The sequence below is a fragment of the Apodemus sylvaticus genome, chromosome 21 (genome assembly GCF_947179515.1).
Source record: "Apodemus sylvaticus chromosome 21, mApoSyl1.1, whole genome shotgun sequence".
In the NCBI taxonomy this organism is placed as follows: Eukaryota; Metazoa; Chordata; class Mammalia; order Rodentia; family Muridae; genus Apodemus; species Apodemus sylvaticus.
Genome location: NC_067492.1, coordinates 41,711,906 through 41,781,709, shown reverse-complemented (window position 1 = coordinate 41,781,709; position 69,804 = coordinate 41,711,906). Strand labels below are relative to the sequence as shown.

General features: G+C 49.5%; 2 protein-coding genes across 12 annotated transcripts; one reads left to right on the top strand and one right to left on the bottom strand.

Annotated features, from left to right (window-relative positions):
* Positions 1-8,661: 8,661 nt before the first annotated feature.
* Positions 8,662-17,199, bottom strand: Snx20 (sorting nexin 20). 6 transcript variants are annotated; one of them, XR_007974774.1, is made up of 7 exons: positions 17,063-17,199; positions 16,279-16,419; positions 14,656-14,756; positions 13,056-13,189; positions 11,392-11,543; positions 8,890-10,730; positions 8,662-8,741 (listed from the first exon to the last, which is right to left on the bottom strand). XR_007974774.1 is itself a non-coding variant. In XM_052166351.1 (6 exons), exons 2-6 carry the CDS (start codon positions 16,279-16,281, stop codon positions 10,062-10,064), a joined length of 1,059 nt encoding a protein of 352 aa, XP_052022311.1. In that variant the 5' UTR covers positions 16,282-16,419; positions 17,063-17,199; the 3' UTR covers positions 8,662-10,061. The 6 variants fall into 6 exon arrangements, 5 of the variants coding, with proteins under 5 accessions (XP_052022311.1, XP_052022312.1, XP_052022315.1 ...); XM_052166351.1 differs by having other exon boundaries at positions 8,662-10,730; XM_052166352.1 differs by having other exon boundaries at positions 8,662-10,730; positions 16,279-16,388.
* A 12,634-nt stretch (positions 17,200-29,833) lies between these two features.
* On the top strand, positions 29,834-68,602 carry Nod2 (nucleotide binding oligomerization domain containing 2). Of its 6 annotated transcripts, none has more exons than XM_052166655.1 (14): positions 29,848-29,897; positions 30,613-30,697; positions 34,915-35,381; positions 42,013-42,118; positions 45,085-46,900; positions 51,866-51,949; positions 52,112-52,195; positions 53,996-54,079; positions 56,229-56,312; positions 56,769-56,852; positions 62,809-62,892; positions 65,058-65,141; positions 66,891-67,599; positions 67,759-68,602. In XM_052166655.1, the coding sequence occupies exons 3-13, from the start codon at positions 34,923-34,925 to the stop codon at positions 66,961-66,963; spliced, it is 3,042 nt and encodes a 1,013-aa protein (XP_052022615.1). In that variant the 5' UTR covers positions 29,848-29,897; positions 30,613-30,697; positions 34,915-34,922; the 3' UTR covers positions 66,964-67,599; positions 67,759-68,602. The 6 variants fall into 6 exon arrangements, with proteins under 6 accessions (XP_052022618.1, XP_052022614.1, XP_052022615.1 ...); XM_052166653.1 differs by having other exon boundaries at positions 52,109-52,195; XM_052166658.1 differs by lacking the exon at positions 30,613-30,697 and having other exon boundaries at positions 29,834-29,897.
* Positions 68,603-69,804: the final 1,202 nt, after the last annotated feature.

Sequence of the window (69,804 nt, the reverse complement as noted above, 5' to 3'; positions counted from 1 at the left end):
GCTCACTCCAGAAAGACCTGGGCAGGTCTCATCAGCCACGCGTGCACATATCTTTGGAATGGAGATACTTCCCTTGCCTCCTCTGCCTCCTCATGGGCCCAGAGAATATTCCAGAACCATCTTATCCCATCTGTGGCCCCATGCAGCCTCTGTCACTCCACTGGCAGGGACTCAAGAGGTCAAACAAAGCATTCTGAGGGGCCGCTGCTCTGCAAAATCGAGCCGTGCAGAACTGTGCAGAGATATGAAAGCAATAGAGCCAATGATGACTCCAAGGAGAAGGGCACAGGGCCCCAGGGGAGCCGAAGCTAGACATAGTAATGCTGTAAATATGGCCCTGAAATACGATGACTGGTTGATACTGTCCTCATGACAAGCTAGAGACCAGGGGTGCCATTTTGAAGGGGGGAAAAATGAGTGTTTAATACCTCATCTCCACCCCATGCACTTGGAACAGAACAAGTCCAGATTGGGAGGCTAGGATATTAGAGGACTGAGTTCAAGTTCTAGTCATGTCTTCTGTGACCCTGTTGACCTGGAGATTCTTCCCGTTAGCAGAGTTACTAGGCTGGACCACCCTGAGGGCAGGATCCATGGTGGCATGCCTGTCTCAGAATCTCAGCCTTGGCCTCTGAGTTGTACCACATCTCATTTGAAGAGAAGCCTCTGCACCAATGCTGCACTCCCAAGGCTTCTGTTGGAATGACAAATGTTGTCCAGTGCCTTCTGCCTTGCTGGGGAACTTGTTTGAAGCTTCTCCCCTGCAAACGCCTCTTCTTTACCTTCAGACACCACCAAACTCTGGACACCGCGCTAGGAGTCCAGTCCTCATGTAAAGGATCTGGTGTCTCTGCGGAGACGATGTAGCCAGGGGTCATCACCAAGAATGAGAATGGAGGGCACTGGCCACTTCCTGACCTGACAGTTCCTTTGAGGAAGCCCAACAGGTCCCTTACAGCTGTCTATTAGCAATTCTGTTCCAATGATACACATCTGTGGCTTAAACCAACACTTAAGGGTGTGTTTGCACATCACCCATGGCTTGGAGAACTTGGGACAGAAGAGTCAGCATGAATGGTGATTTGAATGAGATGGTATTTGAATGTTTGGGCCACAGTTTCCAAGAAGCTTAGGGCATGTGGCCTTGCAGGAGGAACTGTCACTGGGAGGCGGCTTTGAGGTTTCAATATCCAGCATTTGCTCTCTGCTTTGTGCTCTTGGTTTAGGAGGCCAGCACTCAACCTGCTGCTCCGTTGACATGCCTCCTTGTTGACACATTTCTCCACCATGATGACGGACTCATCCCCGTGAAGCTGCTCACCTGATGTGTTACCCGGGCTGTGGCTTCGTGCTCATTGGATCAGCTCTCTGCCCCATCACCACCTCAGCCCTGAGGCACCTCAGAGAGGGCAGGAGCCTCAGGTTAAAACCTCAGCTCTGATCACCCCTGGTGCCCAGTACATCAGTCAGTAGCTTTCTGCTTCTGTAAGGAATAAATACTTCAGACAAGAGGAAAGGGGTTGGATATGTATCACTTACCTGTAATACATCACTCAGAAGGAAGGGGACCTCCAGCTAGGGGTCAGCCTTAGTGACATAGCAAGGTCATGTTTGAAGGGGGAAAAAAGAGATGGTAACAATAACAATGGCAAAAGAAAAGAAATAATAATAACAAAACAAATACAAACACAATGGAAGCAAAATAATAACAAAAATGAAAAAAAAAATGAACTAATAGGGGCCTAGTGTGATGGCTCAGCAGTCAAAGGCACTGGCTGTTCTTCCAGAGGTCTTGAGCTCAATTCCCAGCAACCACATGGTGGCTCCCAACCATGTATAGGGGGAATCTGATGCCCTCTTCTGGCAGACAGAGGTATACGCAGCAGAGCATATTTATTTATTTATAGTGTTTACTCATACTGTAAATAAATAAAAAATTTAAAAATAAATAATAAAATAACAAATGGGAATATTTATTTTTTTGGCTCACGATTTTGGACGTTTCATTCGATGGCTAATTTCCTCTGGTGATTTGAGCTACATCATGGTAGCAGTAGATGGTGGCAGTAAGTGACAAAACTGTTGGCCTCACAGATGAGATGAGAAAGAACAGGGCTGGAGTGTCTGTATCCCCTTTAAAGGCACAACCGAGTGACATCACTTCCTTTATTTTAAAAAGCTTTATTTTTATTTTATGTGTACGAGTGTTTGCGTGCACAAAAATATGTGCACTGTGTACAGGCCTGGTTGGGGGGGGGGGCCTCAAAGTCCCCAGCACTGGAGCTACAGATGGGTTGTGCGCCATGTCTTGTGGATTCTGGGAACTAAATCCTGGTCCTCTGCAAAACCAGAAAGTGCTCTTAACCACTGAGCCACCTCTCCAGCCCCAGACCCCCACCTCTTAAAAGTTTTACCACCTCCCAATTGCGATGGGGGATGGCAGGGTGCTTGGGAGGTGCTTATGTAGACCAAGTCCTATTTCCTGCATCCATCCATGCACACAGGAAAGTAAGGGCATGGAACAGAAAGGCAAATCCTGGGCCGACTGTCACTACACAACTTCTAAGACGAAGAGCCAGACCCGCCCAACCCTCTGAGACCCCTCAATGGCTCCCTCCAGCAAAAGACTCCTTACTCCCAGGAAGGGAAAAACACGTTGACTTCTATTGTTATCCTCATAATCTCCTCAGAATTCGTGGTGGCTGGCTTTCTATGTCCACTTGCCTGAGTCATGGGATGCCCTGATAACTGACTAATCCGTGTCTTTGAGGGTCATTTCAGAAGCAGCAGCTGAGTTTTGTGGGCCATGTGAGGAAATGGGGTGGCATCATCCAGTCCCTGCTAGAACCCAACAAAGAAAAGTAATGGAGGCTGCACTGGCCTCCCTCTGTCTGAGTACTAAGCGGGACCTCTGTTGCTATTCTAAGCTCCACCCCAATAGCCAGGTGTGCCACGCCCCATAGATCTGGCCCACTATAAAAGGGGCTACTTGCCCCTCCCCCTCTCTCTCTTAGCTCTCTTCCATCCCACTCACCTCTCTGCACCTTGGGCTCTCCCCCTCCCCCCTCTCTCCAAGTGGTCATGGCCGGCCTCCACCTCTCTCTCTCTCTCTCTCTCTCTCTCTGCCTTTCTCTACCACTAACTCCCATCCTCTACCCTGAATAAACTCTATTCTATACCATGCCTCTGTGTGTGTGTGTGGTCCCTCAGGGAGAAAAGGCGCCTGGACAAGGGCCTGCCTGGGCACCCCCTTCCCCCACACCGCCGTGCCACACTCCCTTAACCCCCAGTTCTCTCCTTTTTAAGCCCCTTCAGCCTCCATCTTCCACTGTCTTGAGTGTCCCGTTTTCCAGGCCTCAATTTTGCAAAGGCCGTGGGACTTCTTAACCACCATAGGTTTGTGAGTCAAAACCTTTGAATACCCCCCTGTATAGAACTGTGTTCCTGCACCCCCATTCTTTGACAGTCACCTGCTGTCTCCACTGCCTCTGCACAGCCCTGCCCAACTGGGTCTCACAGAGCAGTTGCTTCTCAAAAATGTTCCGCCAGCCATTTTGGTTTCCTGTCACCTGGAAAGTGACAAAGACTGTGTGTGTCTAGGGATGTGAGACCTGTCCGCTGTATTTCATCGCGGTGTCTGCTTGTGCATTGTGAAATGTCCCATTGACAAGCCGGACGTCCTTTACTTGGCAGTTGGCTGGGAGCGGGCATCTGGGGGCTCTCCAGGTGGGACGAGGTTGAGGACCGTCCAGCTGGGCAGTCCCAGATGGTCTCCAGGGGACAGTCTGTCCCTCCAGCGGGATTTTAGGTCCTTGCCTCATGGTGTAAGTTGGGGGCGGGAGGGGGAGGATAAGTGTATTTCTTAAGAGGCCCAGCAAGTGAGGAAGGGCTCCCCCACACTCCCACCCCTTCCTTTCCATTTCTTAGTAGAGTGAGCCCTGGGAGCACAAATTCTTTCCTTTCCCCAGCACAGTAGGCAGAGACAGAGACCCCAGCGTCCTTGGACTTACTTGGGGGCACCCCAACAAACATAAGGACACTGATGGAGGCAACATAGCAACCCTTTTCTTTCTAGAATTGTCTCTTCTGAAAGTTTTGCCAAGTCCCGGTGCGCCCCGCTCCCCGCACCCCCCCCCCCCCCAAATGCTGCCTTTTCCCTTGGTCTCTTTCAGCACGGAGCACTGGGTTTTGAGCGCCCTCTGCTGGTCGTCTAGTGAACGGCCGGATCAAGCGTGCCAGGAAAGGAACAGACTGAACTTTATGCTGGTTTAGAATTGGCAGTGTTATTTACACGTATGAAATTGTCAGACAACTAGCTTAACGAATATAATACAACAGAGCCATTGCAAGTACATGGGATAGACAGCTCTCACGCTTACCAAGTGGAAGAGTATTGGAGCAGTCTTTCTGAGGAGAAATGCAATGGGATTATTAAAATCATTGAAAGTGTGAATGCTTCATAAACAGGCAGTTTTGGTCAAGATAAAGGTAAAAGTAAAATAAAAGACAATGTTTAAAAGGAGTCTAAAGGAGTGTTTAGAAACTCAGAAATGCCACTGTAAGAGACCAATGGGAGGGTGCACCAGTGAAGAAAAGATGGATCTGGCTTAAACCTGTACCAAAGGCAAGTGCGACACAGTAAGAGGTGGTAAGATGTGGCACATGCATCAGAATACAATGAAGCCATGAAAACCAGATTGTAATGATGTTACACACTATAGAGAAATGCTAGTTATGTTCACCTGTGCTTCACAAAGTGGATCACAAAACCATATACTCAAAAAACTCTTCTGGTTCAAGCCTGCTCAGGTGCCCGTTAGAGGTTGTACACTGTGTGAGAGGTGTCCTCTTTGGGTTTCTTAGGAAGGAACAGATGTGTGTTTTCCACAGATCCTACAAGGTGGAGACCCTCTTTTCTGGAGGGGAGAAAAGACAAATCAGATAGAAGCAGGACAGAGCTGGGCGAACAAACGAGCATGCATGCGTGTGCATGTGTGTGTGTGTGTGTGTGCATGTGTGCATGTGTGCATGTGTGTGTGTGTGCATGTGTGTGTGCATGTGTGTGTGTGCATGTGTGTGTGTGCATGTGTGTGTGCATGTGTGTGTGTGCATGTGTGTGTGTGCATGTGTGTGCATGTGTGTGCGTGTGCAGTGAGAGAGAGAGAGAGAGAGAGAGAGAGAGAGAGAGAGAGAGAGAGAGATCAGATCCAGTTTGACCAGTCCTCTGCTGGGATTGACAGATAGTAGATTCTTCCTGTCAGGTTAACTTGTGGTTTTGCTCCTGTAATTGAAAGAATGGACCCACATGCTCCAAACACGACTCTTCGGTTCATTTACTTTCATGGAGCCAATCACTGGAGATGGCTTCTCTCCAGATGCTTGGTAGGTAGGTTCTGGACTGGACACTGGCCTTCCACTTTCCATCACTCTCCTGGGCTCCATCCTGGCTCCTTTGCACCCTCAGAGACAGGGCCTCCTCTGAGAAGGCTCCTCCAGCCACCTGTCTGAGGCACATCATCCTGTCAGAGTTTCTGCTTGCTCTGTGAGTGGCTGCCTGTCATGGCAGCATTAGGAAAGGCACGGGGCCTGTCCCAGCCACAGCTTCATTCTGCTCTCAGGCTCCAAGACATAAACATGCCTTGGATATTCCTGTTCTGAGAAGACGTGTACACAGGCACCTGGCTAGCAAGTGGGCCTGTGTAGGTCTGATAGAGACTGGTATCTGTGCAGGAGGGAGTTCTTTCCTCCTTTTGTGCAGCATGGCTACCTGGGCCAAGGCCTTTTTCAGAGGACACACTGCAGGGTCACTCAGGCTTTGGTCAGCCCAGACCACTTCTCCCATGATGCTTCACTTCCCACGTGATCACTTCACCCCATGGGTGCTTATATCTGGAATCAGCTTGGAATCAGGCACTACAACTTGAATACCAGCTCCTAACGGGATAGAGAGGGCCAAGGACATACAATCAAAGTCAAAGCAAAAACAAAATCTTGGAGCCAGTATGCACGTCTGTGCTCAGAAATGAACAGCAGGTAACAAATTCTATGTCTTGCTTGGGCCAGACAGATGGCTTAGGATAATGTAGGCCAGACCCAGATGGCTTAGGACAGCACTGGCGGGAAGGACCACATGGTGGACACTCCTAGCCATTGAGCAGTGCTTGCTGGTCCCCAGAGTCTATCATCACAGATGGGGCCTATCCGTGGAGGCCACCCTGCCTCGGGGCAAGGCCTGTTGGGCTTAATGAGGGTGGCAGGTGCCACTGTGTTTATCCTTAGAGTTACCTTCTAATTAGAGCAAGAGATTCTGTTGTTCCACTTGGAGTTAGTTATATAGGAAGTTTCTTTTGCAAGCAAATTTGCATACAGAAGACAGACTGCAAGGAAAACAGCACATAGGCGGTGACAAACCTGAGGGTGACAGTGGGTCAGTGTAGCCCAGCTGTTGTCCAACAGGGACAGGGTCATCAGGGGCAGAGTCACAGGAGCACTGGGGAGCATGGTTGGGGGCCCACCCCCCAATAAAACCTGCAGCCTGGAGCTCGGAAGCCAGGCACCCACCTCAACACAGCGCCTCCCAAGTCCAGCAAGGTTTTCAGCAAGCACATCTTGAATTTGAAAGCAGGATTCTTCCAACTGCCTTGTTTGTTGGAAGATGTCACCATGCTATGGGCATGCACATTCAGACACCATGCAATGTGCGTAAGGAGTGTTTTCCCCATCTGTTTACAGGTGGGGAATGATCTTGAAAAGCCCTTCTGGGTGAGGGATCCAGGGATACTCAACCTCCATCTTCCGAGCATGAGATCCAATGAGGAAGGTAAGGACTCGGGGCCAAACAGCCTAAACTTCACTGGGGGCCAAGGAAATACAATCAAAGTCAGAGCAAAAACAAAATCGTGGAGACAGTAAACAGGGCTGAGACCAGTGCTCAGGAATGAACAGTAGGTTACAAATTCGACAGCTTGCTTGGGCCAGACAGATGGCCCAAGCCGTGACTGAATGGGAGTCATGTGACCCTGGGAAAGTCACCTCAGGGTGTCTGTCCTCAGCTGTAAATGGGATGAGAGTGTGGCCTGGACAGGGTGGGGCTGGCAGGACCAGAAGAGAAGCCTGGCCCACAACATCCAGGGACACAGGGTGCAATGGGGATGCCTGTCTCCATCCAAAGGGGATACCCCAGGCTTCAGGCTAACTATCCAGAGCTAGCTCAGGGGCATAGCTGTGGGCCTCCATGCTGATACTGTGTTTGTCTCACTGATGAACACCTGAGAGAAACAAGGAAGAAAGAGTTGGTTTTGGCTCAGGATTTCAGAGGCCAGAGTTTCTGCATCTCTTTGGGTGAAGTTGGGCATCTCATGGGATCCTGTGATCATGGAGGATGTATGGCCTCTCTCCTGGTACTGCCAGTCTATGGCGTTCTGGCTCCATTTCCGGGCTGTGGTGAGGATACAATGGTGTAGAGTGTGATGGAGTGAAGCTTCTCCTCTCATTTTCTTCTGTGCCCCTCCTTGGGAGTCAGTTTCAGAAAGAAGAGTCCCATTTGCTACCATTCCTAATGTCCTGTAGAACAAGAACTAAGTAAAGCAGGTAAGATGGGGTTCTCTGGAAACCCAGAAGGTGGAATGTTGTGTGAGGTCACAGTGAGGGTAGGCTGCCTCTGTGGTGCCACACTAGGCCTCGAGGAAGCTTCTCGGAGGAGTTACCTAGAAACTCAAGGGTCTCTTCCAGGAATCCACAGAACAAGGCCTTTGACTCCAGCTGCTGGGAAGAGATGCCTGATTGGCAGTTATCACAGGCCAGACCTCTGAGCTACCCCAGAGGCCAAACACAGCACGAGCAGCAGACACTACAATGGCTGTAGCTACTGAAAGACCCGGGCAGGTGCTGTAGAATACAGTCCTCCAAGCATAGTAGGTATTACCATCTTCATCAAAGCAGCTGAAATTAGTAGCCACAGCCCCTCATGATCCACCCCAAGTACCTTTCCTCATAGAAGTGGGTAGGAAGGGTGGTTAGACCCTCACTGGAGTTCCAGACCCTCTTCCCTTATGCCTCCTTCCCAGATGTACGTGCTTCTGCCCAGGGCTGCAGATGGCCGTGTGGTCTCAGAAGGTACCAGGGCATAGACAGACACATGTGGTATGTCTGAATTAAGTGGAGGACTCCGTCTAGGCTGGGGCAAGGCTTTTTCAGTGGTGTCACTGTTTTGGGGGGTCACACACCCTGTAAGTAACCTCTCAGTTGGCTAAGTAAGCTTAATAAATCCATGGGCTCATCAAACTGAACTGTGGTGGGATCAAACTTTGGTCTCCTGGTGGAGCGCTACGTACTGTGATAGATGTTTGTTCGAATTTCTCTGAAGAGTGCACACTGCAGGGGGGCACCATTAGGAAGAGGTGAGTTGGGTCCCAAAACTGAACTGTCATCAGTCCCTTTTCCGGTAAGCAGGACTCATCCTTTCCTACACACTAGGTGGGACTGGACCTTCCTTCTTCCAGGGTTCCTAGGGGAACTCCACTCTCCCCACCTGAGACACTGTAGCTCTTCCCAGTGTGCACACTGAATATCCCCCGCACTGTCACATCTGCTCATTCACATACATTTATTCACATTCCCCGCACAGGAGCCCATGCATCGTTTTGAGACACCAAGCACTCCTTTTGGATGAGGTTCTTGTTTATTTGCTTTACAAGGATACTTCCATCACAGAGCACTTGAGCCCAGCCTCTTCACTTGACCTAGTTTATTCACATTCCCCCCCCCCTGCACACGAGCCCATGCATCGTTTTGAGACACCAAGCACTCCTTTTGCATGAGGTCCTTGTTTATTTGCTTTACAAGGACACTTCCATCACAGAGCACTTGAGCCCAGTCTCTTCACTTGACCTAGTTTGGACCAAACTACACATCCTCAGGCCTCGGGTGTGGGTGAGCGCCACTCTGCAGTCCAAATGCTCAGAGATTTCCAACCTCACTCCTGTTTGGAATTGTCCTTGGCTGCAGGGCATGGTGTGTCTGCACCTTGGCCCATTTTCTGTTCAATAGCTGGATACCATGAACCACACCATTCATAAAGAAGAGGGCCTTATTCAGTGCTTGCTTCTGGAAGTCCAAAGTCAAGGGGCTGTGTCTTACAAGGGCCTTCTAAATGGTGGGACTTCCGAAGAGTCCCAAGGCTGGGCAGGGAAATCACAAGGCAAGACAGAAAGGGTAGGCTCCTCTGAAGAGGTCATCAGTGCACTTATATGGTGTCCCCATGCTCTAGTGTATAAGTATCTCCCAAAGGGGCCACCTGCAGACACTGTGTTGGATGTAGTAAGTTTCTAGCCTCGCCTCCTCCTCCTTGTCTACCACACCTGACTTCCCAGCATCCTCGAAACTTCAAAGAATCATATGATCTCCATCCTGAAGGCTCCCGGCCCTCCCCCCCCCCCCTCAAGAGCTTGTTTTACTGAGAGAGTAGCACCAAAAGGAGGAGGTAGGCCTTTGGGCTAATAGATGGAAATACTTGCAATGGATGGGGGTGGGAAGGTCAGAGGAGTGAAGGGAGGATCTTGGGTAACCACGCGGGCAGTCTTTGGGGAAGTGCGTTGCATGTTTATGCAGGATGACCCTGCAAGTTTCTCCCCTGGCTGCCTACAAAAAAGAGGTGCTTCTTCTTTTCCTTTTTTGGTACTACTGGAGATTGAAGCAAAGGAGTCTCACATGCTAGGCAAGCACTGTGTCATTAAGTCATATCCTCAGACCTCTTTATTTGGAGCCATGCTCAGCAAGCTGTCTGGGCTGGCCTTGAACTCATTCTGTGCGGTAGGCAAGCCCTCCCCATCCTGAGAAGCTAAGTTAGGTCCATATACTTGCAACATTTTGACAGCTGAGCTTGAAGGTTTAGGGTGTAGAGAATCTGGCACTCAAGGGTCACAAGATGGCTTTTTCAGGGGTCCCAGGAGCCCCTCTGCTCAGAAGACATCAAAGTAAAGATGGGCTTGTCCAAAGCAAAAAGCCCACCAGCGATGACGACCCGCGGCTCTGTCCGCGCAGCCTGGATGCGGGATCAGACATCAGGACAGATACTCTCGCACGGTGAGCTCCTTCAGGGTGGCGCCCCTGTGCGTGGGCCTCCGGAGCTGGTCCTCGTCCAGGCGGCCCTGCAGCGACGCCAAGTCCTTGCCCAGTGCGTAGGCCAGGCGCACCATGGCGTCCAGCAGCGGCGCGTAGTAGCGGTGGCTCTCGCGCGCCCGCAGGCGTCGCAGCGCGCGCTCGCCGAGCGCGAAAGCCTCGGCCGGCCGCTCCAGGTCGCGCAGGCACACGAGCATGGCGCAGAGCGCGGGCACGGCGGCGCTCGGGCAGTGCGCCGTCAGCTTCTCGTGCAGCGGCACCACGCGGCCCAGCAGGTCGAGCGCGCGCGCGTACTGACCGGCGCGCAGGCAGCCGAAGGCCTCGCGCAGCTCGGGCCGCGTGAGGAAGTCGATGAAGTCGCGCGAGCGGCGCACGGCGCGCACGGCCGACAGCAGCCGCAGGTACTCGCGCAGCTCCCGGCGCCGCTCGCAGATGGTCTCGGCAGACAGGTTGCCGGTCAGGCGCTTCCGCGGCAACGCCACGTCCTCCAGCTCCGGCCCGAAGCGCTTCAGGAGGGCCTTGTGCAGCCGCTCGAAGTCCGAGTAGCGCCGTTCCACCACGGCCTTGTCGCTGTCGAAGCTCCCGGTCTGGATGACCACGACCTGGTACATCTGCAGGCAGGGCGGAGAGGCTAGCCTCAGGACGCCAGGAGGGCACGCCGCGCACGCGCGCACGCGCCTGTGTGCACGCGCACGCGCCATCTGGGGCTGGAACCCAGGGACCTTGCACAAGTCTGGCAAATGGTCTGCCACTAACTATACAGACTCCTCCCAGGTCATTATTATTATTATTATTATATTTATTATTACATCTAATTTAATTTTTTACTTATTTACTTTACATCCCATTCACTGCCCTCTCCTGGCCACCCCCTCCCACAATTCTTTCCCCTCCCCTGTCCCAGGATGTGTGCTTTTTGAAATATGAACTAGCTGTGTAATTTACAGATGAATCCTAATATCCCCACCTTAGCCATCCCTGAAATGTAGTATTTTAAAAGCAAGTCAAAGAAAAACCAAGAACATATTAATGATTGGAGACTATTTCAGAATCAGCAGCGGAGGAGTGCTGCCTGACACCTGGCATCATGGGACCAGGAACACGACTCACTAGTCTCTAGTCTTCATGTGGTACCATGAGACCTCTGTTTCTCTGGAAGACTGTGAGTTGGTGTGTCATATCGTAAGTGGGAAGCTGTGATCTCCGAAGGCCTGTCGCCGACCATGCAGGAGGTGACTGACAGGAGCCCCATCGTTTCTAAGCTCTGCTTACCACAAACTTGGAGACTCTCCTCTCCTCAATGCGGGCCGAGGCGATCTCGAAGAGCAGCCTGACATGTTTCCAGCGGCTCTTCTCCTTCTGCCAGTGCTCCTGTAGCTCCCTTGTGGTCATGCTGGAGTTGGAGCTGGGGCCATCTTGGACTTCTGGAAAGACATTGCCTTTGAGGAATCTGCATTAGGCAGTGCCCTGTAGGCCAGGGCTGGATGCATGGGATGGGATGGATATCAGAGCTCCGGAAGAGCACACTAATCCCTTCCTGCTACCCTCACTGTGGGGGGCATCAGCTAGAGCCCTGTGACTCTACCTAGGTATGAATCTCAGCCCAACACCCTGACTGCTCCTTGTTATTCTGAAGTGCTCTGTGGAGATGGTGCATCACCCACTTCTGGCCTACTGATGGACCATTTTGTAACCACGTGCTCCTGGCAAGCGGGGCCCCATGTCCATGTACTCCGTACAGCCGGGACTCAGGGCCACGGAGCCCCTCAGAGCACATCAGTGTGCTCAGGGGAAGCCTGAGGAAGTCGGATTTCAGCCTGAGCCTGGGCGGCCCTGACTGTACAAAGGCTTTTATCTCAGGGTGCAGCTGCCTTTCTCTGCGTTGAATTCGGCCTTCCTGTTTCCTTGCCTGAAAGCTGTTCGTTTTGTCTTGTTTTGTCTTGTCTTGAGACAGGGTTTCTCTGTGTAACCTGGCTGTCCTAGAACTTTCTCTGTAGACCAGGCTGGCCTCCAGTTCTCAGCTATCCACGTGCCTCTGCCTCCCTAGTGCTGGGATTAAAGGCGTGCGCCACCACTGCCTGGCTTCCCACCATATTTCTTCAGCCTCACTTGAGCCCCACGCCTTTCTGCGAATCTGTTTAGATTTTGTTTTCCAAACACGATTTCAAAATGAATTGTGCATTTTTTGCAAGAGGCATAGGTCTGAACATTATCTTGTGCCACCTGACATAAGTGTCATTCCCCTGCCCCACACCGCTGTGATGCTGGAGTAAGTGCTTCCCATTCTGTTCCAGCCGGCACGTCTAATTCGCCTTCACCAGTGGCTGTCTTCTGAGCTTGGAGGCTATGAGAGCGCTCATTTTACTTGGCATGCGTGGTACACCCCAGGTGTCAGCAGATCCATCTTAGATGAGTGTAAAGAGAGATTGTTCCAGGAGATGGCACTATAGTAGGTACTGTCAGTGCCAGGCCAGGACCCACTGGCAGCCACTATTCTAGAAAATGCTATTGGCTTCTAAGGAAAGCACCTGTGACTCAGGACCCTGCGGCCTTTCTAGGACCACAGCAACATGGTCAGTCAGGTGCCCCCCTCAGCATTTGCAGAAAGGGGTGTTGGACAACCTTTGCCTTCTTTGTCCTTGGATGCACAGCTCAGGTAGGTTCTGTACACTTTCCCATGAACCCCCATCCAGACTGAGTCACAGTCACCTACCCCAGCCATGTGATCACCCACCCCCTCTACAGGAGGCTGCTCCGGTTCTGCCTCCAAGGATCATCTCCCACGTAACGCGTCTACACCAAACCCTTGTCTTGGGGCGGCTTAGGGTGACCCCGATTAAGACAGCTGCCCGGCTACCTCGGTACAACCACTGAAGTGCTTCAAATGTCTGAACCAGCTTCCGCCACCCTCACTGAGCACAAGCCCTCCAGTTTACCTTCTGGTCCTGGGCATGGGAGGTCTGGACCTGGGGGCAATGCTTCCTGTCTGGGCCTTGTTAGGCATTGGTTTATGGGTCCTGTCCAGCCAGGGCTCCCAGGATGCTCTGGACTCGCCATGCTCCAAGGCTGCCTGAGGTGCAAGAGAGAAGAGCGAGAGCCAACTGACATTAGGGCTCCTGCAGACCCTCGGGGTGCTTGGGAGTCCAGGTGTAATGCCTGCGGGCGGGTGGGCAGGGAGGAATGATCCCTTGCTACGTCCCCTGCCACCCACCCAGCCAGATCAAAGCTAGCCCCCTCCCCTGCAGCGGACAGGCAGATCCTGAGGTAGGGTTGTTCTCCACGCAGTATACAGTTGCTCTGGATTTTACACGAAATACTGTCAAGTGATAGCAACAACATTAGAGGTTCCCCCGGTGAAGCGTACTGGCTAGCCCAGATAAATGTCCCGCCGCTCAGCTTTCTATGACAGCGCACCCCTCCCCATCTATCCACCTTTAAGCAAATATTTAATATGCTCAGTTCATCTTATCTGGTTCCTTGAACTTTTTTTAATAGAACACCCACAAAGCTTTTGATACTCCTGCCAAATAGTTGATAAGGAAACAGGTCTAGCCTGAGGTCTTGTAGTTAGTGAGTATACAAAGGAGCAAGGGAGCACTGTGTCTAAGATGTGCAGGCCAGGGATGCTCCTTTGCGTGTTCCCAGTGCGACCACCCTCCTCTGCAGGGACTGTTTCTATTTTCACTTTGTGGTGAGGAATCGAGAGCTGCCTGACAGCCAGGCCTGGGGTGGGGGCTGGGACACAAGCCCAGAGTGGCTGACTACAGAATCTGCTCTGACGGGAAGTGGGCCGCAGGCACACAGCAGGCCAGCAGGCTTGTGGGGTCCAGTCTGTGCACATCAATACATGGATGCCTTGGTAGCTGTCAGTTTACCCTCCTTCTCTGTGCCTCAGAGTCCTATAAAACGGGCCCAGTATCAGAATTGCCTTCACTGGCTGAGTGGTGGATGAGGACTAAGCCAGGCCTGCCCTGTAGGGCTCTTCACACAACACGGACTGCACTGACCTTTCTGTTACTAGGATCTGACATGCATTAAGTGTCTGCGTCCCAGCAATGAAATAAATAGCTCTAGAAGTGTGTGCTTTTCACGGATAGCTGCGAATTAGGATATGAGAACTGAGACATTCTCTCACAGGAGCAAATGGCTGGGCACTCTCATGGGCACACGTGTTAGGTTTTCTGACAGAATACCTGGCGTGAGCCGCTGAAGAGGGAAGGGTTTATTATGCTCGGTTTCAGGTTTCAGCTCATTGAGGTGGGGAGGGCATGGGCGGGGCACAGCAGCTCACCTCCAGGTGGCCAGGAAGCAGAGAAGAGGGAGGAAGGGAAGAGGAGGGAAAGATGGGAGAGAACATGCCTGCCTATAAAGAGGCGTTTGCGCATGCGCGCTCATGTGCTCATGCCTGTGCGTGCCCCTCAGCTCGCGAAGAGTATGGAGGTCCTAGGGAGTTTACTGGAGTACGTCCCTGCCTTCCACCACACAGGTCACGGAACTGGAACTTAGGTCATGAGGCCCAGTGGCAAATGGCTTTACCTGCAAAGCCAGCTCAGTGAACCACACTTTCCTCTTTTTCTCTGAGCCTTTGGCATGATGCTCTCCACACTCAGGGTGGGTCTTCCCCCTTCCTTAGTCATCTGCGGAAACAGTGTGAGGACACACCCAGAGGTATACTTCTCTTGGCTCCCAGGGGATTATAGATCCAGTTAAGTTGGCAAGAGTAAGCCTCGCAGCACAGGAACTCAAAGGAAGTGCAATGATACCAGCGTATCCTCTCTTTTCGTTGGTGTGGCCTAGGGGAGGCTGGTGGGGCTTGAACCTGGGCCTCAGGGGGCTGTTCTTGATATGGGAGGCGGAAGGAATTGTTTTCTGAGTGGCATCTGAGCCGTGGTCCAATAAGTGCCACCAGGGACCCTCCATCAAGCCTCACATTTACAGGTGGGGAAACTGAGGCACAGAGCAGGGGCCTGGTTGGCCCCATGCTGTATGTGCTTGGGTACTCAATAGCTTGTGTGCCCTGCTAACCTCAGCCCTGTGGCAGGAGTCAGGGAAACATGGCCCCCATTCTGGCTGACTGCGGTCCCTGGGCAAGTTATTTATTACCTCCTGTTTTCCATTTCTCCCCTTCCTTTTTTGGAAGGGTGGCTATGCTATTAAGTGTGGATGGGAGGGGTCCCTCATGTTCTGCTAAATTCTCAACCTCTTAATGCTGTGACCTTTTAATACAGTACCTCAAGTTGTGGTAAGCCCAACCCTAAAATTATTTTGTTGTTATTTCATAACTGTCATTTTGCTACTGTTATGAATCATAATACAAACATCTGATATTCAGGCTATCTGACATGTGCCCCTTGGGGGTCACAAGCCATAGGTTGAGAACCACTGCTAAGTGCTAAAGCAAGATAGTAGTCCATAAGTTGTCATATTTAACAGGGTTTGGTTTTTGTTTTGTTTTTATAAGACGCTGCTATACTATGTAGCCTAGATTATGACAGGAAGTCATAATCTTCCTGTCTTTGCCTCCCAAGGGCTGGGATTACAGGCATGCCACAGTGTGCCTATTTTACTGAATGGAGTCACAGTGTTTTCTATGGGCACTCCATATTTTCTCTAGCCTTTTGTCTGAGTCGAGGGGTGGCTTGCAGAACTAGCCCTAGTGGTCCACGCCTTTCCAGATCTGCTTTCTTGATCTGGGTAGCTGCTGCCATGCCAGAAGCAGGGGACTTCTTCCATGGGACCTCGGAAGACCACAGAAGTGTGCCCATGCTCTGTTGTGATCCAATAAAAACATCAAAAAACTGGCATGAGACCAGGGCTTAGAATAAAACTCAAAGCCACAACCAAAGCTGTTCCTGGCTGTCTTCTCTTACAGGACAGGCTGGAGTGACCCATTTAAAGATGAGTAGAAAATGGTGATACGTTGACAGTTCCCCCAAATACATCCAACCCTCAGTTTCCCCATGTGGGAAATGGGAAATTAATCTTTTTGCTAAGCTCCTTGGGGGCAGAGGGTTCTGAGTGCCTGCCTTATTGCGCCACACCCTCAGTGGTAAAGATCTCTAGCTATCACAACAAAGCACTGCAGATGATGGTACCAATAGCTTGGGGACCTGCCCTTGGCCCAGAGGAAGGGCAGTGTCATAGGCTCCCACCCCATACCATCTCCTGTGCATGACAATCTTCCTCTTCTGCGAGCCTTGTCTCTTGTTCCCCACGTCAAGGGATCCTGCCCTCTTCAGTCCTCCTCCTGGGCACACAGGGTCACCTTTCTGGGGGGCGGTGTTGCAGAGGGGATGAAATCTGGTAGAATATAGTAAAAGCCCTTGCCCATAAGACAGAAGAACTGAGAGGCACCCATTCAAAGACGAGGAGGAAGGAAATGCCGAGAGCGGCAGCCCTGGCTGCGGAGTTTGAGTTTAAGTCTCCTTTAAAGAAAGTAGGGCGGCTTCTTCAGGCCATCATTGGAGGGTCAGCCAAGGCTCCACCTGCCCTGCTAAGGAAAAATGAGCACCACGGGACCCTGCGTGCTTCCCTGTGAAGCTTGCCACCAGAAGCGCTCTCAGTTGTGGGTGCACATCAGAAGCCCCATGGGGATGGGGAGAGGAAGTGATAGGGGCTCTAAGGAAAGCGGGCTGCCTACCCCACAACAGCCAGACAGAGCCGGGGTGGGCTCCGGATTCTGTACTCCGCTGCAGGGGCTACCCTTTGAGAAATACAAGTCTGGACTTGTTCCCAGGAACAGGAATGGTGCCTGGCTTTTCAAAGGAATCAGGCTTAGAGGTTGGAATTAGGTTTGGCGCCAGTTTCTAAGGACAGCCAGGACTCGCACCACCCTTGGTCCCTCCTACCCTGTCCCCGGGGAGTTCCCAGAGGGTCTCTCAAGGATATCATTGGGTCTCTGTGCGCAGAAGATAGCTAAGCTTGGGGTCAAACACTGACTGACCTGGAATCTTCAGGCTTTGTGGGTTCAGGAGTCCAGGAGAGTCACATGCCTCACTCCGATCTCTTTTTTGCAAGGTCCAGCTAGATGGCTGAATGTCTGCGGCAATTCTGAGTTCTCTTTTTTAAAAACAGGAAATGGGCTGAGTGATCTCCTTCAGAGGCCCCAGCTTATTGGTTGCTGAAAGATGTACATGGAACTTCATAGACAGATGTTTGCAGAGCATCACCACGGCCACGTGGTACAAGGCCACCTATAGGAGTACAGTTTAACCTCACTTCACAGCAGCTTTAAGCAGCTTGATATCTGATAGACACCTGAACAATGGCTGGCATTCGGAGAATCGATCTCCAAGTCCTTTGTTTTAGTCCTTTTCTGTGGCAATGACAGAAGACCATAGACTGAAAAGAAACACATATGAAAGCTTATTTAGTTCATAGCTCTGGATCTAGAACATGTAAGCTCGAACTGGTGGTGCCTGTGAGGGCTGTCCTGCCACATGTGACATGCCATTGTAGGAGGTGGACAGATAAGAGGAAGCTTGCCTTATGCACCCTAGTTTCAGTTTCATAGTTACAGCCTAAGACCCTTTATGAAGACTGTCCTTATGACAGTCAACGCTCAGAAGACCCCACCTCCCAAACCTATAGTGTTGAGGATCACAGTCTAACTCGAGAGTTTGGGGATACATCCTTTTAATAGTTATTATCCTAGCCACGAGCGAGGTATCATGGGACCCTTTGTGTCCTGTTGACAGGCTGGAGAACCGAGGTTTGGAACACTGAGCTGGTGGGATGCGGAGCCAGTCTTTGACAGAATGGCATCGGGTGGCCTCCCGATTTCAAAAGGAGTCAGGTTTCCATTTGGAGATAAGCCATATTCACAATTTGTGACAGAAAGTTCTAGGGAAGATAGACCGTAGCACAGGGATGTCACTTATGGCTACCAGTGTGTGTACCCTTAGGAGAAAGAGGCTAGAGGAGGACAGGTTATATAGCCTTTCTGTCCATCCCTGGAAGGCCTCTCCTGAGTCATTCTAGCTATTTTCTTCTCTCCTCAGCACAAGTGGCTGTGGTCCGTCTCCATGTCAGTCCTTCTCCATAAACTTGACAGCCGAGAATAGATCCCGGACACTTGAGTTCCGTCTTACTCACTTTTGAGTTTTATACACATCAACCCATGTACACCATTCAAGTTCTTTGGTGTCTTGTTTCTTTCCTTCAGTATTTATGTGTGTAGGAGTTAGTAGCGTGTATGTGCATGTGTGCATGTATATGTGTTGTGTGTTGGTTGTTGAATTTTATATCTTCTATTGTTACTTTATTTGAGCACGTCTCTGCTTTTCCTTTCTGAAGGTGTGATATCTGTTTATGCTGTTTCTAGAGTGTCAGAATGATCCCTGCTGCTGGTTCAATTCTTAGGCATTTAGCCAAGTCTGTGTGACTGTCTGAGGGGACCCTGCTGGGTCTTTGAGGAAGAGAATCTCCAACTACATGGGTATGGCCTGGGTGGACATCTTGCATTCCCCTGGATGTGAATGAGCCAGCGTGCATCTTCTCTATCCTTGATATGGCCAATACTTCTTGAAGCCATTCTACAGTGTGGGCAGGGGTGTCACCTCATAGCTTATGACATCGGGTCCCCCAAAGGATAATTATGGTAGACATCTTCTCCCAGGCTTATATCTGACCTGTCTCTTCTCTGTTGGAGTCCATTGCTTTGTCTTTTATTGAATTACGTTAATAGCTGAAGATAGGCCATGACTGTTCCTTTGGGTACATGCTCTTCTTAATCTCTTTTTCCTCCTGAGGCTCACATTCGCACTTAACAGATCTTGTGATGAATAGATACTGTCTACCGTGCTCAACTAAATCAATCTTGTTTTTCATTGTCACAGAGGTTTCGCCCTTATTTGCATCTGCTTCAGCCCCATAGGCCCTCTGGAAGCTTAAGATGAGTCAAGGTGCACTCAACACTCGATGGCATCATGCTGAGCGTGTGAGGGCTGGCCGCTGATGGCACACTAAAATCCTCAGAGTTTGCCTTTCTTCTCGGGGCTCTGTACTGCGTCTGTTTACCTATTGGTCTTCATGAAAATGTCAGCCAAGCCTTCCTCTCTGCATCGCCATCACTGTCATACCAAGAACACACCTATCCATAAGAATTTGCATTTGGCGAGGGCTCAAGACAACTACCTCGCACAGTGTGCCTCTGGTCGGCTAGTCCTGGCTGCAAGGGCCATATTCCATTTGCCTTGGCCTCATGTTGCCTGGCAGAGGCCTAGTGTAGTAAGGAGACAAGAGAGGCGCGGCCCTCTGCCCCTCCTCTTCCTACCATGAGTCTTTCCAGTTTCTTGTCCTGTCTCTGCCCAGGCTTGAAATCTGTGAGATGCCACAGCAGGCTCTGCATTCCTCTCCAAACCCTATGAGTTCATCACAGCAGTTAGCAACCACAGGGGAATAGTGTGACAGGCACTGCTTCCTCTTTTGGGGCTGGGGCCCAGTTTTTGGAAACCACCTGACACAGAGGTGTGCCCAGATTTTGATGGAGGAACACAACTGGGCCAGTGTGATCAGGAGACTTGTCATCTTCTGGGTGTTGGCTTTCCTCTGAAGCCCAGAACCTGAAGGGAAAGGGGAACTGGAAAGGGCCATGACTTGTCCACTTGGGCTGCCATAACAGAATGACCTGTGCTATGTGGTTTCAACAAGCAAGTTTGTGTCCTAATGTTCTGGGGGCTGGGACATTCTAGATCTTGGTGATCGCAGATCCAGTGATTGGTGCGAGCTTATTTCCTGGTTTATGGATGGCTATCTTTGTTGTAATGGCCCATGGTTAGCAGAGGGCTAGAGGGTTCTCAGGGGTCTCCTTTTTAAGGGACATAATCCCATAAGGGCTTCACATCATGGTCTAGTCACTTCCTAAGGTTCCACCCACCAGGGCCATCACATTGTGCGTTAGGGCTTTATTGCCAAAGTCTGAGAGGGCATATTCATTCTGTAACAGCAAAGATCATGGCAGGCCAGGAAAGAACAGTGGGCATCCCTGTTCTCAACAGTGGCAATACCAAGGCCAGATGAAGAGAGGTGGGCACCATGGAGTCAAGAAGGGGAAATTTTGGCATCTTAGAGTCAGATGCCCTTCTCTGGACTCCAAAGTCAGAGAGTATCTCTCCTGCTGCCATCCATCGGTGATGTCCCATGACATTTGGAGCCAACCTGAACTTCACCCTCTCTCCTGCTGCTTGTCTCCCCCTCCCAACTTCACTGTTCACTTCCCAGCATCCTTTGCGGCCCTTAGCACAGCCATGCTGGAGCCTGGTGGGCATGGTGGGCATGGTGGAGGTGCGGAGACTTGCCGGTCCAGGAGTTTCCTTTCTGGAAATACCCTTCTTTAGGTTCTTTCCATGTGGGGTTTTCTTTCCCTTGGCTTGCAGCTTCCTGTCCTGTTGCTTCTCCAGGCAGCCCGCTATTGACTTGATGCCACTACCACTGTTGGCATGCCTGTTCATTGTCTTAAACACCACAATGGCAGGGAGCTGTGTCCATATCAGCAGTCTGTCCCCAGCACTCAGCCCAATGTCCACACTTAGAGGGTGCTCAGTTGGTCTCTGCTGTGTGACAGCACAGGAGCAGGTCAATGAACGGTGACAGGATGCAGAAAACGAATTGAGCTGTGGCTCCAGCTCAGGTCTGACTCAGTGTACCCCTGGGCGAGCCACCGCCCTTCTGACGGGTGAGGAGGTTAAACCAGTCCTTTTTATGTGCAAGTACTCTGCATTGAGTAATAAGGCAGTACCAGAAATGACTGCTTATTCAGTCCCCAGTGTCTCAAAAGAAATGAATGAACGAAGAGCTGCTTACTGCCGCCTCAGATATCGAGCATGCTCAGAGACTACAATCCTGAAACTCTCTTTTGAGAAATTAAAAGGAATTGAAGATCCATGAGGAGGACCCCTCCAGGTTTGCCAAAGGGCCCTGAGCTGGCGAGGTGTTTTGCAAAGTGACCCCAAACCTGGTAATGGTTGCTCTCATCTTCTTGCAGCTGCACGTGGACAAGGAGCCTTTTTAAAGATTTCAAAGGTTATTGTTACTGCTGATCTTTAAATTGGGGCTGTAGGCCAAGTGTTGCTGACTGGTTTCGTGGCTGCATCGAGATACAAGAGGAAGGACTAGGTGCTGCCCTTGGGGTTTTTGTTTTGTTTTGTGTTTGTTTTTGTTTTGTGTTTGTTTTTGTTTTTGTTTTGCCTGACAGGCTTAAAGAGCCTGCCACTGTGCTGAGCCCGCTGGTCTCCCTTAAGCCCAGGATGAGCGACTTGTGATCTGTGTCAGGATTTGCTGCGAAGTGGAGACAGTGGAGCTTTTTCCATCAGGCCTGTGAGGAGATGGAGACATGACGAGCACGTGGGAGCACTTGGGAGCGGGCTGAGATTGGGGTGTTCTGCTCTTTTCCAGGCCATGCAGATGTGGGAGCACCACCCCCTGAGGGAAGCTGCTCAACATGGAGGCCGAGGAACAGGGTTTCATTTTTTCCCTTTTGTTTTTTTTTTGGTGTTTTGAAACAGAGTCTCATTATATAGCCCAGGATGTCCTGTGACTCACTCTGTAGACCAGGCTGGCCTTGAAGTTACAGAGATTTGCCTGCCTCTGCCTCTTATTAAAGTTGTGGGTCACCATGTCTGGAGAGGAACCATTCTCTCTCTCTCTCTCTCTCTCTCTCTTGGGGTGGGAGCACGGTTCAAGACAGGATTTCTCTGTATAGCCCTGGCTGTTCTGGAATTCACTCTGTAGACCAGGCTGGCCTCGAACTCAGAAATCTGCCTGCCTCTGCCGCCCAAGTGCTGGGAATAAAGGCATGTACCACCACTGTCCACCATTTTCTCAAACTGTTGGGTGGTGGAATATTTATTTTGACAACATGGAATCTGTAAATGAAGATGATTCTAGAAGCACTAAGGGACAAGGGAGAAGGAGGGGCCTCCAGAGGAGTCAGACGAGAAGCTGGGGCGGGAGAGCTGGCTTTTATTTGTTAGGGTCTGGTGTTTTTAGGTCATCCTTGTTGCTGTAACAAGGTACCACAGACCATATGACTTATTAGTGACAGCAATTTATTTTCTATGTTTCTGGAGGCTGGGAAGTCTTAAGGTCAAGACTCCTGCAGACTGGGTGTCTGCTGAGGACCCACTGTAGACAGCTGTGCTAGCTACATGGCTATCTGGCCATCAATGGGAACCCCTCATTCATTCATGAGGCTCTGACCTCAAGACAGAATTATCTCCTCAGCCCCGCAGAGGTTAGGATTCCAATGTGTAAAACTGGGAGGGGGAGGGGCTGAAGAGATAGTTCAATGGTTAAGAGCACTGGTTGCTCCTCTAGGGGGCTTTGGGTTCATTTCCCAGCACCCACAACTATCTGTAACTCCAGTTCCAGGGAGTCCGTCATACCAGGTATGCATGTGGTACACATATAATACCCATATACACAAAATAAAATAAATACATCTTTTGTTGTTGTTGTTGTTTTGGATTTGGTTTTTTCCGAGACAGGGTTTCTCTGTATAGCCCTGACTGTCCTGGAACTCACTCTGTAGACCAGGCTAGCCTCGAATTCAGAAATCTGCCTGCCTCTGCCTCCCAGAGTGCTGGGATTACAGGTATGCGCCACCACCACCACCCTGGCTAAATAAATGCATCTTAAAACAAAGCAAGCAAAAAACAAACTGAGGCAGATTCAGATGTTAAGCCCGGGTCACCGCACACAGCAAAACCTTCCCAGTGCACTGATGAGCCCAGGCATGGGTTAGGGGAGAAGGTCGGGCACTGCCTGGATGCTGGTTCTGATTCTAAGGTGGGAATGTAGTGAGGACAGAGGCCATTCAGGATACCCAGACACACTGGCCCTCTAGGTTCAGCTCACTGAACCTGTCCACCTTTCAGTAACTCGCTTAGCAGCAGGCTTGGGTCATGCCTATGCCTGAGGCAGAGGTCCCTTGATCCTCCAGAACCTGGAGGAAGAGAGAAGGACATGCAGGGGACACCATCTGGAAGAAAAAGACAGCTAAGCTGATGGAGCACAACATAGGCACAGCTTCTCCTCACTGCTTAGAGCACAAGGAGAGTCCCACAGGGACCGTGGGATGGAGCTACTGAAGGACAGGAAGGCTTCAGTAAAAGGGGCAGAAGGATAGGAGTTTGGCCAGCAACTCTGGCTCTTGGCCAGTAGCTGGCCCACTGGAGGAAGCCATTAGACTCTGGGAACCTCAGTTTCTGTATCGTAAGAGTGAGAGCCAGAGCAAGGGGCCACAAAGGACTCTCTCCACTGATCGTCTGGCTGTTATTGCTCTGCCTGAGTAGACAACACTGCCCATCTTTAGGGCAGGTCTTTCCCACTGGAAATCTCCTCACAGACACCCAGAAATGTGCTTTGTCCATTTTCTGGATGGTCTCAACTCAGTCAAGTTCACCACCAACATTAACCATAACAAGGGTCAGAGAGAGCTAGGGGTCACACAGCAGTTATAAGGACACTGTCAGTATGTTGGCTGTTACTTTGAAGAGTGATGTAAAGAGACTCACTAGGATTGCTTTATGATGCTGGAGGCATAGAGAACTGCTAGTAGTTCTTATATAACCTAAGTAAGTGGTGGAGATCTGGATCCCAGCAACAGTGGTCCTCATTGTGTGATACTATTCTTGGGGGGAGTGAATAAATATGTCACTCAGATAGAGAACTGCTGACAGACCAAAGTAAGGATACTACCTGTCTTAGGGTTTCCATTGCTGTAAAGAGACATCATGACCAAGGCAACTCTCATAGAGGACAACATTTAATTGGGTTGGCTTACTGGTTCTGAGGTTAAGTTCATTATCATCATGGTGTGAGACATGGCAGCCCAGGCAGGCATGGTACAGGAAGAGGTGAGAGTTCTACATCTTGTTCCAAAGACTTCAAGAAGACTGGCTTCCAGGGAGCTAGGAGGAGGGTCTCTCGAAGCCTACCCCTCACAGTGACCACTTCCCCCAACAATGCCACACCTCCTAATAGTGCCACTCCCCGGGCCAAGCGTATTCAAACCACCGCATTCTACTCCCTGGTCCCTGCTATAGGCTTGTTCAACCACATGAGTCTATGGGGACCATACCTAGCCATAGTGTAATGGAAAATACATTTACTCTAACATCAAAAGTCCCATAGTCTACAACAGTCTCAACAATGTTAGAAGTCCAAAGTTAAAAGTTTCTTTGGAGATTCACACAATTGCTTACTTGTAATCCCTTAAGAAATCAAAGAGGAGATCACATATCTCCAACATCGTAGAATATTACTACCATTCCAAAATGTCATAGTGAGGAAATACTACCAAAGGTAAACCAAAATCCAGTGGGGCACACTCCAAATTCTGTATCCCCATGTCTGTGGTCAAAGTGCTCTTCAGATCTCCAACTCTTTTCTGCTTTGTTAATGGCTCTAACATCTCAAACATCTTGGAGTATCCAAGGCAACTTCAACTTTACAGCTTCTTGTGCCAATGTCTGGGATCCACACATGATCTTCTGGGCTCCTCCAAAGGCCTTGAGTCATTTCTCCAGCTTTCCCCTCTGTAGCACTCCAGGGTCTGGTGGACTCCATTCCACAGCTGCTGCTAGTCTAGGTGATCATGCCATGGTACTGGCATTGCTAATTCACTGAAGTCTTCCATTGCTCTGCTAGACTCTCTTCATGGTGCCAAGCCTCAACTACTTTGCATGACAGCTTCAGTCTTAGACTGTGAACTGTAACTGAGGCTTCATCTTCCTCAATGGCCTTCCCTGGCCTCACACTGTGCCAATCCTCAGTTGCTCTCCATGACCCTTTATGCCTTCAAAACCAGTACCACCTAGGTGATTTTTGCATATTACCAAGTTCAGCTGCAGGACGAAGTACAACCTTGTCTATCTCTGGAACAGAGCTTCTTTGTGCTCTCAGAAAACACTTTCCAGAAGATTTCACCTCTGTGATGCTGGTCTCTTCTTAATCACCACTAATTCCTTAGCTCCAGCTAACCAGCATCTATTGTCTCAGTAGTCCCTTCTATTCTCGATTCTAAAGCCAGAGCCACATGACCAAAGCTGCCAGAGTTCTGCTGCTTGCTGGGACTGGAAAATGGTTCTATTTTGTTCTATCGTTCTATTGTTGCCTTGGATACCCCAAGATGTTTGAGATGTCAGAGCCATCAACAAAGCAGAAAAGAGTTGGAGATCTGAAGGGCACTTTGACAGCAGACATGGGGATACAGAATTTGAAGTTTGCCCCACTGGCTTTGGTTTAACCTTGGTTCTATTACATTATCACCAGTTTTCTGTTTTTCAACTCCTTCACTACCTAAGCTTGGGCATCCTGGAACTTGCTCTTTAGACTGACCTTGAACTCAGAGATCAGCATGCCTCTGTCTCCTGAATTCTGGGATTAAAAGTACGTACCACCATGCCTGGACTTAAGCTTTTCTCTGCTAGGAACCTGCTCTGTTCCAGGCTGGTCTTGAACTTAGAGATCTGCTTGCTTTTGCTGCTGAGATTAAAGATGTGCACCACCATGCTGGGCCTAAGCTGTTCATGGTCACAGTTCCTCAAGATCCTGAGTCAGTTTTGTTTTGTTTTAAGATAAGTTTCACTGTGTAGCCCTGGCTGTCTCGGGGTTTGCTCTATAGACCAGGCTTGCCTGGAACTCAGAGATTTCCTCCTTCTTCTGCCTCCTGAGTGTTGGTGTGTGCCGCCTGAAAGGTGCACTGAAAGGTGCGTGCTTCCCTGAAAGGATGGAATTAGAGAACTCTGAGTCTTAAGGAGTTTCTCTCCCAGGTGAAACATGTCAACCCAGAGGCAAGCGCTCTGCAGTAGCTCTGGTGAGAAGTGGCTGTATTCTGAAGACACTGGAGGATACATCCCAGTCTTAGTCAGGGTTACTATTGCTGTGATGAAAAGCAATTGTCTATGACCAAAAGCAGCATTATTTGGAAAGGGTTTTGTAGGGTGTAATTTTTACTACCCTGCTTTAAGCTTGGGGCAGACCAAACTACCAGCCCCGCCCAGGTTCCCTCAGATCGGAGGATGAAACACACACACACACACACCCCACACATACACATACACATACACCACACACATACACACCACACACGCACACACACACACACCACACACACACACACCACACACACACACACACACACACGTGACACACACACACCACACACACACACATGCACACACGCACACACACACACACACACACACACACACACACACATACACACACCCCACAAGCTTATTTTTATATGCTGTAGCTCAATGGCCAGGCTCTTTGAAGCTTCCTTGGCTATTGCACCCTTCTTCTCACTCCCAGCTCAGCATCCTAAATCTGCCCTCAGCTTTAGCTGTTCCTTTAGTCCCAGCTCAACACCCTGAATCTGCCCTCCGCTTAGTTGTGTTTCAGATCTGCCTGCTATCCCAGGCTCAGTCAGGGAAGCAGCCAATGGCCACTCCACCCTGAATTTCACACTGCTAGTGGCTCTTCCTCCCTCTGAAGCATGGTGAAACTCTTGTATCTGCTTGCCTGTCAGTGGGAAAACGGAAGTCCCGCCTCTTCCACCCAGCTCATTGGCTGCTAACGTCTTTATTGCTCAATCAAGAACCAATCGGGGAACTGGACCTTCAGTGTTCACACGTAGATTCCTGATCAAACCACTCCCTTACAGGGTTTAGTTCACTCACAGCTCCATATAACTGTTGATCATCAGAAGCAGCAAGGACAGGACTTCAAGCAGGTTAAGAATCTGAAGGCAGGCACTGATGCAGAAGCCACGGAAGGGTGCTGCTTACTGGCTTGCTCACCGTGGCTTGCTCATCTTGTTTTCTTATAAAACCCAGGACCATCAGCCTAGGGATGGCACCACCCCTGGTGGGCTGGGCCCTCCCACGTCGATCACTAATTACGAAAATGTCCTATAACTAGGTCTTATGGCGACATTTTCTCAATTGAGATTCTCTCCTCTCAGATGACTCTGGCTTGTGTCAAACTGACATAAAAGTAGCCAATGCAAGCCCAAAACTTTGCTCCTGGGTTGGGTGTAGAGTGCGAGTGAACATGAGTCAGGTGGCGTTTTCTAGGTACTTCCTGTCGGTCAGCATTAGGGTTTGAACGTAAAGTGCCCCATAGGCTCGTGCTTTGAATACTGGGTCCAGCTGGTGGTAAAGCTGTAGAGTGTGACTTCAGGCTTTTCCTCCTATCCACTAAGTTCCCTGAAATAGTGACTCTGAGGCTAATTATTAATAAATGCTTAGGCCATACGCTTCTGTTTATTCTCTGACTAGCTCATAACTCAATTATCCCTTTTATTCTAGCCTGAGGTCAGCCACGTGCCCGATCTCCTGCCTCATCTCCTCATGTCTGGATCCTCAGTATTCTGGGGCAAATCTCTCATATCTATTTCCCAGAATTCTCTCTTTCTCTCCTGGATGTTCCACCTCCTATTTCCTGCTTCAGCTCATTGGCCATAGGCTTTTTTATTGACAGGTGATAGCTTTTGCACAGTGCACAAGAGAGTCTCTCTACAGAGGAGCCTTTAGAAGGTGGGGTCAGTTGGTAGAAATGGATCGCTATGGGCAGGCCTCTGAAGGTTATGCCTGGCTCTGGTTCCTGTAACTCTCTGCTTCCTGGTCCAGAGTGGATGTGAACAGTTTCTGCTGTACATTTCTTCTTCCATGAACTAGGTTCTACCATGCTTCCCCCCAACCCTGCCCCCATGAAAGACACCCCCCCTACTGAGACTGTGAACCCAAAGAAAGTTAACCTCCCTTGTTTCTTTCAGAAACTGTGGTTGCAGTAACACAAAATGGAACTTACATAGTCCACTTTCTGAGGATGTCTGTGGTTGTTGGAAATGTAGGTCAGTGGTTGGGGTGCAGGCCAAGAATACCTGAGGCATTGGGTTCAATCCCCAGCACCATTTAAACAGGAAAAATTGGGGTGGTTGAGGCACACAGGCCTGTAATCCTAGGTCTTCAAGCTCAACCTCAGCCACCTCCTTGCCCACCTGGGCTACATTGTACCCTGTCTCCAAACAGCATCTGAAAAGTTGGGGCCGATGAGATGGCTCAGTGGGTTGAGGAGCTTGCTGCTAAGCCCGACAACCTCAATAGATCCTCAGGACCCCTCCCCCCATGGTGAAAAGAGAACTGAGACCTCCACGTTGTCCTGTGAGCTCCCCTCATGTGCCAAGGCATAGATGCACCCACATACATAATATTCAGAGACAATAAATAAATGCAAACAATTTAGAACTGAACCTGTTGAGTTTCAAACAGGGGACAAGCAGCTGAGGTGTCTATTTAACATAACAAAGTGGACCTGGTCTCCAGGGTCTCCCAGCATCCTTCAGTTCCTACCATTACAGGGAAGGGCTGGAATACCCGCCCTCTACCCTGAACTGTCCAGCCTGGGGCTGGCCTTCCCCTCCCCCGGAGGCGCTTCCCTATATTTTGTGCGCTCTCTCTCTCTCTCTCTCTCTCTCTCTCTCTCTCTCTCTCTCTTTCTCTCTTCCCCGTCTTCCCTCTCTCCCGTCTCCCCCCTCTCCCTCCTGGTCCGTTCCCTCCCTCTCTCTTTCTCTCCCTCTCCCCCCTCTTCCCCCTCTCTTTCTCTCTCTGCATTTCTCTCTTTCCCTCCCTGCCCGTTCTTGCTCTTTCTACTCTCTCTGCCCCACCCCCATCTCCTCCTTGTCTGTGGAGCAGTTTCCCTGGCCCCATTCCCTGGTATCAGTGAACCTGCTCAAGAGCTGCCCTCAAGCAAACCTTCCCTACTCTTAATTTTAGCTTGTATTGGGTTATTTCATCCACAGAGAAAACCAATAAAAACAAACGAACGAATGAACAAGAAGGAAACCCTAGCCAATGCCTGTGCTAAGAAGTTTGTTATTGCTGCCCCCTTAAGCTCCCACCAGTATGTGCTGAACACCTTGTAGGCGGCACTGCACACCAGGACCATTCCCTAGGAAGAGCTTACCTTTTAAATGCAGTTGCTGTGACCAAAGCACCATAGGCAGCTGGCCTCCACTCCCCCTGTACCACCTGTAGCTCTCCACTGCTCTCCTAACCCTACTCCCCTACCCTAAACTTCTCTTCCCTCCCCCAACTTCTCATTCCCATAGAACCCTGACATTTTGATCGTTTCTCTCCTCTCTCTCTCTCTCTCTCTCTCTCTCTCTCTCTCTCTCTCAATGAGACTTCCTGGGAAGTTATAAAACAAGAGGCTGCAAAGGGAACTAAACAATGCTCATGAATTCCGATTAGGATGGTGGCAGAGCCCAGCCTAGGAGGCAATGTGGGAGGCAAAGTCCTTTTACACTTTGACCTCTCTCCTCAGCTTGCATGGGACTGACAACCAAGGGGAAAAAGAGGAACTTTAAATGCCCTACCACCACCCAGCACAGCCTTCTGGGAATGCCTCCTATAAGACTGTAGTGGGCCAAGGGCTTACAGATCCCTGGGAGGGTGCATCGGTTCCAACTGTCACCGAGGGCTTTCCTAGCTTTTGTTCCCAGGACTCTGTGGTTCCCTTCTGATTGAAACCGGTCCCCAAGGGCCGAACACAAAGCAAAGCAGGCAGGCCCCTTCTTCACGGATACCAGTTTCACCAGTCCCTAGAGGGAAATCAGGAGGGGTGTGGCCGCCCTTCCTTGCCTGCCAGAGTGGGCGGGGTCTCTGGTGGGTGGGCGGGGCGACGAGCGGGGCGGGATCTCTGAGGGAGTCCTTGTGCTTCCCAGGAGTCACCACCCGGCTGGCTGAGGAACCCCCGCGCTGCAGCTGGCGGTGAGTGAGTGCTTGCTTTCTGGTTCTGTGGTCTGCGGGTGACAGGGTGGGTGGATGTGTGGAAAGGAGGGTTTTCTCGGGGGGCGGGGAGGGGGGAGACCGAGGATTCCCGGGCGATCGCGCTCGGTGTTGTGGAGATCACGACCGGCCCAAGTCCCATCCTTAGGACGCTGTTAACTGGCTCTGGAGCTGGCCTGGCTGAGCTTCTGGAAGGGACTCTGTTTCTCCTGAAAGCCTCAATGGAATGGATAGGCTGTAAAAGGAAAGGGATGTCTCAGGGGGGCCATGGCAGGCTTTGGTAAAACTGAGAAGGAAGAGGGTATAGGAACGACCCTGAAGCCCCAGGATCCTTTGAAATCTGAGGAAGCCCCCCCCCCCCCAGATCCTTTGAAAGCTGTTATTTTGGGGTGGCTGGGACAACGGAGGGGAAACTTGCAGGTGAGGTCCTTACCCTGCTTTGGGTCTTAGCAGAAACGATTCCTGATTCAGTTGCTCCCCCGACCCCCCACGGGCCTCAGTTTCTCCTTTAGTCTTCAGAGATACTCTCTAAGCCCAGCTGCTGCTTCATAACCCTTGCCCCAGTCTCCTGCCTGCCCTTACTCATTTGTGGGTGTGGGAGTTGGGATCAAACCCTGTTGCTGCCTGGAGAGGCCCACACCTATGTGCCCAATGCCAGCCGAGCACTCAGCCTTCAGTTTGGTTTTCTTTTCCTTAGCTACTCAAGTTTTTGGTGTTGCCTCGGATGGATGAAATGAAGGATGAACTAGTCTGGATAAGCTAGCTCGCAAGCCTCTGCATAGGTGTGTAGCTGACTGAAACTCTAACTTCTGTGTCTTTTTCAGAGCCTGCAGGGTCCTGGCCTGGGGCAGGGGCATTGGCTTTCTGTGAATATAATCTCACGCAGGGTTGGCATCCTGCAGGGGAAAAGCCCTGTCCCCCATCTCTGCCTTCCTGGTGAAGAAAAACAAAGAGTCAGCTCCATTGGCTCTGGTCTCTTCAGTCTATTGGGAGGCCATTGGAGCTCCTGATTTCTTAGCCACTTGATGACCAGTTGGCCTTCACATGCAGCTGTAAGCTGGCACTGACTCCATCTTGCCCCCTCTCTCCCACCCATGTCACCATTACAGGGTGGCCTAGTGAGCATGCACTTACTGCTAACAAAGTGGCTTCTATAGTTGTTCAACCAAAGTCTGTGTCTTGCAACTCTCTGGTGCCATTGCTCTCCCCTCCCCCACGCTGTGTGGAATAAACGCATCGTCAGCTCAGGCAGACCCCATCTATGCACTGGGAGATGCACAGGGATATGGTGACTACATCATGCTAACGCATGCCTTCTCAGATGACAGGAAGTACTGTGGGGGAGAAAAAGCTGGGACAGAGCTTGGGGACTACAGTTTTGCATAGCATAGGAAGGCACCTCTGAGACAGTCACCGCTGAGCAAAGTCTTAAGGAGGTAGTAGGCAAGTCATGACTATCTGGGGGAAATAGAGAAAGCCCTGTGCTGCTGAGACCTCTTGTATTGGGCTTGAGGTTGCTATACAAGCTTTTGACTTTCGCTTTGACTGTGATGGGAGCCGTGAACAGATAAGGCTCCTGCTCTGACTTAGGGTCTGAGGCTGAGATTTCATGGCAGATGAGGGAACCATGAGCGGGGCTTCAGAGCTTACACTGTGGCTTAGAGAGAACCTGTGGCTTTCAGATTTGGAGTCTGTTGAAGGTTGAGTGGATAGTCTGTGATGCAGGAGAGAGGCAGAGGCAAGTGTGACTCTGAGAGTTTGGGGCTGCCTTCGTCTGGGAGGGAGAGCCAGGGATTGATTTTGTATTTGTTATTTGGAGATGCTGGTAGGCAGGCACCACATGATGTTGAATAGTGTCCCAGTAACATTTCAGTCATCGCTATCACACAGTTGGGAATTGGGCAGAGAAGCATCAGTGATCCAGTTCTTGGTGGTGGGGCAGGGGGATGGCGGAGAGGACTAGGAACCAACCTTGGAGGCAGAATGGATAGAAGGGGTAGCTGGGGAGGAATATCAGAGAAATTCTTCATGACTTCCAGAGGAGTGCTCCAGGGAGGAGGGTGAGCAGGTAAAATGAATGCCCTTGACAGAAAGGAAGGCAGAGAACAGAATGACTGGAAATCAAGGTTTGCATTCTCTCTGGTAGTGGGTGTGGGAGGGGGCGAAGGAGACGGAGTGGATTTGGGAATAGCGGTTCAGGTCCAGACAAGGGATGAATGAAATGAAGGATGAACTAGTCTGTTTGTCCTCTGATGGGAACTGGTTTCCTGGGAGCAACTCAGAGAGATGGAGCCGGAGAGTGGGGTTCATTAGTGTCCCAGGGGAAGCTTAGCCAGCGGGACAGCTCAGGGTCGCAGTCTGGTCTCCCATGGCTGCCTCCCCTGCTTCTTCTCCCAACTGCAGGAGGCTGAACAAAGTCCTCAGCTAGGAAAAGCAGGCTACCTGTGTAGATCCTGGGCAGGAAGGAAGTGCTAAGAAATAGGGGTGCCCTTGGGGAGCAGAGGGACCTTTGTCCATACTCTTGACCCTCTGTTTCAGAAAGGAAGTGACCCCCCCACCCCTTTGTTTGAGTTGCACCTTGTGGAGCCTAAGAGTGACTCTACCAGCCTGGTAGAGAAGACAAGGACGACAAAATAGTGTGTTTAGCCTGGGGAGGGCAAGTCTGACCGGCAGGAAGGTGCAAGACCAAGATTCTGGGACTAACTAATGAAGAACATCCTCAGCCAGTCAGGAGGACCGTATCAAACCCAGGTCTGCTTGTACAGCTGTTTAAAATGAGATAGAGAGTTGGCTTTTTTCAGAGGCAAGGGCTGGCAGAATTGGACTCTGGGGATATGTCTTGCCTTGTGTCTGCAGGAGACTGGCAAGATGGGAATTTCCAGCTGCAGTAGAAGACCAAGCCACATGGTTTTCCTGCCTCACCCTGCCAGTGTCCACGCGGCTGATGTCATTGTCTGGGTGTGGATGGCTTGGGTGTCCGGCAGGCTCTTAATGTATCTGGGGAGGGCTTCTGCACTTTCGCAGTTGTTTCTCTCTGAATGAGTGTGTTTATTGGAGACACCTCACAGCACCAGAGTCTTTGAGTGAGAACCAGTGTAGATGTGCCAGGCTTTGTGCCAGGGCTGCCAAGAACTAGCAAGTTCTGGGTGCTGGCCTGCCACCTCAGGCTTCCTGCTCAGGGTTTTGGGATTTCCCCTAGGGTGGGTTGGCTGGATCAGGTTGGCCTGTGCAACGCCTCTGGGCTTTTGGCTCACGTGTTTTGCAGAAGAAGGAAGCAGTAAGCATCTTACCCAGCATCCTCTAGGCAAAGTGAGCTAGGCCTCCCAATCTCAGTTCTTTTCATCCTCCATAACTTCCTGGCTGCACCTCAGGCCTCAGGCCAGAGTGCCCATCTCACCTCACCTCTGTGCTTTTCTTTGAGTTGGAAGGGCCAGTGGATGCTTTTCTCAGGGCCCCACCTCCGGCTGGCTTGCACAGTTGAGACTCAGTCCACGACTTGGCCCCAGCTCATGCTGCCTCTTGCTCTCATCTTCCTCTTTCCTACCCCTGGCCCCTCTGCTTGGGCTGAGCACAGGGCACAGGCGACCTGCTTGGCTAGCGAGACCTATGAGCTCCTGGTTTACAGTAGCCTCCACAGTAGGGATACCCTCTCTCCTGAGCTGCTCAAGTAGCTTTGCTGCCTCGCTTTCCCCATCTGGCCAGCCCCAGACTTCCAGCCTGCATGTTAGTAATGTGTTGAGTTAGAGATTGAAGATAGCCCCTGAGCATTCCAGCCCCAGGCTTCCCCGGGGCTTCCAGTGAGCCCAGTGCTTTGCAAGCTTAGGAGTGTCAGACTGAGGGGGACCTCGCCTGCAGTGTGGGCCTGTCATTGAGGAAGCTATCAGTATCGGACAGGAAAGACCTGGAGTGCCCTGGGCCATTTCCTGCTGCCCCCACCCAGTAGACATTGTCGTAGAATGTCCCAGATTTTGAAAGGAAGCCTTTCTTCCGCTTCCCCCTTGCCCGTATTCTTTCGCTTTCCTTTTCTCTGGGCACAGCCCCAGCCCCGTGGCAATGACAAACTGGCCCACTGAGATTTTCTGTGCTGCTTAGGGGTCTCTGAGTCTGAGGCCTCTGATGGTCCCTTCCTCACCCAGCCCCAGCACTCTGAAGGGTCTGAAGGCTGAGCTCCTGAGGATTGTGGCAGCCACTGGTGTGCTGCTGAATTCGTAGGAGGGAACAAGAGCCTTTGGTCAGGGATGCAGTATGTGTGTGTGTGTGTGTGTGTGTGTGTGTGTTGCTATCAATGAGTGGCATACCAGTGGGCTCTGAACCAACGTTGTATGCACCATGACATCTCATTTCACAAGGACTGGCATCTTTATAGCAAGCCCCAGCTCTATCCATGGAGCTGTAAGGAGTTATATACAGAGGCAGGACTGCGGGCCTACAGGGATACCAAAGATAAGAGACAAAGGTTTGCATCAGTCAAGGAGTCCCACTGCTTGGGTTCAAACCCCAGCCCTATCTTTTCCAGCTATAAGTTCTACAAAATCCCTTGCCCACATGCCTCAGTTTCCCTTGTTGTAGATGGGACTGGCCGCAGCACCCGCTTTCTAGCAATCGGGAGTGGGAAAGGAAATCTTTTACTAAGGTACACAAGGTGAACTTAATGGGTCCAGTGGTTCCAAAGGTGTATGACTGAGTGTGGTCTCTGGTAGAGCCCGTCACCCTGCCTAGGGGAAACTGATCCTCAGAAGTCTGTCTCTTCTGTCAGCTCTGCATTGTGACGCTTCCTAAGAAGCAAGGGAAGGGGAGCCCAGGGAATCGAGGTTTTAAATGTCTGACTGCTTTAAACTCATGGACACTGTAGCTAGTTTCTTGATATCCCGGGACCTCACTTTGGGGACAGCACCTGCATATGGTTCACTTGGACTTGGCATGGGTTGCTCCCTGTAGCTCCAGCCTGGCTTCTAGAGAAGTCGGTTCCTGACCTCTGACCTCCCCTGCTCTCTTACAGGTTGTGACATGTGCTCACAGGAAGACTTCCAGGCACAGAGGAGCCAGCTGGTGGCACTGTTGGTCTCGGGGTCCTTGGAGGGCTTTGAGAGCATCTTAGACTGGCTGCTGTCATGGGATGTGCTCTCCAGGGAGGACTATGAGGGTCTCAGCCTCCCTGGCCAACCTCTCTCCCATTCTGCCAGGCGTCTGCTGGACACAGTCTGGAACAAGGGTGTTTGGGGCTGTCAGAAGCTCCTTGAAGCTGTGCAGAAGGCCCAGGACAATACTCACACCTTTGAACTGCATGGGTGCTGGGAGACTCACTCCCTTCATCCAGCCAGAGACCTTCAGAGTCACCGGCCAGCCATTGTGCGGAGACTCTACAACCATGTAGAAGCCGTGCTGGAGCTGGCAAGGGAAGAGGGGTTTCTGAGCCAGTACGAGTGTGAGGAGATCAGGCTGCCAATCTTCACATCGTCTCAGAGGGTAAGCTGTGGCCTGTGTCAGCACAATCCACAGGAGCAGGATGCTTAGCCAGGAAGACGGTGACTCTTGTTGAGTCAGCCCCATGGGATAATGCGGTTGGTGGGATTTCCCAAGCACAGTTGGCCAGGCAGGTCAGTTGCTTTTAGATCTGGCGGCCCAGGACGTGGCCTCAGTAGCCAGAATGGTGCAGTTCAAGGCCAGTTCTGTGTGACTGGATGTTTCTGAGCATCCCAAGAGCATATCCCAAGCTCTTCATCTGTTCCTCCCCTTTCTTCTTTTCTTTTTCTTGGTTGCAGTGCTGAGGCTTCTTGCTCTACTCCAGCCTTAACCTCTACCCTACATTTCTCCCAACCCACTTTCCTCCTCTGCAGGATACTGTTAATCTCTGATGCTCAGGGTTTGGGGGAGAGCTCCCTGATCACCCATAGGCCAATTAGAGATGTGTCTGGAAGGCCCTGTTATCATCACCCCTGGCTGCTGTCACGTCTGCTTGAGTGACTCTCTGTACAGTAAAAATGAAGACTTTTACTGGTGTCTGCTTCAAATCAACAGCTCAATGGAGAATAATTCTGTTTTACGTTAAGTCTGAATTTAATCATGCAGCCCACTGTGTGTCAATATAGTTTAAACGCCCACCTAGGATTTCAGCTATGAAATTGCATTAGAACTGGCCCCTGAAATACAGTGATTCAACAGAGACCACAAGGACAGAAATGTATTGCTGAGTATCTCTGCATCTTCTATTTTCCTGTAAATAGTGGTCCTCAGACTGCCTGTGAAGCATGGAAAATAGTAACATTTTACTTCAGTTTTGGGAAGTCAGCAGGCTTTGGTCTTGACTCATTCATTTATCCAGACCCTACGAGGCTAACCATATGCCTAACTCTGTGCTAAAGTTTGCTGTGTTGAGAGCTTTGCATGTGATAGGTGTTTGGTGAGCGCTTGTTGATGAAGTGGGTTGTCAGGACCACATGCCAGGGTGAGGATGGGTCTTCAGGGGAGCTTGGGTCAACTCCCCTGGGCAGAGGAAATGAGCATCTCTGGCTTCAGGGTGCCTTCATGCTGCTTGAGGCAGCTAAGTCTTCACAGAACATTCATGACTTAGTCTTCTCATTCCTGCACACAGGGCCTGAAAATATGCCCTGTGTGCCTTCTGTTGGCATTCAAAAGCACATATTAATAAATCCTCAGTGCCTTCTGTGACCGGTTGTAGGGATAGAACCAGCCCACCCACCCAAGTGAGATTATAATTCATTACCTTTGACCTAGTGTTCAGCAGTGTATTCAGAGAGAGATTCTCTAAAGGAAGCTTAGGCCTAATAATAAATGGGAACATTAATACCAAAAGTATGTAGACTGTCCAAGAAAAGACACTGGGATAACTTATAGGCCAAAGAAGCAGCCAGTGGATGCCTGTAGATACTCAGAAAGAAAAATAAAGAACATGATCTAATCCAGGTCCATTGGCTGCAGCAGGACCGAGGGGGCTATAACCTACTGGAAAGAAGAAAGGCTGGATGGGCAAAGACTCCATCCCAAGAAAGAATGAAGTGGGGCCAGATGCCTTTCATTCAGCACTCGGTGAGCTTCAGGTCAGCTAAGACTGCATAGTTAGAGCCTCTGTCAAAAGAAAAGACAGAAGGAAGGACAGACTGACAGACAGAAGGACTAAGTAGGCAGCAAAAGCCAACACTGAAGATAAAGGAGTGAGCTGAGGGGTAGTATAGTGATCCTGATCTGAGGATTTAGAGGTGACAGGGGGGCACCACGGCTTGAAGCTAAATGATTAGAATCTCCTTTGTCTTAGTTCCCTTCAGCTCTGGCATCCTGGGATCTCTGGCTTTTTTTCCCCTCAGTAGCTCAATTTCTGACTCAGTGTAGGTGGCATTTATGGTATATCCAGATAACATGTCCCTAGCATTGACCTTCTAATTTTTTTTGTTTTTTTTTTTTTTGTTTGTTTTGTTTTGTTTTTTGGATTTTTTTTTTTTCCGAAACAGGGTTTCTCTGTATAGCCCTGGCTGTCCTGGAACTCACTTTGTAGACCAGGCTGGCCTCAAACTCAGAAATATGCCTGCCTCTGCCTCCCAGAGTGCTGGGATTACAGGCGTGCGCCACCACTGCCTGGCTGACCTTTTAATTTCTATGTAGAGGTGGCTCTCACTGGTTGAAGGTTGGGAACTTAAAACATGGAAGGAAGCAGAGTTCAAGTTAAAGAACCCCTTTCCCCCTTATTCTGAGCACATACAGGGAGGGTGTGCACTTGGCACTGGATTAGCTTTCTCTCTAGTGTCACAGTTAAGCCCCGCTCTATTCTTCCAGTGGTGAAGGGTGTGTTTGTTGAAAATGAAGAACATATTGCCTGTTTGAGAAGGGCTGGCTAGGAACCGAATCTGGGTCTGTTTCTTTCCAAGGAATGTACACTTCCCTTTGTGTCATAAGATGTGAGAACTTTGTGTAGTTTTGCTCAGTTGGGGATAACAGTTGTTGGGAAACCTCAGGCTGGTAACACCAACTGTGATGCCAGCTGTCCGTGTGACTCATGCAGATGCTAAAGCCAGTGGGGCTGAGGTATCAGCGTGAGCTCTGACTTGCTTGCTTCTGTCATAGAACCAACTAAGACAGTTTTATATTGGGAAAAGTACCACACCTACAAAATATGTCTAGGGTAAAAACTTCTCCACATCCAGATGAAGAAACTGCTTTATTGATACCCTATCCTTTACCTGTAACCAGTAGAGGCAGCAATGATCTAACTTGTCTATTAATCATTCCATTGCTTTTCTTTATGGTTTCTTGGTCTTTTGCAAGAAATTTCCAAAAAGTATATTTAATAAAAAATAGAAAGAAAGAAAGAAAGAAAGAAAGAGAGAAAGAAAGAAAGAAAAGGAAAAAAGAAAGGAAGGAAGGAAAGAAGGAAGAAAAAGAAGGAAAGAAGAAGTAGCAAGCTAAACATAGAAACATTACCTTTTCTTCTTAGATGGAAACTCCCAGGACTAGGGATGTGGTCTGGCTTCTCCTTTCTTGAGGAGTCTGTTAGAGGCCTTCTAGTAGGCCAATGACAGTGTCATTGACGAGTCTGGGGGAAATCCTGGGCTTGTTCAAGCTGGAGCATCAGGCAGAGCTGGTGTGAGCAAATGGGAGGAATGCCACTGGGAATATGGTTTGAGGAAGTGGGGTGTGCAGCCCAGTCTTCTTTAAGCTCATTAAAGCTGATTCTGACTCCCAGGACTAGGTCAAGGGTAAGCAGGTCTATGGATGACACCATTGTCTACCCTGACATAGGCTGGTTTACTCCATTTTGGTAGATCATATATCCTCTCTTCTATTTTTTAGATAGACAATTTAGGAATTGAATTTTCCAAGTGTCTAAAGCTGCCCTCATAGTTGATTGACAGTTTGACTGGGTATAAAATTCTAGTGGCACATCTTTAATTCCAGTTTCCTGGAAGGCTAAGCAGGCATATAGAAAATGTAAGGTTTATATATACTACATAGTGAGTGGGTTTAAGGATGGTCTAGTCAGTTTAGTGAGACCATGTCTCAAAGTAAAATGAGCTCTGAAGTAATACCCGAGTGGTAGAAAGCTAGCATGTATGTCACCCTAAGTTTTATCCCAACACTGCAAACGATCAAATACATATACATTCTGGCCATAATTTTCCTTCAGAATTTTCATAGTATTACTCCATTATCTTCCCTGTTTAGGGCTTCTGCTGAAACTTCAAGGACCATTTTCTATCTCTTTTTTACACCCGTCAAAGTTTCTTTTAGTCCATAATATGCTGAAATTTGTAATAATCTACTTCGGGTATTCAAGAGGCCATTTGAATCCTGAAACTTGCATCTCTGTGCTTGAGAAATTCTACTGATGAGTGGACTGATGATTTTCTTTGTTGTTCCTTTTCTTCTCTCTTTATGGAATTGCAGCTGCTTGGATGCTGGAATTTCTGCATTAATCCTCCAGTTCTCTTCTGTTTTTCATTGCTGTGTATCCTGCTACTGTTGTTTTTGAGACAGGATCTTGCTCTGTAGCCCAGACTGGCCTGGAACTCTTATGTAGCACAGGTTAGCCTCAAATTTTGGGCAATCCTCCTTCTTCAGCCTCCCAAGTACTGAGATTACAGGCATAGTCCACCACAGCTATCTTTTGATGTTTTCTGTATGATATTTTCAACCCTGAACTCTTGAAGTTTCCATCTTTGCTTTAACATCTGCAGCATGTAAAAGCTATTTTTACTGTTTCTTTATTACAGCAACTTGCTCTTGTTTTAGGGATGTCGTCTTTTATGTAGACAAGATGATATTAATAGTTACTTTTTTGTTTGTTTGTATGATTGGTTGCATTGTTTGATTCACACTATATACATTTTTGTGCTAGTGATGGAACCCAGAGCTTTCACATGCTAAACAATCGCTCTACCATTGTGTGACATCACTCCCTGTATAACCTCTGAACTTTCAAGTTCACTTTCCTTCCATATTAATTTGGATCTCCCACCTACCCATCCACCCATCCACCCATCCACCCATCCATTCATCTACCCATCTCTTCCACATCCATCCATCCATCCATCCATTCATCCATCCATCCATCCATCCATCCATTCATCCATCCATCCATCCATCCATCCCTCCATCCATCCATCCATCCATCCCTCCATCCATTTATCCATCCATCCATCTATTCATCCATCCACCTATCTGTCCATCTGTTCCTCTGTTCATCTATCAGTCCTTTCATATTGCCTTTGTCATTGGGACTAAATCAGTGACTAAAATAGAAAACCTTGTTGTAATGTTCATACTTCAGCTGGGGTTAGGCCATAGCAGAAGGAAGCAGATTGAAGAGTTTGGAAGGTGCCCCCTGCAGTGGAAGATTAATAAATGAGTAGATTTGTCTGTTGAGAGTTCCAGGGTGTGAAGTAGTGACTTCATCATCCCATAAGGTTGTTAGAGCATTCTCAGTGAGAAGATAGAAGCTGGGTGAAGACTTAAAGTCGGTGAGAGAGTTAGCCAGGCAGCGGTGGGGATTAGCACTCTAGCCAGAGATGCAGTCAGAGCAAAGTCCTGAAATGGGAACATACTGGGCATGCTCATTAAATGGGAGAGAAGCCAATGCTAAGTGGAACATTCAAGGGGAGGAGGAGGAGGAGGCAGTCAAGCAGTCAAGAAGAGATGCAGTCTGGGTTCCATGGTCACAGGCAAGGATGCTTGTCTATTTTGGCTCTGGAGAGTTTACCAGTGGACTCAGGCTTCTCCATGACTGGGATGTTTATGTTAGGGCTGTGTGTTTATGCTAGGAGACTAAACTGTAAAGTACCCACCTCTGACGAGGAAGCAGGCACTCTCCTCTGACTGTGGTGTGGGGGATAAGACTGTAAGCAGGGCCAGTGCAGAGATTGGCAGCTGTGCAGTTTTCAGATGCCTTGTGCCTTGAAGCAGGATGGCAGTAGGCCTCGTGTGTACAGTGCTCTGTAGCTTGTAGACACAGCTAAATGTACCAGCTGTGGAAGACATACCCGAAAAGAGGGGGAAAAGCAACATGTTTCACTACTTCTTATGTTGACAGCATGTTGAAATGGCAGGATTTTGGATGTTGTGGTTAAGAATGATCTATGACTAAGTATACCTAACACTTGTCACCGAGGCTTTTGGCTGTTTGGCTTCTATGCACATATACCTTGCATGTGTGCTCTGGACTCTGTTTCTGTTGGACAGCTCGATTCTGGTACTTTGAAGGTGGAGAGCACAGAATGTGCTGATGATGTGCAGAGAAGGGACTATGCAGTACCTCAGACGCTGGGCTTAACAGCTAGAAGGAGGGAGGAGACCCGAGCAGAGATGAGGAAAGGCGTGTGTGCCTGGCATGTGTGACTGGCATGTGTGTGTGTGTGTGTACTTATGACATGTTTAAAAGGAAGAAAATGGGCAATTAGGGGGTGCGGGTCCCAGACTCAGGGCACAGTTTAGACTGGAGAAGAAAGTGGGTTCTGTGTAGAGAGTTTAAGCATCTAGGCCATGGGACTTGGCACAGCACCTGCCTTCCAGGGGTCTATAGCTTCCAGAATCATTGCTTGCTTTTGTATGCTGGTAGGTTTATGTATTTATTTGGTCTTTTTTTAGCTTTTAATTTTTAGCTATTCATTCTCTCAGTGGGTTTTGGGAGGGAGCCAGGTTGGCTGTGTGTTTGTTTCACAAACCACGACTACATCATCTTTGTTTGCTAAATGCAGACGGTAGCGCAGTTGTTTTTCTGGGCTCTCATTATGTTAGAAGAGGACTGTGTATCAATTGTACTGTTGGTGGTTTCTCCTTTATCCTGAATGCTTGATGCTAGAAGCGTTTCAGCTATTTTTTGCCTTTTAGAATATTTACATAAACAATGAATACCTTGGCAACCCAACCTACGTCTAATGACAGAAGTCATTTATATTTCATACACACATGGCCCGAAGGTAATTTTATGCCATGTTTCAATTTTCCAGTTGTGACATTGTGTCAGCACTCAAAAGGTTTTGGATTTAAGAGCATTTGGATTTGGGCTCTGCAGTTTAGAAACCTTCCCACTCTGGCCCTCCTCCATCGGTCTTCTTGTAAACAGTAATGGCTTTTTCTTTGTCGTCTGTAGGCAAGGAGGCTGCTTGATCTCGCTGTCGTGAAGGCAAACGGACTGGCTGCCTTCCTTCTACAGCACATCGGGTCACCGCCAGCTTCACTGTCTCTGCCTTACGAGGGTACGTATCTGTCCCTGTTGGTTAACCCCTGGCTAAAGAGCAAAGTGCAAGGATGCCTAACGTCCCCCAGACTCAGTTCCTGTATCTGAAGCCTAGCAGTGATCCGACAGCTGTGAGGCTCAAAAGGAAAACAGTATGGCGGCTTTCCCCCTTCACTGCTCCCCAAACCACACGATGCTCCCTGGAGCCAGTGCATGTGGAGAGAGCCAGCTCTGGGTACATCGTGCTGTCCAAACTGCATTCTACGCCAGGCACAGATAGGGCTGGGATCTCTCCATCTAAAAAACCTAGTTTCTCAGGATCTGGAACTCATAACCAGGCAGGTTTAGAGAGTGCAGTCTCAACCATGTTGTGCTTGGCTGAGCAGCGAGAGAGGCCCAGGTGGCTCGGCTGAAATGGACCAGGCAGCCTGCCATGCACTTAATGGGATGTCTCCGCCATTTACCAATAGTCCTGAGAAGTGGGCGTTTGCTACGTTCCATTTCACAGATGGGAAAATTGAGGCTTGAGTAGCAAGGTGGATCTGACTGTAGTGTCCTTCTCTACTTGGGAGAAGAAACCACCCATTGCAGAAGGATATAAGTCTGGTATTCTCCCAAGTCGTCTTCTCACATACCTGGGAAGGGACCTAATGTGGACTCCTGGTTGGTGAGCTATAGCGAACAGAGGGGTCATCATTCTGGCCCTGCCCTCTATGTGGAAGCAAGCCTGTGGGCAGGACGGCTGGAGGCCTGGGCTTCGTACTCAGGTGTTTACTGTTGAGAGATGGAATTCACTGTGTAGTAGTCACTATGGCCCTTGGGGAGTATTTGCTGACAGTGTCCTCAAGTTTAGCTGGCCACAGTTCCCTGACACAGATGACCTGCTTCTAAAGATGACAAGCAGGTGGACATGGTTGTACACACCTATAGGTAGAGGCAGAAAGATCAGTAGTTCAAGGCCATCTTCCCTTACAATATGAAGTTGGAAGTCATGAGACCCTCTCTCAAAAAAAAGTGTAAGTTGGTTTTTTTTTTAATGAAAATAAGAGACATTTCTTTAGTTCTCTCTACCAATTTTCATTTTGCCAACTTATTTTCTTATTTGTGTGTGACTGTATGCAAGCATGTGTGTGTGTGTGTGTGTGTGTGTGTGTGTGTGTGTGCCTGAACACATGTGTGTATGTGTGTGTGTGTGTACATGCTTGTGAATGTGCCATGGCTTGTACATAGAGATCAGAAGACAGCATGCTGGAGTTGGCTATCTCCTCCATCATAGTTTTAGAGACTGAACCTGGGTCACCAGGCTTGGTAACAAGTGTCCTTACCCATTAGGCCATCGTGCCAGGACTAGGTTTGTTTTGAAACTCTCAGTGATATTGGTAATGTCTAGAAGCTGGCATGCTAAGTCATGGAGTTGGAAAGGGTACTGTGTGTCTTCTGATATAGGGTCAGTGCTCCAGATATAGCCAAAGAGTAGAGAGCCACAAGGATCCTTGCCTTAGGGAACAAGAGGCCCCGAATGCCGGCTGTGGTAGCACAGCCTATAATCCCAGCACACAGTGGGACTCAGGCAGGAAGACTGCAAGTCTGGGCTCCAGAGTGAGACCCTATATCAAAAGAGTAGACGAGAAGCAATGACAGCAGCCAGGAAACCTGCTTCCTTTGTCTCTGCTGCTACTTCAGTGGTCCGAGAGCTCCGTGACAAGAACTTCCTTGCCTCTAAGTTGAGACCAAATGGGCTGGTGCTTTCCCAGGGCCATTGAGGCCAGGGTGGGATGGAGAGGTTGACATCCTATGATGTTCTATGACGTCCTGTGACGTCCTGCCAGGCCGAGCCTCTGACCAACACTTCCCCATTTCTTGAAAGGGGAACTAAGCTCTCAATAGGAAGTGCTTTGCACTGGCAGAAGGGCCCTGGATGCAGACAGGCAAGAGGCAGAAGGGGCAGGCAGGAAGTACCAGCAGGTTTTGATGAGAATTTGGCGGAGGTGCCTGGTGATGCTGCGTTCTCAGAGTTAGCCTTTCAGTCTGACTAATCCATTTAGCCATATAAGGGAGCACAGACACGGGGTCCGGGAATCAGATCTGGGTGCTGCTGTCCCGTCCATCTGTCCGTGGTCACTTTTCTTGTTACAGTACAGACATCGGCCAGAATTAACTCAAGAGGAGAAGGTTTATTTTGACTCCCAGTTTTTAGGACTGTGCATCGTGGCTGGTGCAGCTTGACCCAGGGAGAGGTAACAGGAGAGGCTGATTTCATTACAGCAACCATGGGAAGCCAAGAGCTCAGGTGGCAGTTGGCCAGGCCATAACCTTTGAGTCCTACCTGCAATGGACCCTATCAGTTAGCGAGGTCCCATATCCTAAAGGTTCTACCTCTACTGAGACAGTATTATTTATTACCTGGGGACCAAGCATTCAGACACACAAGCTTGTGGGGACATTTCACACGACAGCTTTAATAGTCCTCATTTCTACAGATAAGAACACTGGATCCTCGCAAGGCCAAGCAGATGGTGGGCCCGAGTGTCAGACTTCAGAATTTGGACACCTAAGCCCTGCCCACTTCTTTATTCATTCAGAAATTGACAGTGAACACTTAAGGGTGTCTCGGGCCATCCAACAGGAATAGATAATCAGGATACAGATCCCGTAACGCATACCCTCCCTGGTCCTTTCAGGTGTGCATATTAAGTATGACAGTGACCAATGTCCTTTGCATTGGATGCTATACTGACCAGGTGGCATGCATCATCCCTTGTTTGACCATATCAAAGTTCTCTGTTATACTCCCGCTTTGCAGGGGAAGAACCAGGTTTAAGGAGCTGTGGGGGCCTGTCCCCCAAACCCTCAGCTCCTAAGTGGATAAGGCAGGCCAGATGCCCACTAGCCCTTCCACACAGCTTATCCTAGATGCAGGTTACTCTCTGTGTGGGTCCCGTTGTGATCATGGTCTCACCCTGCTTCGCCGCTTCTGTATCCTAGCTGCCGAGTGTCAGAAGTTCGTATCTAAGCTGAGGACCATGGTGTCGGCTCAGTCTCGCTTCCTCAGTACTTACGATGGGTCGGAGAATCTCTGCCTGGAGGATATATACACGGAGAACGTCTTGGAGCTGCGGACAGAGGTGGGCACAGCTGGGACCTTGCAGAAGAGCCCTCCCATCCTGGGCCTGGAGGAACTCTTTGGTACCCATGGTCACCTGAACAAGGATGCGGACACTATACTGGTGGTGGGCGAAGCGGGCAGTGGCAAGAGCACTCTTCTGCAACGTTTGCACTTGTTGTGGGCCACAGGGCAGAACTTCCAGGAGTTCCTCTTCGTTTTCCCATTCAGCTGCCGGCAGCTGCAGTGCATGGCCAAACCGCTGTCCCTGAGGACGCTGCTCTTTGAGCATTGCTGTTGGCCCGATGTTGGTCAGAATGACGTCTTCCAATTCCTCCTGGACCATCCTGACCGTGTCCTGTTCACCTTCGATGGCTTGGATGAGTTCAAGTTCCGGTTCACGGACCGGGAACGCCACTGCTCTCCGATCGACCCCACGTCAGTCCAGACTCTGCTTTTCAACCTTCTTCAGGGGAACCTGCTGAAGAACTCCTGCAAGGTGCTGACCAGCCGTCCGGATGCTGTGTCGGCACTCCTCAGGAAGTTTGTCCGTACAGAGTGCCACCTCAAGGGCTTCTCCGAAGAGGGCATCAAACTGTACCTGAGAAAGCACCACCGGGAACCTGGGGTGGCAGACCGCCTCATTCACCTGATCCAAGCCACCTCAGCCCTGCATGGTCTGTGCCACCTCCCTGTCTTCTCATGGATGGTGTCCAGATGCCACCGGGAGCTGCTGCTGCAGAACAGGGGCTTCCCGACGACCAGCACGGATATGTACCTCCTGATCCTGCAACATTTTCTGTTGCATGCCGCCCCTCCAGACTCCCATCCGCTTGGTCTGGGACCCGGACTCCTCCAAAGCCGTCTCTCCACCCTCCTGCACCTTGGCCACCTGGCTCTCCAGGGCCTGGCCATGAGCTGCTACGTGTTCTCAGCCCCGCAGCTCCAGGCAGCTCAGGTTGACTCTGATGATATTTCTCTCGGTTTCCTGGTACGTGCCCAGTGCGTCGTGCCCGGGAGCAAGGCACCCCTGGAATTCCTGCACATTACCTTCCAGTGCTTTTTTGCCGCCTTCTACTTGGCCGTCAGTGCTGACACGTCGGCGGCCTCTCTCAAGCATCTCTTCAGCTGTGGCCGGCTGGGCAGCTCAGTGCTGGTAAGGCTGCTGCCCAACCTGTGTATCCAGGGCTCCAGAGTCAAGAAGGGCAGCGAAGCAGCTCTACTGCAGAAGGCTGAGCCACACAACCTGCAGATCACAGCAGCCTTCCTAGCGGGTCTGTTGTCCCAGCAGCATCGGGACCTGTTGGCCGCATGCCAGGTCTCCGAGAGGGTGCTGCTCCAGCGTCAGGCACGTGCCCGCTCCTATCTGGCCCACAGCCTCCGAGAGCACTTCCATTCCATCCCGCCGGCCGTGCCCGGGGAGACCAAGAGCATGCACGCCATGCCTGGCTTCATTTGGCTCATCCGGAGCCTGTACGAGATGCAGGAGGAGCAGCTGGCCCAGGAGGCTGTCCGCCGCCTGGACATTGAGCACCTGAAGTTGACATTTTGCAGAGTGGGCCCTGCAGAGTGTGCTGCGCTGGCCTTTGTACTGCGCCATCTCCAGCGGCCCGTGGCCCTGCAGCTGGATTACAACTCTGTGGGAGATGTCGGAGTGGAACAGCTGCGGCCATGCCTTAGTGTCTGCACAGCTCTGTAGTGAGTGTGACGGGGTCTTGCTGATTGGGCCTGGAGCAGCAAGCATAGCACACTGTTAGGATCCAGGACTCTGGGTCCGATTCCACCTCTACCACCCTTCATTCGACACCAGCCAGCCACTTTCCCCTTCTGGGCCTTAGTTTCAGAACAAATAGCTATAGCTATTGTCTTAGTCTGTTTTCCATTGCTGTGATATAATATTTTGACCAAAAGCAGCTTGAGGAGGAAAGGGTTTATTTCATTTTATAGGTTACAGCCCAGCCTCAGGGGAAGCAGGGGCCTGAAGAAGAGGCTGTGGAGTATTGTTTATTGACTTGCTTCTTCTGGCTTGCTCAGCTAGATTTTTAGTACACACCAGGCTCACCTACCTGTCTAGAGAAGGTATCACAGTGGGCTGGGCCTTCCTCCATCAATGCACAATCAAGGAGAAGACCCACAGACCAATCTGATGGAAGCAATTCCTAGATGTGTCAAGTTGACGACCAAGATTGACCATATAGGCCAGACTTGAAGTTTTGTGCTAGGCACTGTGCTATACTTTCTGGAATAACCCCATCTATCCCCCCACCATGCTGGGCTCAGCAGGGCCATTAGCACCCCATGATTCTTTCCTTGAGGTTCACAGAACAGACAACAAGGGTAGTTTTCACAAACCATGCCTTCTTTTTCTAAGTGTCCTGGTCTCTGTCTCTAGATGCACTTCCACTGCTCTGGGGAATCCTTGAGGTCCCACACCAAGTTTTGTGTCTGTATTAAGGAGCCCTTCAAACAAGAAGTACTTTGAGCCCCACCAGGGTCTTTAAAATGTTATTGTTATGTGAATTTTGGGACTTGAGAGAAAGCGGTTGAAGAACTTCCCATTACCCATATTGTTTTCTGCTCTGTGGCTGAAAACATGAGGCTCTGCTCTTTGTAACGTCTGTGCTACTGAATGTGTGGGCCTCTTTCCATGTCTAGGACTGGGCAAAGGCAGAGGGAATATCCAGACCTGGTAACCAGCATGCCCCCTCCCCTAAATTCCCATCTCTTTTGTCACGAAAGGGGGTGGCCTGCTATTTATTTAAAGCCTATCAGAAAGAGGAAGTTGTACATTTCAGTTAAGATCTAGAAAGAGCCTCCTGGGCTTTGGCTCTCCTTGCAGATAACCTAAATTGAACCCAACAAAAGGCAAGATTCCTGTCTGTATTGGGTGGCTTATCTGCCTGAAGGAAAAGCCGCAACACACAGACACCTGCCTGAAACTGTGTGTTGACTCAACCCTTGTACAGGGATGTGGTTGCAAGTTTATAACATAATATGGTGTGTTGTATATGCAGTTAATGTATAGCTCCATTGTACATAATAACTGTGTAATAGAAATATGAATAGTTCCATTAGGGTCTTGAGGAAACAGATGCAGCCCTTAAGTTGGGAAATAGGGGGAAAGTCTATGGAAGAGGCTGCAGAGCTGTGGGTGGGAATGGGGGAGGGCTCTAGGGAAAAGCCCGAAGCAATGGAGGATTTGCTGGCTGAGGGAAGACCTAGGGAGTTTTAGGAAGGGGTGCCTCTGAGGTAAGAAGGCCCTTTCTCTCTGCCCCCTGCCTTTCCAGTGTTGTACCTTCTGCTAGCTGAGCCTGCCAGATGTCACCTTAGGGTGAGCATGAATTTGGCCAGGAAAATGCGTGGACCTGATCTGTTACCATGCACGTGTCTCTGGGAATGGAGCCGCATGGGACCTTAATTGGGAATTTGGAGCCCTCGGTGTCAAAGCTGCCCTCCTGCCTAGTGGGCCAATACTTTAAAACCACGACCTCAGAAGACCAGATACCCGGCCTGGATGACCCTCAGAGAAAGTCATCTCTGGAGTTTTAGTTTTAAGTGGGGCTTCAGCTTGTCCAAGCTGATCTCAAACTTAAGATCTTTCTGCCTCCCCACATCCCGCGCCCCTCCCCCACATCCCGCGCCCCTTCCCCATCAGTACCAGGCTTACAGATACAGTCTACCAAACTCAGTGCCCATCAGTACCAGACTTACAGATACAGTCTACCAAACTCAGCGCCCATCCCTAGAATTTTTAAATGGTCTTTTCCCCATGATTAAGGATGTTCATGTGATTCTGTGGCATGCAGATGGGTCCAGAGGTATGGGAGGCTGTGGGTCTGTCTGTTTTCAGAGAAAGGGAGTCCCGGCCTGGTGGTCAAGCAGTATCATGAAAATTCCTCTTCAGTAAGCGTGGGGGTGCCTGGGGGGATTTGGGGAGTTGGGAAGGGTTGGGAACCTATATGTAATAAGCATTACCCCTTATTCAGATGCCAGAAGTCTTACCCTGTGAGAATCCTACACTGCAGGAATCAGCTTGTTTTTATCCTGAGGAGTTGCCATGTATGGACGTATGTCCTTCAAGGGTCTGTGGGTTAGAGGTGCAGTGTTAAAGAGGGGGGGCATTGTGGAAAGAAGGTCTGTAGGTTATTGGAGGTGTGCAGTTGTAAGGGGTTATGGGAGTCCAGCTCATTCCTTTACCCTTTATCCCCTGGCTGGAGATACACACTGTTTGCCCCCTTGTCACAATGTGCTGCCTTGATGCAGGTCCCAAAGCAGGAAGGCCAGCAGATAGGCTGACATCTCCAAACATGTGTGTCAAAATGAGTGTTTTTTGCTTTTCAAGCTGATCACTGCAGGGATTATGTTAGTACAAGAAAGCTGAACAGGTCACTTAAAGCCTTTGACTAAGCTCTGCTGTTCTTAACCTCTGTGCAACGACAATGTTAGCATTGTGTGTGTGTGTGTATGTGTGTGTGTATGTGTGTGTGTATGTGTGTGTATGTGTGTGTGTATGTGTGTGTATGTATGTGTGTGTATGTGTGTATGTGTGTGTGTGTATGTGTGTATGTGTGTGTGTGTGTGTATGTGTGTGTGTGTGTATAACACAGCTGCATAGAGAGAGGAATGCAAGCAGAAGAGAAGAAGGGGCCTCTTCTCTCCCACAGTGTGAGTCTGCATCTTCCCCACCCGAAGGGTTTCCATGCCAACTGAAATCCTGGTCTCTAAGAAACCCTACGTGCAAAGTTCTCCTCTGCAGGCGTCTTTAGACTCTGCTCTCTCTGCCTCTAGGGTGATGATTTCAGTTTTCTGTTCCCCTCCCAGAGAGCGTGCACAGACCCACGGGCGCAGAGGACTGAAACGAGAGCTTGGGAAGATGACTCCCTCATTAGCTCTGACTCAGCCTGCTTTCTTTCAGCTGGCCTAATTCAGTGTTTAAATCCTGCTCAGGACTTTCAGAATTGTCTGTGGAACTCACTAATAGGGCATACAGCCTGCTTCCCTGAGAGCCCCAGAAAAGGCCTTGGGGAGGCTGCACTGTGCTGTGCTTAAGGGCAGGTTGGCACCCAGGCTGCCCTGGCTCAACCATTTCAGCATTGTACAACCCCAGCAAAGTCGTACCATTTTGCTTGTGCCTCATAGACTCTCTCTTGAGGGCACATCAATAGGGCCTACTGCATGGACTTGGGGTGAAATTAATGATGCTGTTGTTGGAGCGTTCACAAAGCCTGGCACATGGAGAGTACTGGTGATTTCAGGCGGCCCTTACCATGTACAGTGCCCCGGGGTGCTGTACGGGCACAATTTGCTGAGGTGGGCATTTCTTTCTTGCAGGCATAGGGACCAGGGACCGGCAGATAGCTAGTCTAATTGTTTGAATGAGAAACGCCCCCTCCCCCCCCACACACACACCAATAGGAGCAAGTATTTGAATACTTGGTTCTAAATTGGCAGTGATGTTTCAGGAGGTTTAGGAGGCATAAGGCTGGGCAGGGGTGGTACATGCCTTTAATCCCAGCACTTGGGAGGCAGAGGCAGGTGGATTTCTGAGTTCAAGGCCAGCCTGGTCTATAGAGCGAGTTCCAGGACAGCCAGGGCTACACAGAGAAACCCTGTTTCTGAAAAGCCAAAAAATAAAAGGAGGTACGGCCTTGCTGGAGGCGGGCTTTGGGAGTTTAGACTCTCACCATATGGAGTTCCCTCTCTTTGTGCTTACCACTGGCGACGTAAGCTCTCATGCTCCATCCTCCATGTTTCCCTGATGCCGCTGCCTCCCTGCTATGATAGACACTTATCCTTCTGGGACCATAAGCCCAAACAAATTCTTGATTCTATTAACTTTTGTTGTTGTTTGTTTGTTTGTTTTGTTTTTGGTTCATTAGTGTTTTATCACAGCAACAGAAAACAAACTCGGACATTAGTGACAAGCTGGTCAAGGTCAGGGCATCCGGCTGAGGGGGACTAGTACTTGTGCTGGTAACCTTCTCTGCAGGACTGCTTACACGGACCAGAAGGAGAAGAATGGCGGTCTTGGTTGTTAACGGACACGGGTTTCCGATTTCACTGAGTACATCTCCCCGGGCTGCCAGCCTTGTATAGGGGCTTGAGAAGCTGTCGTTTAGGCAAGCTCTCAGATGACCTTGTAAACCCGGCTCCCTAGAGAAGCGGCAGGGCCTTGCCCACATTCAGGGCTTTGGCGAGTCAAGGGCAGATCAGCAGCACTCATTAGCTTAGGCCTGTTTCCAGGGTTTGAGATACTTGTGTCTATCTAGCTGGTCTGCAGTCTGCTAGCTAGGTGGTTCACTCTGTTCAGGCTGCTTCTGTCACAGGCCAGCTCCTCTACAGCTCACGGCCTTATATGGGGTGACTGTCGTGGTCATTATCCGGCAAAGATGGGAACTGGGTTTGAAATCAACCTCATGGCTTCTCAAAGACCCCAGTGTTCTTTAGTTAAGGGCTCAGGGTCCCCAGTCCTTGGATTGTCCCCTACCACCAGCTCTCCTGGCCAGGGATTCTGGGTGGGGTGGGGGGCTGTCTATCTGCATGGGGTACTCTGCTCTTCTGGTTCCCAGAAGCACAGTGAGGTTGTCATTTGGAAGTGAGAGCCTCCTTGGGGTTTTGTCTCATCAGCTCTGCTTTGAACTGAACCAAGGATATCTTTTTCAGTTTGAGAGATAACAACATCTCAGATCGAGGTGCCCGCACGCTGGTTGAGTGCGCTCTTCGCTATGAGCAGCTGCAGAAGCTAGCGTGAGTCGGACTGGGCAGGGCCACTGAGACAGCTGTGGGTGGGTGATGGGGTGGGCCAGGCGTGACCCGGCAGGAGGATGCAGGAGGGCTCCTGGGAAGAGAGGGGGACTCCCTGGTTTGAGGGCTCACCAGTCATGTGCTTTGTTTCCTGGAACCCAGCAGTCTCTTCAACAACAAACTCACGGATGGCTGCGCCTCCTCCATGGCCAAGCTCCTAGCGCACAAGCGGAACTTCTTGTCCCTGAGGTGAGCTCCAACTTCCCTGCTTAGTGAGCTTATTTCTTAGGTGTGCTCTGCTCTGCTGAGGCTAAGGAGCTCCTGACTTTTGGAAGTTTGGTTCCTGGGGTGGAGAGTTTCTAGCCCACCCCTACCCCTACCCCTACCCCCGCTCCCGTGTCAATGACTTCAAGTTCTTTCTGATACACACTGAACCTGTGCTTACTGCCACAGCTGTGGTACCCAGGGTGCTGGAATGTTCCCCAGAGCTTCCGCAGCGCTCATCAGGCAAGGTTTGAAATTCCAACTGATGCTCCTGCCCTCAATTTGCATTGCTTTCCTACCTGAGATTGACAGATACACCCCAAGTACTTAATGCCTCTCTCTTTAGTTTCTTGATCTCAAGTCTGTCTCTGTCTCTGTCTCTCTGATATTCATGCCTTTTATGATTTGTGAAGCAATAGCAAAGACAGTGAAGAATAGCTCCTTCTCTTATCTTCTGCCTGTTGGCTGCCTTTGGGAAGGGAGGGATGCCATTTTAAAATTTGGCCATGTAGCTCATCTCAGGGCTACAAAGGCCAAAGCCGCAGGTGCCACTTTGTACAAAGAGCTCTGTTTTACCACTGCCACCTGCTCCTCCAGTCCCATCTGGTACAACTATCTAGTGAAGTCTGTGGGTAGCACGGGCTGTTGGCCTCAGACCCGGAGGCCTCGCTTTACGGCCAGTCCATTGGTTGTGCTTTCATCGTGGCTGGAAACCCATCTGGAGCTGGGCTGTCCCCTGGCTGGACTCTAGAACCCCAGAGAATCTGAATCCTTATGAGCTGCGTGAGCCATTTGGATCAGATGTTTCTGTCCCTATCTCTTTCCTTAAAATGGGGATCGTATTTACAGCCCTCTGAAAGACTGTCAGGATGGAGTTAACGCACATGAAGAGTTGGTACAGTACAGTGCGTGCTTTATATAGTAAGCCGAGAGACTGAAGGATCGTGGGTAAATTATGTAAGCTTCCAGCTTGTGTATCCTTATGTTAGTTCAGTGCTCAGAGGAGGGATTACAGGAGCAGAAAATGCCCACGGGTGGGAGAGTGGGGAGGGAGTGGTGGAGGCCGGGGACTGACCCTGCATGAAGGAGATGGATGCGAGGAAGTAGTTTGGACTTCAGGGCCGCTCTGAGAGAGTTCATGAGGCCACTGGACTGGTCTCAAAGCTGTCTCTCCCAGCAAAGGTCTTGGGTTACTTTCTTGGTTCCACAAGCTTTCTGGAGTGAACTGGCCATACCTACCCTCTAAGATTGTAAGGAGCCAGGGTGGTTTCAAGGGCCTTGGAAAGATGGACAGCTTGCCTCATGGGTGACAGCTCTGGATGGTTAGAGGAGACTAGATCTGCCTCTGCTGGAGCTCTTTTGTGGTCTTGTCCTTGCTGATTGCCACACCCCTGGGCCCCTGCCTCCCTCCCTCTGGCAGCATCCTTGGTGATGTTGGACACTCTGATTCTTCCTTTCTAGGTCCCTTCAGAAAAGGCCAGTGCTACCCCCTGGTGACAGTGGGTTTGAAGTCATGGGGATGGGGTTGGGGGGGGTGAGTATGCTGGGGTATATACTGAGGATGTCTGAGACCAAGAAGGAAAGATGTGACATTTGTCTAGGGAGTCCAGGAAACAGAAAGCCAGGACAGCTCTCTGCTATGACACCTGCCCAGACCTATTTGACCAGAAAGCCACACTCAAGTGGCAGGAACCACTTGCCGAGGAGCATGTCACTGCTACACCCCGGGAGAGGCCAGGTGCCAGCATGCTGTGCCTTCCTTGATCCTCTGTGTCTTCCTTCCAGGGTGGGGAACAATCACATCACAGCTGCTGGAGCTAAGGTGCTAGCCCAGGGCCTCAAGAGCAACACCTCCCTGCAGTTCCTGGGGTAGGTTTGGTTCAGAGAGAGAGAGAGGGTGCACATGAAGGAACGTGGGGCTTTCACAGATGTAGGGGCAGGCGAGCACTTCACCTGAAGAGCTCCCAGGCAGCCTCGGCTCCAGATGGAAGGGTGGGCCGGGGTGAGTGTGGGCGCTGCTAGGCTGCTTCTGAGCTGCCTCGGTGCTCACCTCCTCACCTGGTAAGTGGAAGAGTCATGGTATTGAGGGTGGGGAGAGGGCTGTGCCTTGAACTGGGGACCTGAGCCTTCTTGATGCTCAAGGATGCTTAGCACTGGGCTATCCTGGGAAGTACCTTGTGCTTCTAAAGAACATCAGAGATGGTATCGAAATATCTGTTGCTGTGCTTCCAAGGGAGGGGGGTCAGTTGTCAAGAACTGGGAACTGTGGGATCCGAGGTATAGGAAGAGAGGGTAACAATAGGGCCCAGATGTTTCGACCCATTGTTCTGGCAGGGTAGTTGCCCAAAAACTCAGTGTGAGCCAGGAAAAGACTCTGCTAATCTGAAGTCAGCACTCTTGCCAGCTGTGTTGGCAGCAACAGAATAGACAAGAAACAAGGCCTTGTTCCCACGGAGCTCCCTTCTGCCTGAGGTCTCACCTGCCACCACTGGACATTTATGTCCCATTTAACTTTTATGGTTTTATTTTTCCAGACAGGATTTCTCTGTGCAGCCCTGGCTGTCCTGGAACTCACTATGTAGACTAGGCTGGCCTTGAACTCAGAGATCCACCTGCCTCTGCCTCCCAAGTGCTACGATTAAAGGCATGCACCACCATGCCTGGCTTCCATTTAACATCTTTTAAAGATACTTGTCTGGGTCAGGGGTGGCACCAGGAACTGAGATAAAACCCTAAACACTTTCATAAGATGCAAACTACTCTGTAAGCCTGGCCCCTCCTCTTGCTTCACAGCCTAGAATGGGAATCTTTCAGACCAGGGTGAGCTCATTTTAAGAAGAGTTACTCAGCATTCCACTGGTTGGGTGGCTTTATGTAATCTACTTGACAGTCACCTGTTGATGTGCACTTTGGATGTTTCCAGATTTTTTGTTGTCTTATCACAATGTCTTATCTACAGAGCGGTGTTCCCATAAAGCCACACCTTAGTCCATACCTAATCTAACGTATTGGTTACCTCTTTATTGCTAGCACTAGAATAGCTGACATAGACAACTTTAGGGACGATATGTTTATCTTTGACTGACACTTTCAGAGGGTTTAGTTCATGATGGTCTGGACCCCTAAGCTTGAGCTGAACATCAGGGTGGCAGGAGAAAAAAGACCTGCCACCCTCTTCATGACCAGCAAGTGGAGGCAGGATGTAGGAAGAGACTCAGGGCAATACATGACCCAAAGGACACATACTCCAGGTGACCTACCATGGGCCATACTCCTATTTTACCACCTGCCACTAATGCTGTCATATTAGGACTCCATGAAGGGATTTATTAATTGGTTAGCTCATTACCCAGCTTGGACTGTTTCTGGAAGCACTCTTGCTAACACTGGAAGAGGTGGGCTGTATCTCTTAAGTATTTCTTGGCCTAGTGAAGTTGGCAACCAACTTCATTATGTCACAGAGTTCACGAGAGTGCTATGCCGACCCAGTGCAGATGTCTTTGTCCATCTGTACACATCCACATTCCAGGGAAAGTCTCTGAATGGATCGGTCAGAACGGGAGGACTATTTCCAACTTGTCATGGGTCGGAGGGGAATAGCTCAGAAGGTAGAGGACCCGGACATCATAGAAAGAGAGGGGATTAAGAAGGAAAAAGAGATGAAAGGCCAGCTTGTCCAGGAAGAGTTAGCATTGTTCTGGCTAGTCTCTGAGAATAGTTATAGACTTTTAATAGGTGATAGCTACCAGGAAGCAAATCTGGACTGAATGTCCGGAAGGAAAACAAATCACAACCCTGTGAACTACTGAGGGTGGGTTCCCCCTTACCGAGGGGTGGGCTCACAAACCTTTGCTAAAGACTTTAAGGTCACAGAAAACTCTGAGTGGAGTTTGGTCATCTTACCGAAAAGGTTGTGGTAGGTCTATGTTGCTGGGACCCCTGAGACCTCCCTGGGATGGAGTGGCGTTAACGGAAGCTCATGATCAGGTGCCTAAAACACACCCTATTAACGCCTCAGGTTCTGGGGCAACAGCGTGGGTGATAAGGGCACCCGAGCCCTGGCTGAAGTTGTGGCCAACCACCAGAGCTTGAAGTGGCTCAGGTAAGCTGTAAGATGTGTGTCATGTCATTGTCATGGGGGAGCTGGGTGGCTGGGATGGTTTCGAAGGTCACTGAACTTTGTACACACTCCCTTGTATTAGGAAGTAAACTGGGGAAGACAGTCCCATGGGTTTGGGATCAGGAAACTTGAGGGTTTGGGGATGAATTTGGAGGTGACGCTCCCTCCTTTTAGGGTCATGATTTCCTCTTAGTAAATGGAAGACTGTAGCTGAACCCATCAGATAAGGGCTCATTCTGATCCATTGAAAATGGCTGGCCAGTGGGAAGGGTTTGGAGGTTGCTCCTGGCCTGCAGGGGGTGGGTGCTGTAATCAATTAGTATGTCAAAGATGGAGAGCACCCTTCATTCACCTGTCCGTCACTCGCCCTTCTTAGGTCAGTTGGTCTCTGAGGTCCTCCTCTATTCTGATTAGTTTCTATTCCACAATTATGTCTAGCCTTGTAGGAAACAACATTGGCAGCGAGGGTGCCCAAGCCCTAGCACTGATGCTGGAGAAGAATAAGTCACTAGAGGAACTCTGGTGAGTTACGTGGGTGGGGCGCGGGCATGGCCTAGCCATGGACGGTTGTGTGGGTAGTACAGGGCTGGATGACTGAGTAATCAGTCCATTTTGGCTTTGAGTTGTATGAAGCCCACAGAGCCTGGGGCCTCACTCCTAATTCTACTTATCTACGTGGATATGTGGACTTCCTGGTTCATCTATTCCCTGTTCATGCCATAATGGTGAAGACCACAAACTCAGCTCAAGCCGGCAATTTAAAGTAATTTCTACCTGAGAACCAAAAGCCAGAATGCTCCCAGCTCTGGAAAGAATTTTTAAGAATTAAGGAAGGTAGTGCTGTTAGAGAGCTTAATATAGAGCCAGCCATGTGTGTATGAGCTTAATATAGTGCCTGCCATATGTGTACGTGTTCCGTAAATGCAAAGCCAGTGTAGCAGTGAAGTTACTGCTACTACAGCCGTCGTCAACAACTGTAACAGTAGTGCTGTGTGTACTAGTGCTTGAGAAGCTTATCATTTCCAGATGAGTAACTCTGGCTGTTAGAGTCAGAGGTCACCTCAAAGGTCCCCTCAGAGGCTCATGAGTGGAGTTTGGGATCATTGAATGATGAACCACAAAATGTGCGTATGACACCTGAAGCAGATCCCAGGTTATCCAACCTGTAGACTCTGCCAGCGTCTCCGCCTCCAGGGGTACCTTTGCAGTTCCAGATAGAGTAGTGAGAGAAACACCAAGTGATTTCTCCAGGAAACTGCAAAGCACAGACACACAAAGGATCACCGCAGACACAGTGTGGAGGTGTTGCATGACAAGACTTTTCCTGGGGAGATGAAAGACACACGTCCTGTCCACTCTCTCCAGATAGGAGCCCATGACAGACAGTAGTATGGATACCACCAAACTCCAACTTGGAAAACGATCAGTTTTATTGAGGTTACTTATAGGAATATGAGTGAGGGAATACTTACAGGAAATGTCTCAAAGACAGCTGCGTCACCAAAATCCACCCCAGCATGGTGACAGCTCGCCTGCACACTGCACAGCCTGCAGGCAGCTCAGAAGTTGGAAGGTGTCTTTTCCAGGTGCTTCGGTTGGTCGAAGCCTCTTCCAGGCAGCTCAACTGGTCTGAGTCTTCTATGAAGCTTGTCTTATCTGAGAGGGACTACCAGTTTTTGTTGTTTACTCTGGTGGGAATGGGGGGGATGGGGGAGAGAAGGTGGTGAATCTGGTTGGTTTTAGGAACTTCCTGAGGCTATTTTGAGTTGTTTACCTCTCTGTTTAAGAGGCTTTCCTGTAGGATTGGATGTTTTAATCTTGGAAGAGTGTCGCATAACACTCTTGTTTTTGACTCTTACCTTCTTTTTGCCCCTCTTTTGCAATGATGTTTGAGCCGTGGAGAAGGTCACTATATATGGCTACCTATAGCTAAGAAACAGGCCACCATGCCACTTATTCTCTGGAGCACCACCAGTGGATATGTGTGGAGGGTGACAGCAACAGTAGTCTGCGGGTGTGACACATGTTTAGAGGGCATGCATATCACATCCACCTAGAAAAACCAAGGAAGTTGTTTTCTCATTGGGACCTATAACTTGGGTCCTGGCTTACAGCACCAGACATGAACTCACTTTTGCAGAGTGGGCCTAAAATCCACTTGGAAGTCTGTTGGTGTTTCCCGTGACAGCCGAGCCACTACTGCTGAAGCAGGCACATCTTGCCTAGCATGTTGGCATTTCAGCCATGCAGGATTCTTAGCCGAGCAGGAGGAGTGTTGGTGACAGTCCTCCACTGTCAGCCTATAATGCCCTCTTGACACCATGAAAGTCAGCCAGGAGGATGGAGGTTTTCAGTTCAGTCCCAGCTTAATGTCTCCACATTCTGTCAAGTGTGCACATGTGGTGTCTTCAGCAACAGGGTCTTACTGTCTGCTTCTGGCGATGATCAACACTATGTTGATGCAATATGTTTTTTTTTAACATATTGCATCAGAGGTTTTCCTGGCCAACAACTCACAGGTCACTATATATGACCAACAACTCACTCCCATCTCTGGCGTCGGGATTTTCACTTCCTTTTATGACCAGACACCCGAAATCTACGAGAACAATTACACAGGCTGTTTTTGCCATAGTCACAGGTTATAGCCTTTTGAACTCTTGGTGATTTCTAACAGGAAGGGACCCTTGGGATAGTGGGGCACATAGCTACTTAGCCTGTCCTACAAGGATCTTAGCCTGCTCAAAAGCCTTGTGAGCCTTTTTGTCCAGATCACATATAACAGGCTTTATCAAGTCATACAGAGGACGGACAGCGTAGGCAACCCAGGGTGGGGAAAACTGCCTGTGGTTTCTTTACATTCACAGGCACGTTTATTTATTTTCCTTTAGGTGGTTCTCCCACCTTGCAAATGCTTCTTACATGCTAGTCTAAATTGCAGAGATCTGCCAAAGCCTTTCCTATTCATAAAGACCTGGTCTCACCAATGGGTTCAGCCAAGCTGTCGAAGCTCTGCAGCAGCCGTGAGGTCCCTGCTGCCTCAACCTTTTCTTTAATTTCTCTGTGAACACATTTCTGTCTGGCCCAGTGAACTGGGGTTCAAACACAGCCACTCGTATTCCTAGTTCCCCCAAAATATTTGCTCCTCCTCCGTGGTTGTCCAGTTCCTGATGTTAATGGAGACATTGATCACCAATTGTTCTCACAGCTTTATTACGCCATTCTCCCCTGCGGACTGACTTCCCACATAATGTCTCAGGTTATGCAGCTCTTGTTTCAAGGAGGGATGGGGAATTATATTACTCAGTGTTTCTGCCTCCACAGCAGGCTGATCCTGTTCATTCCTGTGTCTCTTGGCCTCATAAGCCAGGCTGAGACAGACTCTTGCATTATTTAAAACCCTTCCTTAATTCCATTAGTGCAAGTGTTGAGGATTTTCTGATCACAGTTGTTTTTGCATTGGATTGTTGTTAATGCCCCCCTCCCTCAATCTGTTCATTGGATTGCAGATTTTTTTTCAATTTTGTTTTTTACTGAAGGTTTGACTTAGAGGGTATCTTTTATCACTTTTATTGTTTTTCTCTTAACCTCTTGTTTATGTAATTAAGTTGTCAAATCAGAGGCCAACATGGAGGGCTCCAGCCACATATCCTTTTTAAACTGTAATTGCTCCTTCCCACAAACAATTTTCTGTTTTACACAAACAAGCTCCTGATTGGCTGTCATCTCAGCCTTGGATGCATTGCTAACCACACAGTAGAGGCCAGGCAACCCCTGCTGCTGCTTGCCAACCATATTGACCCTTGTATGGTCATCTCAAAGACTGCAAATTTTCTTCTAAACCTTTAACTGTTTTCAGGGAACTTCCATATTCACGTGACGGACCCCAGTCAGGAAGCAGACATGCCACCCCATACCACATAAAGACCATCGTCCTAGGATTCTTCCCACAGACACTCCTAACTGTGATGGCACAGCCATAGCTGCTCCTTACCCACAGCAAGAACCATGCAAACACTGTCTTAGTGCAAAGACACACATACTGTGTAGGAAAGGATAAATTGTATTAGATGTGCATACCCCTCCCCTTCTCAGGCTTCTCAGCGACAGACTCAATTCTATGTCTTGCTACTCCTAGTTAGGACCTTGTATTTGATCCTCCCCAGCTCACCTTTGGATCTGTTGTGTCCCTTGTTCAGGTGCCAATTATATTGTGTGACACAATTTTTCCTGGGGAGATGTAACACACAAGTCTGCTCACCCCAGATAGGGAGCTCACAACAGACCAAAGTAATGGATACCACCACTGGTGAACCCTGAGTTTTATTGGGGTTACTTGCAGGACTATGGGTAAGGGCTTACTTGCAGAAGCAGAAATGACTCAGAGGCAGCTGCATCACCAAAGCCCACCCCAGCATGGGAGACAGCTCATAAAACTGGGAACCTGGAGCACACTGCACAGTCTGCAGGGAGTTGAATAGGTTGAAGAATGTCCTTTGCAAGTGAGTAAGTTAGTCTGAACCTGTTTTAACAGCTGGGTTGGTTTCTATTTCCTCCAGGCAACTGGTCTGGTCTAAGAACTGTCTTTGTAGCTCTGCTGGGACAGACTCTGAGCTTTTATTGTTTACTGTGGCAGGGAGGGGCCTAGTGAATCTGGTCAGTTTCAGGGACTTCCTGAAGTGATTTCGGATTGTTTACATTCTTGCTTTAGGAGCTTCCCTGCAGATAATATCTCAGAGGAAACTTACACAAGGGAGGGGCCTTGGATCTGAGTAAGCAGCAGTTATTATATGCTGAATAGGAATTATCCCTGTCTCTTCTCGGTAGAGAAGCACCTCATTGTGACGTATTGCTTATGATGATTGATTGCTTGTCCAGCCCTGGCTAAAGCAGAGATTAGGAAATGCCATGCTTGTTTGTTCAAAGTACATAGCTTCCCACAACAAAACAAGGGTTTTTTGTTTGTTTGTTTGTTTGTTTTTGTTTTGTATTAAAATGGGGGGGGGAGGGACATTTGGAACTTTAGACAAAGTAGCTTTAGCAGAGTTAATATGAGCAAAGACTGATCCACTGATTGGTACTAGGAACTAGGAGGGGTTCAGGTAGCTCCACCCAGCCACAGTGGGAGCAGTATTTACAGACAAGAGGAGGAAATAACCAATTGGAAATGGTTCTCCACTTGCCTTATTTGGATGTGGTGTGAGTTGCTAGCCTGTGACCTGCTGAAGTGTGGGTGGGTGTTCTGATTATCTGAAACCTCGCTGCTTGCTGCAAGGATATATTCTTGTTAGATTGCACTTCGTTTGCATGCTAAATTAAGTTACCATTTGCTGCAAGGAACTCAAATGTATGGAGGCAAACTCAGGCCAGATTTAGTGTAAGTTAATTCGACTGCATAATTGAAAGCCTGGGAGGCTTTCTTTCTTTCTTTCTTTTTTTTTTTTTTCCATCTGTGAGGCTTAAGCGAGCAGAGGTTGATTTTCTTGCGTCTGAGAAGTCTGGAGGTAGGCAGTTTAGAGCTGGAGCTGTAGAGCAGGTTACCAGGGCCTCGCCTGTCTCCATCTCTTCCTGTTCCATCATGCTTAGCGTGCGTCTTCAGCTGATGATCAAGGTGGCTGCTCCATCTGCAGCAATCACTTTTGTATTTTTTCAGGATTCAGTCTCTATGGTACAAGGGCAAGAGCTAGGCAGAGCACCCCCCTTTCTGAAGCATTCCTGGAAGCTCCCATCTGTCAGTTTTCCTTGTGTACCCATGGCTGCGTGTGTCACTTGGCCAATTTTGGTTGTAGTGGAAAGCAGGAAATACCATCTCCTTCATGAAGTACATAGCTTCTCACATCAAAAAGAAGTTTCATGTTGATCTAGAAAGAGACATTCTTTTTGTTTGATTGATTTTTTTTTTTTTTTTTTTTTTTGGTTTTTTTTGAGACAGGGTTTCTCTGTATAGCCCTGGCTGTCCTGGAACTCATTTTGTAGACCAGGCTGACCTTGAGATCAGAAATCTGCCTGCCTCTGCCTCCCAAGTGCTGGGACTAAAGATGTGTGTACCACTGTCCAGCGAGACATTCATTTTGGATTTTTTTGTTTGTTTGTTTTTTTCCCGAGACAGAGTTTCTCAGTTGTATAGCCCTGGCTGTTCTGGAACTCACTCTATAGACCAGGCTGGCCTTGAACTCAGAAATCCTCCTGCCTCTGCTTCCCAGAGTGCTGGAATTACAGGCGTGCACCACCACGCCTGGCCTAGCAAGACATTCATAATCTAGAACAGAAAGAGTACTCATAGCTGCTTATGATGGGGATTTTTACACAGTGGCACTGTGGACCACCTTTGCAAGACCCCTTACCCTTCACCCCTGTTGTCTACTCTTTATTTTTCTGATTCTTGGGATTCTTTAAAAGAGGAGGTCAACACTTCCTGACATCCTCCTCCACAGTCACTGTCCTAGGGACAACTTGACCTCTTTTCTGTTCTTGGCAGCCTAGAAGAAAACCATATCTGCGACGAAGGTGTGTTTTATCTTGCAGAAGGACTGAAGAGAAATTCAACTTTGAAATTCTTGAAGTAAGTACCCTGTGATGGTACGATAATGCCCAGCATGGGGAGGGATTTTAGGGTCTGAGATCAGGCTCCGGTTAGCTCTGGAAACCTCCTCAGGTGTCTGGTGGGGAAAGCTTGCTTTGGTCAAGGTGGACACCAGTGTTTATTGCTTTCCTGGTTTCTGGGTGGTTCTGGGAAACACTGCAGGAGGAAAGGTTTGGTGTGGCATAAAGGGATGGTGACTATGGAGGGTGGATCTGGGGTCAGTTATCACTAAGGCAATTAGAACTCCTGCAGCTGGAGCCTTCGGGAGCTGGCAGACTATGTTCTGCACTCAGCCAATCCAAGAGTGGATCTGCGGGATACTTTTCCTCAAGTGAGTGCCTTTTTGCAAGACGTGTGTCTGTGGGGTTGTCAGTTCTCCTGAACCTCCACCTTACTCTCACGTGGCTGAGCTTGCTCCAAGAATCTAGAGCAGTGGTTCTCAACCTGGGGTTTGCAGTCCTCTCAGGGGTTTAACAACCCTTCCACAGGGGTCGCCCAAGACCATCGGAAAACACAGATATTTACATAAGCAGCAGAACTGTCATTATGAGGTAGCAAGGAAAACAGTTTCCTGGTTGGAGGTCACCCTAACACGAGGAATGGTTTGGAAGGGTTGTGGCATCGTGAAGGTTGAGAGCTGCTGCTCCAGAGAGTGAGCGACAGATCTCAGCAAGCAACTCCCGGAACTGGAAATGCAGGTGGAGGGGACACAGATGGGCAGGGGATACAGATGACTGTATCTGCTGTATGGCTTACAGGTGACTTCCTTCCCCCTGAGAGCCACTGATGCTCAGGCGGACGGGGTACTAGAATGGCTATCTCCAGTAGTGTCTCCTGGTGTGTTACGTGGTATGAGTGTTGGTGTTTGCGTATGTGTTTGTTCAGCCATTGATCAGAGACAGATTGGCAAACAAAAGGCTCATTTCTAGTTGGAAGGAGGATGTGTCACGGTGTGTGTGTGTGTGTGTGTGTGTGTGCTTGTTGTCATTTGGACAAGGCCCCTCTAAGAAGGTGGTGTTTGAATTCAAACTGGAAAGGCTCCTCTTATACTGGGAAGCATAGCATGGGACGGCCAGCGCTGCTGGAATGCTTCAAGAACGCTTGGGACGTCACTGATGGGGTGTGGGTGTGGCAGCTTTGTCCTTCCTCTTTGCCACACTTTGACTCACTTGATCTGCCAGGCAGTGTCGGAGGCAGGGAGTGTCCTGTGTCACCTGTTGTCAGACTGATTATTCAGCATCCTGAGTAGTAATGATGACCCCATTCCAATTTCCTAATATCTATACCTATATATCTACATTGTTTATAGCTCTTTTCAATGTGAGGTGTTGAAGGGAGGGAAACAGAATGGAGAGAGAGGGAGAGGGAAAGGAAAAGGGAGAGAGGGAGAGAGGGAGAGAGGGAGAGAGGGAGAGAGCGCTCTCCCACCTCTTTCTTTTTCCAGTGTCTGCTCTGCCAAGTGTTGGTTGGAGTCCAGGTTTCACAGGCAGGCAGCCTCTTTCCTTGGACAGCTGCCTTAGTTGTCCCAAGTGTAAAGGGATAGTAACTGGCCTCCTCGTGGGTTCTGGGCATGAACTGACGTAGGTAGAGAGCTGGCACACAGGAAAAGCTCAGCACACACTGGTGTGGTTCTTAGCATCGTCTTGATGGTAGATACGCAGCAGGCCAGTGCTGGGGATGAAGGCGGATGGGGCAGGAGTTCTTAGAAGGCAAGGAACGAAAGTTTCCATTTGTGGGTCAGCTCTGTCCCAGCCTGTGTTCCCGAACATCTCTGTTTGTGAATTACTTCCTGTCAGGGAGGTGCTGGGTCAAGAGCTCTTGCTATGTCATTTTTGGTTTACTTCTTTCCCTCTGTGAGGCAGGTCTTTCCTTATTCAGATGAATTTGCTGAAGACTGAACAGCAAATGGTAGGGGTTGGATCTGAACCCTTAGAAACTTGGCAATGAACTGCGGATCCTCAGGCCTTATGCCCTTCCTAGTGTGTGTCTAGTTTGCTGAATGGAAGAGGGGCTGTCTTTGCAGAAGCATTGACCCTTGTGGATCATCTCATAGGGCTGGAGCAGCAGGCATCCTAGAAGCTGACAGGCTCAGTGGAAAACGGAGCCCTATATATAGTAGCTCATCTTGTCTCCTTCTCTTCCAGGCTGTCTAACAATGGTATTACCTACCGGGGTGCAGAAGCCCTCCTGCAGGTCCTCAGCAGGAACAGAGCCATTCTGGAAGTTTGGTAAGGGCCCCTGGGGAAACTTCTGAGCCTTTCCAAGTCTTGGTTTTCATATCCATGAAATGAGAGGAGAGGAGAGAGGAATGGTGGAATTTTGAAGATCAGTTTTGATCAACATTTGCTATTCTGCACACCGTAGGTTTACATCTCTGGCTGGGAAGGAGATCTGTATCCCCAGTATTGGGTGTGGTGGTATATAACTGATCCCAGTGCTCACAGGGATGAGACAGGAGGAATGTGTATCCTAGGTCAGCCTAGGTTGCAGTGAAACTGAGAGAGAGAGAGAGAGAGAGAGAGAGAGAGAGAGAAACCAGGAGTATTTATTCTGAAACTTTGGTGTTCTAAGCAGCAAAGTAAGAACAGTGAAATAGTGATTTGGTTAGATAATTAAAACAAGAGCCCCACCCCACCTTTCTGACCACAGTATCTGCTCTCATCTATTGAGGATGCTATGTGAGACCCTTAGCACCTCAGAATTCTGGAGGTTACCCAGGGTGGGGACTGCCGTATGACGAGGTACATCCATAGCATTAAAAGCCAACAGTCCTTCACGTGTTTGAAAAAGGCATCCAGGTTCAGCCTGCTCTAGGCTCCTTATTTCTCGTGTGGAAAGCAGAGAGAGATGCTCTGACTGAACAGATCAGGGGAGAAAGCTACCACTGTGAGGCTCTGTATTTCAGATAAGGGATAATGGTGCATGCTGCTGATCCTAGTACTCAGGAGGCTAGAGTCCGGGCAAGCTCCTGCCTCAAACCAAAACAAGCACCTTCTTTAGTATTTTCTCAAAAGTGCTGTGAACTCAAGGGCTCTATTTTCTCTGTCCCCCCTGCTTGCCTGATCCCACCCCACCTCAGACAGACAGACAGACTCACATATGGCCCAGAATGGCTTTAAATCCACTGTGGAACCAAGGATAAATTCCTAAATTCTTCTGCCTCTGCCTCCCAAGTGCTGGGATTACAGGTGAGCACCGTCATGTCAGGCTTGGAGCCCTGTTCCCAGTGTCAGACATTTAACCAGAGGAGAGGAAACATTGGCCCTTCTTGGGCGCACAGACCCTTTAGAGTTGGCCGCAGACCCACAAGGCCTATTACCTAGATCAGGTCCCATTGGCACTTGAGTTTCATGCAATAGCAAACAGCTATCAAAGAGTGAAATTAAAACCAACACTTCTGAAATTGCTTGAGCTGGAGACTGCAGTCCACGTCCTGTGCTGTCTCCTTAAAGGCTAGACCAGGAGTCTAGCCTTTAAGACAGCTTTTGTTTGTTTGTATTGCTGTCATTTTGTTTTGTTTTTAAATAATTGCATAGTCCTAAGAAATGTCCCCTTCCATCTTCAAGGAGTAGACTGGCCTCAGGCTGATACTTAAGGGCTCTGATGTGCCTTGCTGATTGTTGATGAAGCTGGGTAGGCACAGACTTAACTCATTTCATTCCTAACAGATGTGATTACTGCCTGAACGAATTGCTGGCCTTGGGGAATCGTTAGCTGGCATGGCCCAGTGTTGTGAACTGAGGCCAATGATGGAGCCTTGCACATTCTGTGGCATGGTCGGGAACAGCCCTGGCTGGCTGATGGTAAAAACAGAGTCCTCAAAACAGGGCCATCTGTTGAGCCTGAGGTTGGGACTGAGCATCAGTTCCCATCCCCCACCCCCTGCCAGGCATAGATTTAAAGATGGCTACTTTCCTTGCAAGCCTTCGTTCGCACCTCTCTCTCCACTCATACCTCACTTCCTTTCATCCCTGCAGGCTTCGAGGGAACACGTTCTCTCTGGAGGAAATCCAAAGACTCAGCTCTAGTGACGCCAGACTTCTGCTGTGACATCTCAGCTTGCGAGTGGGCTGAGGGTGGAGGCCTGGACTCTGGAGCCTGAAGAACATTAGGCAGCATCCCTGTGCTGCCCAGGGCTCGATTTGGTTTTTCTGTTGCAGTATAGCCACCTTCTGCTTGCAGAGAAAGGCACCCCAGTGCCGTCCAGAATTGACTTTTCCCAAGGAGACACGATGGTTGGTCTTGGTTGTTAACTAATATGACTTAAGAGACTCATGAGCCGAGAGGACCACATTTCTGTCTCTAGAGAGGATCATCATGTAGGATCAGCGACTGAAAGGAGAAAGGCCCTCATTACATGTGGGTGGCACAATCCTCTGGTTGCCCCATGGGAGGAAGATGGAGGAGGAGGAGGAAGACAGCGGATACTTGCATCTGTGAGCTCCTCTTCTGAGTGAGGACAGCTATGGCTGCTGTCCCTCCCTCGCGTCTGCGTCTTTGGCCTTCAACATGGATCCATCACCAGTGATGTTTTAGGGAATTTTCAGACCTGGAGCTTGATGCGATGTGACGTGACCTGACGTGACGTGACTTGACGTGTGTGCCAAGCTTCTCTGGCTGGGCACCTACCAGGTTCTCTGCCTCTCCAGATGTCCGTCCACTCTTGGACTACACCATCCGGATGGTGTAAGTGAATCTGAGAAAATCCATTTCTTCCTCCTCCCTCCCTCTCTCCTTCCCTCCCTCCCTCCCTTCCTCCTTCCCTCCCTCCCTCCGTCCCCACTGGGTCTGTTGTTCAGGAGGACGCTGGCTAATGAACATGCTTTTACTCTTGTTCTTTTCTAGACGCCAAGCATGGGATGAGCCCAGGAAGATCCCTCCATTACTGTGTTGCTGGCCGCTGGCTGAGTGGACAGAGTTGTGATGGGGGTCAGTGGGACGCATGGACGTTAACTGAGCAACTGTTGCTATGGAGATCAGGATCTGCATACAAGACACTTGGCTTCTCTTGTTTTGAAGAGGAGTATTCAGGAAGCATCTCTGTCCATGTCTGGACTGAGCTCACCCTCTAGGGCCATCCCACTCTGGTACCTCCACTCACCCTGCATGAGGCCCAACAGGACCTTAACACAGACAACGGCCATTTGCCCTCAGGATATTCTAGATGTACAGGAAAAAAATGTGACCAGACTCCAGCTGGGATCGCACATGGCCTTGGGTTCCAGTGAGATCAATTACTCTATACTTTGAGCTTTTGGAATCAGTTCCCCCCTCGACTGCAGCTCTTTAGAATTAATCTGGGCCAGAATTTCAAACAACCCCACCAGGCCCCAAGTCGGTGCCTGTGAACTGAACTCTGACAGCTTCTGAAACATATTCCTGAGAGACAGCTCCATTTTATTTATGACAGAATGCTTTAGGACATAGAGTTGGGGGTTGGAGGTTTGCAGGGGACAAAACCAAGCCCTTTTTTTCTGAGCAAGGTCTTTTTGTGTTTGCTTGTTTTTTCAAAATGTCACCTTTGTAATTTTTAAATTGCACAAGTTTTACTACCTTCCATTTTATTTTGTGTGAAAGCGGGTTAATATTTATACATGTCATTGTTTTATTTTAAGTTGATGCTTTTATAGAAAATGTGATCATGAACTTCCAGCTATAAATACTCACAGAGGTGAAAGCTATTGAGTTACCGAAGCTGTGTTCATTGTGATGAAACAGTTAAAAATATCCTCCAGACTTGTCAAACTTTTAAAGTGCCACACTCTACACAAAGGGGACAGTGTTGTCTTCTACCAAATGCAAAAAGCAATTCTTAGAAATAGCTGGCAGTGCAAACACATTTGGCTTCAACTTCCCAGAGTCTAACCCACTATGAAGCCGTTCTGAGTCTCTCGGGGCCCATGGGTACAACCCTCTGGGCTTTCCTTAGTTCTCCCTGAGTTGCTGTAGGAATAGGTGCCTTTTAACAGGAAGAAGTTGAAGAAGGCAGGTATGTGACTTGCGTCTGCCAGCAGCCCCGGCGTTGGCCTCACAGACACAAGACTTAGCTGTTTGCTCTGCCCATGCACACAGGTAGCTGCTGGCGACGGTGGATCCCTGAATCCTTACAGGTCTTCCGTGTGCCTGGCTTGCTAAATGCTGCGGCGTCTCCCTGGGTGTTTGTGTGAGAATATCTCCACAGGCTCTCTGTTCCTGAGGCTCTGCCCTGCCCCGAGAGTTGTTGGTTCAGATGATCAGGGGGAGGAGGGATGAGGCCACCTTCTCTAAGGAGAGGTATAATGCCATTTGCACAGCACCATGTTAGATGCTAAAGATGGGAAACTCATCTTTAGTAATAATTTATCAAATAGAGCACCAGTGTGAGGACAGAAGGACAGATAGGCAGAAAGCAAGTCTGTTGAAAGTACGTGGATAAAATAATACATTTCTATTAAAATACGAGGAAGGAAATTGTAGCTAGGATTTAAATGTTCCACAGAGACTCATATGCTGATGGCGGGGTTCCTGGCTTGTTGGAAGTAAAACTGAGGAAGTGGAGCCTGAAGTGGAGCTCATTGGGGGATCATGCCCTTCAAGGGGTCTCAGGACCTCTGACGCTTGTTCATCTCTCTTGCTTCTCGAGGTGAACAGATTGCAGTACGTCATTCCTGCTGCGATATGCTGTCTTGCTGCAGGGCCATAGCAACCAGTCCAAGAGACTAGATAGAAAGTTCTTAATCTGGGAGCCTAAAAAATTCCTTGTATGTTGCTCGTCACAAGCACACATTACTTCCTCAAAGGAAAACTGTATTGTTTAGAAATACAGATACCAGGTCCAAGGAACTTTCTTCTCATGAGCCGAGAAAGCTGTGTCTTCATGGGAAGGTGCTGACCAGGCCACCAGTAAGTGGG

Excerpts from the sequence above, each read along its gene's own strand:
- Nod2 (XM_052166654.1), top strand. The coding sequence starts at position 34,923 with ATGTGCTCACAGGAAGACTTCCAGGCACAGAGGAGCCAGCTGGTGGCA. Across the intron at positions 56,853-62,808 it reads AAGTCACTAGAGGAACTCTG|CCTAGAAGAAAACCATATCT; the intron begins GTGAGTTACGTG and ends TGTTCTTGGCAG. Across the intron at positions 65,142-66,890 it reads AGAGCCATTCTGGAAGTTTG|GCTTCGAGGGAACACGTTCT; the intron begins GTAAGGGCCCCT and ends TCATCCCTGCAG.
- Snx20 (XM_052166351.1), bottom strand. Across the intron at positions 11,544-13,055 it reads CCCATGCCCAGGACCAGAAG|AAGTCCAAGATGGCCCCAGC; the intron begins GTAAACTGGAGG and ends ATGTCTTTCCAG. Across the intron at positions 10,731-11,391 it reads GGAGAGTCTCCAAGTTTGTG|ATGTACCAGGTCGTGGTCAT; the intron begins GTAAGCAGAGCT and ends CCCTGCCTGCAG.